Raw genomic sequence first — 72,089 nt, forward strand, 5'->3', positions numbered from 1 at the left:
TATTTTTCAATAAAACTGTAAAAAAAAATCAGAAATGCTTATAATTGTACATCAGCATAGAAATATCTGGCTAACATATGTAAAAACACTGAAGCAGCAAACTTTATGAAAACCAAAAATCCTTTTAGTCTCAAAACTTGTAGCCACAACTGTAATTAGTATATTGTATACCAAATGTTTGATCAGTGCTGGGAGTCCCGACCTTCTGTGTGAATAGAGTGGCTGTCCTGTTGGCTTCTCTTGGCTAGATTCCAAATAACCTATTAAAATTATTAAAAATCCAAATTAATAGGTAAGTCATTAGTGCCGCCATTGACGGGTTGGTTGGGTGAGCTAGATAGGGTTAAATATCGAGATTTGGGATGGCAAAGTAGAGAGCAGTGGAGACCAAGACAACATCAAAACAGCAGGGGCAAAGGGTCCTTTAAGGTAATACTCCTTAGATTTAAAAAATTTTGTCTACAGTTTTTACTACATTTCCTAACTTCCTCCCTAACTATATTTAATAAACTGTATCTCCGTACATTACATTATCTAACTCAGTGTTGAATGAGAAATCCTGCTCTGCCATATCTATAGTTATTGAAAAGAGACCAAAGATCCTCCGTACCTGCGTCTTGTGTTGTAGTGATACACGGGAATTACCAGGGAGGATTCTTTTTATCACGTTCTGGATCATCCGGGAGTTCTTGTTAAGTGACCTGTTTACTATCAATTTATCACTTGGGAACCGTTCGGATATTACTACTGATGAAATACACAGGGGGGGGGATGGATTGTACAATGTAACTTTTTTTAAAACAAAAGTCATCGAATAACTCACTTGATTTATTGTATAAAATTGTAGCTAAATATATTTAGTATATCTACAACCTGGTAGAGCATTTCCTTTTGTAGCACACAATTGTACCATTATACAAGGTATTGGTGGTTACTAGAGATGAGCGAGTTGTATTCAATCGAGTAGGTATTCGATCAAATACTACGGTATTCGAAATACTCGTACTCGATCGAGTACCACTCACTATTCGAATGGAAAAATTCGATGCAGAACCAGCGTTGATTGGCCGAATGCTATACAGTAGGCCAATCAACGCTGGTTCTTCTCCTACCTTTAGAAGTCTTCTCCTCGCTGCGTCCCTGCGGCGTCTTCCGGCTCTGAATTCACTCTGCTAGGCATCGGGCCTGGGCAGAGCCGACTGCGCATGCCCGCACTACAAGAAAATGGCTTTGACTGTAAGCGGCCATTTTCTTGTAGTGCGGGAATGCGCAGTCGTCTATGCCCAGGTCCGATGCCTAGCAGAGTGAATTCATTGCCGGAAGACGATGCGGGGACGCTACACGGAGAAGACTTCTCAGAGAATCCAGCCCAACCCTCACTCGTGGACTTGGTAAGTTCAGTTTGATCGAATGTTGCCTACCCCTGAAACGAGCATTTTCCGCCATAGAGTATAATAGGATTCGATATTCGATTTAAGTAGTCAAATATTGAGAGGCTACTCGAAACGAATATCAAGTGTTTAACTACTCGCTCATCTCTAGTGGTTACTAATGAGATTTCCTGAGATTCCTGCACATCGCCTTGCAGGAATTATCCAGGTTCAACTCTGTTATGTTGGTGGTTTCCTGCCATGAACTTCTCGCTTCAGGTCATTGCACAATATTTCTATTGAATTAAGCTCTAGACAATGACTTGGCCATGCCAAAACTTTAACATTTTCCTTCTTAACCATTTTTTTGGTAAAATGACGCGTGTGCTTAGGGTTGTTTTCTTGCTGGATGACCCACATTCTCTTAAATTCAGCTGATGGATGTCCTGCCATTTTCCTATAGAATCTGTTGGTACAATGCAAATTCTACTGTTTCATCTACAGATGTGGAAACTTATCAAGATTTGATTTCACAAATATTTGAAAGATTCACACATCAGTTTAATTTCTGGTCTCTTATTATACAGTGCTTTTATATATAGTTCAGCTTCCTGAGCCGGTGATGGTGTTCAGAAGGGTCCTGATGGTTATTGTAGAATTGACTCAGGAGGCAGAAGTGCAGTTGGACCAAGATGGAAGTATTAGTTCAGAGTTCCACTGTGTGAACCACAGAGACCCAGAGTGCTACTGATTATATTGTCTGTCTCTTGTGCCTCTAGGTTGTGTTGTTATGTCCTGTCTTCTATATTGTGTTTTCTGTGTCACTGTTTGCAGCTTATCCCTTGTTGTTTCAAACCCTGGACTTGGTACAGCCCCGGTGTATCATAGGCCGCGGGAAGCATCTGAGGAGACTTTTGTCTCTTGGACAGCTGTTAGAGATCGGTCTATTCTAGTACCTGTCTATTCTTCAGTCTAGTTCTGGACAGTGTGAGTAGCGGTTTGCAGAGGAGTCAGTGCAAGCCAGCACCGAGACTGAGGTTCAACGGCTATTCATTCAGCCCTTAGAAGGAATGCTCAGCCCAAGGATCTTCCAGAGACAGCCCTGAGCAATGGAGTTAAGCTGTCAAAAGTTTGGACTTTGTGCCTGGAAAAGCAGTGGAGTATCGCGACAGGAGTTGGCCCAGCACCTCATCTAATGTAATGACCCCATTTTGAAAACTCAACACATAAAGGAGCCTAATGAGCATTTTGACCCCACAGGTGTTCAATAGAATTCATTAACAATGGTCCTTGAAAATGAAAAAGTACATTTTATTTTCCTTTAACATGTAATCTTTGCCCCTAACTTTACATTTTGTCAAGGGATTAAAAGAGAAAAAAACCTCCTAAAATGTGTTGCGCAATTTCTCCCAAATATGAAAATATCAAATGTTTGCCTAAATGACTTTATGTGTACTAGATGGGCCTCAGAAGGGAAAGAATGCTATTTTAATTTTGGAGGACAGATTTTCCTGGAGTAGTTTTCAGGTGCCATGTCTCATTTGCTCCTAAAGTACCAATATAATAGAAACCCTCCAAGAGTTACCCATTTTGGAAACTACAACCCTCAAGTAACTTATTAAGGGGCATTAGTGAGCATTATGGCCCCACAGGTTTTTCATAGAATTTATTAACATTAGTGCTATTAATAGGTTAATAAGTGCACCCAAATACCTTTAGCAGTGTTTTGAGTGGTTTTATGGGTTCTTCTTTGAGCTCCTGGCATCTTCTGCATTTGTTTATATGGCCATCTTCCTGTTCTATGTTGTCCTACAACTACCATGATGCCTTGGGATTCACTCAAAGCTGACTCACAGCACCTCCTTCTCTCTCTCCCTCCTCCTTTTCTCACTCACACCCCCTCCCTGTTTTCCTAGCTAGCCCACCCACTACTAGCTTTCCTAACTAACTCAGCAACCCCCACCTCATCATCTATATTATAAAAATGAATTTCTGTCTGTCTGTCTGTCTGTCTGTCTGTCCGTCCGTCCGTCTGTCTGTCTGTCTGTTCTCTAATGCGAACCAAACGACTGGACCGATCTTCACCAAATTTTGTACAGAGATACTTCAGATATTCGGGAAGGTTTAAGACGAGACTCCAACTCACTCGGACGTACCGTTGCTGAGATACAGCATTCCAAACACAATGCCCCCCCCCCCCTTAGCCAATACAAACCTGCAAGACTTTCACTCAAATTCCAACTGCAATACACACGGTCACTCCACATGCACAGTACAACACTGATATCCAAACTGAGATACAAGCATCAGAGGATTAGATACACAGATCAGCACACAGTATCACACACCAGAGAATTAAATACGCACTTCTGCACACGGTTCCACATACCGAAGGATTAGATACGCGCGTCTACACACAGTTCCACATTCCAGAGGATTAGATACGCGCGTCTGCACACATTTGTACACGCCATAGGATTAGATACACGCATCTGCACAGAGTACCACATGCCTTAGGATTAGATACACGCGTCGACACACAGTTCCACACTCCAGAGGATTAGATACGCGCGTCTGCACACAGTTGTACACGCCATAGGATTAGATACACGCGTCTTCACACAGTACCACACAGGGGAGGATTAGATACGTGTGTGTGCACACAGTACCACACTTTGGAGGATTAGATACATGCCTCTGCACACAGTACCACAAGCCAGAGAATTAGATACGCGTCTCAGCACAAAGTACCACATGGGGGAGGATTAGATACGCGTCTCAGCACACAGTACCATATGGGGGAGGATTAGATACGCGCGTCTACACACAGTACCACATGCCATAGGATTATATACGCGCGTATGCACACAGTACCACATGCCGTAGGATTGGATACATGCGTCTACACACAGTTCCACACACTGTAGGATTAGATACGCACCTCTTCACACAACACCACACAGGGGAGGATTAGATACACGTGTCTTCACACAGTTGTACATGCCATAGGATTAGATACACGCATCTTCACACAGTACCACATGCAGTAGGATTAGATACGCGCGTCTACACACAGTTCCACACGCCAAAGGATTAGATACGCACCTCTTCACACAATACCACACAGGGGAGCATTAGATACGTGTGTGTGCACACAGTACCACACTTTGGAGGATTAGATACATGCCTCAGCACACAGTACCACAAGCCAGAGAATTAGATACGCGTCTCAGCACACAGTACCACATGGGGGAGGATTAAATACGCGCGTCTACACACAGTACCACATGCCATAGGATTATATACACGCGTCTGCACACAGTACCACATGCCGGGGGATTGGATACATGCTTCAACACACAGTTCCACATACTGTAGGATTAGATACGCACCTCTTCACACAATACCACACAGGGGAGGATTAGATACACGTGTCCACACAGTTGTACATGCCATAGGATTAGATACACGCGTCTGCACACAGTACCACATGCCGTAGGATTAGATACGCGCATCTACACACAGTACCACATGCCGTAGGATTAGATACGCGCGTCTGCACACAGTACCACATGCCGTAGAATTAGATACGCGCGTCTACACACAGTTCCACACTCCAGAGGATTAGATACGCGCGTCTGCACAGAGTTGTACACGCCATAGGATTAGATACACACGTCTGCACAGAGTACCACATGCCGTAGGATTAGATACACACGTCTACACACAGTTCCACACTCCAGAGGATTAGATACGCGCGTCTGCACACAGTTGTACACGCCATAGAATTAGATACATGCGTCTGCACACAGTACCACATGTAGTAGGATTAGATACGCGCCTCTTCACACAATACCACACAGGGGAGGATTAGATCAGTGCCGCACCTCCCATGAGGCGACCTGAAGCGAGCGCTTCAGGCGGCGCTATGCCTGGGCCTCAGGGAGGGCGGCATTTTTGCTAACCTAAGCCAGTCCAGGACAATCTGTCCTGGACTGGCTTAGCACGGAGCGGTGGTTTGGGGAGGCCACTGGAGCAGCGCTGCTCCGGCAGCCTCCCCACACGCTCAGGCAGAGCGCAGGCAGTGTCCGGGCCTGCTCTCTGCCGGCAAACGGCGCTAAGCCCTGCCCCCTTCCACTAAGCCACGCCCCCTACGCTAAGCCACGTCCCCGCTCCGCCCCCTCCCCGGCGGGGGGGGGGGCGGCTTTCTGCACTTCGCCTCGGGCGGCGAAAGGGGCAGGTTCACCCCTGGATTAGATACGTGTGTGTGCACACAGTATCACACTTTGGAAGATTAGATACATGCCTCTGCACACAGTACCACAAGCCAGAGAATTGGATACGTGTCTCAGCACACAGTATCACACGGGGGAGGATTAGATACGCGCGTCTGCACACAGTACCACACGGGGGAGGATTAGATACGTGCGTCTACACACAGTACCACATGCCGGGGGATTGGACACGCGCGTCTACACACAGTTCCACATGCCGTAGGATTAGATACGCGCCTCTTCGCACAATACCACACAGGGGAGGATTAGATACGTGCATCTGAACACAGTACCACACAGGGGAGGATTAGATACAGGCCTCTGCACACAGTACCACATGCCAGAGAATTAGATACGCGTCTCAGCACACAGTTCCACATGGGGGAGGATTAGATATGCGCATTTGCACACAGTACCACACGCCAGAGTCATTAGATACGCGCGTCTGCACACAGTTTCACTTACTGGAGGATTAGATATGCGCCTCTTCACACAATATCACATGGGGAGGATTAGATATGTGCATCTGCACAAAGTACCACACCAACAAGGATTAGACACTTGCATCTAAACACAGTACTACATGGGGAAGGATTAGATACAGCTTTACTCCAGTTATCCATAACAACTGATCACAGGTTTTTCACTGACATCCAAAATGAGATACACATAATCACATGACGCTTATGGACATACACACAAACCACATACAAAATACACCAGTGCAAAATTGGACAATTCTTATGGGGCCACTACACAAACATAAAATGTAATATACCCGTGCGAAGCTGGGTCCTCCCTCTAGTATAATATAAGGGAAACTCTTATATACAGTCCTATGAAAAAGTTTGGGCACCCCTATTAATCTTAATCATTTTTTGTTCTAAATATTTTGGTGTTTGCAACAGCCATTTCAGTTTGATATATCTAATAACTGATGGACACAGTAATATTTCAGGATTGAAATGAGGTTTATTGTACTAACAGAAAATGTGCAATATGCATTAAACCAAAATTTGACCGGTGCGAAAGTATGGGCACCCTTATCATTTTATTGATTTGAATTCCCCTAACTACTTTTTACTGACTTACTGAAGCACAAAATTGGTTTTGTAACCTCAGTGAGCTTTGACCTTCATAACCAGATGTATCCAATCATAAGAAAAGGTATTTAAGGTGGCCAATTGCAAGTTGTTCTCCTATTTGAATCTCCTCTGAAGAGTGGCATCATGGGCTACTCAAAACAACTCTCAAATTATCTGAAAACAAAGATTGTTCAACATAGTTGTTCAGGGGAAGCATACAAAAAGTTGTCTCAGAGATTTAACCTGTCAGTTTCCACTGTGAGGAACATAGTAAGGAAATGGAAGACCACAGGGACAGTTCTTGTTAAGCCCAGAAGTGGCAGGCCAAGAAAAATATCAGAAAGGCAGAGAAGAAGAATGGTGAGAACAGTCAAGGACAATCCACAGACCACCTCCAAAGAGCTGCAGCATCATCTTGCTGCAGATGGTGTCACTTTGCATCGGTCAACTATACAGCGCACTTTGCACAAATAGAAGCTGTATGGGAGAGTGATGAGAAAGAAGCCGTTTCTGCACGTACGCCACAAATAGAGTTGCCTGAGGTATGAAAAAGCACATTTGGACAAGGCAGCTTCATTTTGGAAACAAAAATTGAGTTGTTTGGTTATAAAAAAAGGCGTTATGCATGGCGTCCAAAAAGAAACAGCATTCCAAGAAAAACACTTGCTACCCACTGTAAAATTTGGTGGAGGTTCCATCATGCTTTGGGGCTGTGTGGCCAATGCCGGCATCGGGAATCTTGTTAAAGTTGAGGGTCGCATGGATTCCACTCAGTATCAGCAGATTCTTGAGAATAATGTTCAAGAATCAGTGACGAAGTTGAAGTTACGCCGGGGATGGATATTTCAGCAAGACAGTGATCCAAAACACCGCTCCAAATCCTCAGGCATTCATGCAGAGGAACAATTACAATGTTCTGGAATGGCCATCCCAGTCCCCAGACCTGAATATCATTGAACATCTGTGGGATGATTTGAAGCGGGCTGTCCATGCTCGGCGACCATCTAACTTAACTGAACTTGAATTGTTTGTCCAAAATACCTTTATCCAGGATCCAGGAACTGATTAAAAGCTACAGGAAGCGACTAGAGGCTGTTATCTTTGCAAAAGGAGGATCTACTAAATATTAATGTCACTTTTCTGTTGAGGTGCCCATACTTTTGCACCGGTCAAATTTTGGTTTAATGCATATTGCACATTTTCTGTTAGTACAATAAACCTCATTTCAATCCTGAAATATTACTGTGTCCATCAGTTATTAGATATATCAAACTGAAATGGCTGTTGCAAATACCAAAATATTTAGAACTAAAAATGATTAAGATTAATAGGGGTGCCCAAACTTTTTCATAGGACTGTACTATTCCCCAAGCTAGTAGTTTCAATCGAATAGAGTTTTAGAGTATTCATCTTCAAGTTTTAGATGTTTTATTTTTCTTTAGTTGATTTCAGAGTGTCCAAGCTTTCCACGGTGTGATATTGGTAATGCTTCTTTCAGTCCACAAATAGAGTTAAATCTTATATCTTCCTACAGTATGTCTGATCTTAAAGGGGTTGTCCTATCACAAGGATCCTATCTATACTGCTAGTTTATGAGGATTTAAGACTTTTCCTCAATGCATTGCTTTATCAAAACTGCTTTGTTTGACCGCTATCTGTAAGGATTGGAGTCAGGGTCAGGCAGTGCAAAGTGACACAGCTGAGAAAGCAACACTGTGCAACTAATGACAAAAGGGGTCGAAGGCCCTGAGGCTAGAACTATGCTGTAGATCTGAGATGCAATCCAATGAGCAATCCAAGTGTGGAATCTATCAGAATTAGTCCAGAATTGGACCAGAAGGGAACAGAAGGTATCACAAACCAACCAATAAAATTTATCTATTGTCTAACAGAAATGCTTCTCACTATAATCACTGCTGTTCTTCCTATACTTGTAAAAACCACTTCTCTACCCCAAACCAGCCATGTCAGCAACAAAATCCACATCTCTCCCTCTCTCCTACCCCACCATCTGACTTTCTCTGCACAGCTACTCACAAACCTCCAAGCTTTCCACCCCAGGCACACACACCCTCCCCACACCCTCTCCTACCTACACCTGCTGTCCCTCTCCCTGCTACTCCTTACATCTAGTGATATATCTCCCAATCCTGGATCACCCCAGCAAATTTCTACTGCCGGCTCTTTCCCCATACCCGGCGTCAGCGCTTAGAACCGCCTAAATCTTAAACCTATCTTACTCGCTCCTGTCCTCTCTGGTGCACTATGGAAAGTCACACGCAATAAACTACATCCACGACCTCTTCATTTCTATTGCATTTATATTTCTCGGCATCACAGAACCATGGCTGACACCATCAGACACTGCCTCCCCCGCTGCCCTCTCCTATGGAGGTTTGCAATTCTCGCAATTCTCACACACTCCCTGCCCAAACAATTAACCTGGTGGAGGTGTAGGCGTCCTCCTGTCATACAATTGCTCCTTTGCATCAATCCAAGCGCTACCTGGCCTCACCGCCCCCTCCTTTGAAGTGCACTCTGTTCATATCTACTCACCCTCCAACCTCCAACTTGCCATCATATATCGACCGCTGGGAGCTACCACTACCTTCATCGACCATTTCACCACCTGGCTCACTCACTTCCTATCCACAGACACTGCCACCATCATCATGGTGGTTTCAACATCCCCATTAACATAGACCACCCCCCGCTTCCAGTCTCCTGTCCCTCCCGGCCTCCTTTGGTCTCTCTCAATGGTATTCCTCTGCCACCTACAAAAAAAGGGCACACGCCAGACCTTATATTCACCCGCCTCTGTTCTATACGCAGCCTCTCTAACTCTCCGTCCATGCTCTTTGACCACAACCTGCTGACATTCTCTGCCCTCTTCTCTGTAATAGACACCCCAACCCCTAAACCAACACGTCCCCACAGGAGCCTTAACCACCTTGACATCCGCACGCTCTTAGACTCTCTCCTACCACTCGCTGACATGTCCTCATTCTGGAACGCATGTGCCGCTGCTGCCTTCCATAATACCACCATTACCTCAGCCCTTTATTCTGTGGCCCCTTTCACAAACACCAGAGCCTGACCGATCAATGGGCAATCCTGACACACTGACATGGCTAAAAAAACTGAGAAGAGCCTCGCAGGTTGCAGAACACTTCTGGAAGAAAAGCCACTCCCAGAAGGACTTCCTCAGTTATAAAGAGGCAGTACTTGCATTCAAGAACACACCCACTTCTGGGGGCCACACGGTGGCTCAGTGGTTAGCACTGCAGCCTTGCAGCGCTGGAGTCCTGGTGTTCAAATCCTGCCAAGGGGAAAAAAAAAACACCTCCAAGGAGTTTGTATGTTCTCCCCGTGTTTGCATGGATTTCCATCCCATGTTCCAAAAAGGCATACCGATAGAGAAAAATGTACATTGTGAGCTCTATGTGGGGCTCACAATCTACATTAAAAAAAGAACACACTCACTTCTGGAAAGCAGGTCTATTTCCCCACACTCATATCTGCCCTATCTCGCAACCCCAAACAGCTATTCTCCACCTTCAACTCCATCCTCCTGTGCCCCTCCAACGTCACTTATCTCAGCTGATGACTTTGCCTCTTATTTCAAAAGTAAAATTGACACCATCAGAGACAGTCTCACCCTATACCCCCAGCAACCACTCTACCCAACTGCTTGGTTCTCCTAATCTTTAACCTGTTTCTCCACCTCCCTAATCTCCAAATCCCACCTCACCTCCTACGCGCTTGACCCTATCCAGTCCCATCTCATCCTCAGACTCACTGAAGTCATCACCCCAGCCCCAACCCATCTCTTCAACCTATTCCTAGCCAATGGATCATTCCCCTCTGCCTTCAAGCATGCTACTGTCACTCCTATACTTAAGAAACCATCCCTCAAGCCATGACTTTTGGATATGGGATGTCCCTCACTCTTTCCTAAAACCACCCAAACTACGGTAAATGTTGACTTTGAAATAAATGCACAAAACACTTTATTTTGGGTGTCAAAATGGCCACAGCTTTATTAAACTCACAGAAGTAAAATAATGACAGATGGAATCAGGTGAAGTGCTAGACCATTGGGATTCACGAATACTGTGAGATCCCCAGCTGTCTGACATACAGCACCCGGCCAGACAGCTACTGCACAAAGAAGAAACTGCAGGAGTTCCCCCATCCCAAAGTCATGTTCCCCTTTGCTTATGGCTACGGGGGTGTCTTCCTCTCCAACCAACTATCGCCCCATCTCATTGCTCCTGTACACCTCAAAACTGCTTGAACAACATGTCCACTCCGAACTATCCTCCTATCTCTCGTCCAACCTGCTCTTTGACAGACTTCAGGCTTCAGACCCCATCACTCCACTGAAACTGCCCTAAACAAAGTCATTAATGACCTTCTAACCACCAAAGCCAAGTGTTGGTATCTCAGACCTGGCCCTTTCCTGGATCTCCTCATACCTCATCGACCGCAAATTCAGCGTCTCCCACTCGCATACCACCTTCTCACCACGTCCTCTCTCCGTAGGCTTCCCCAAGGCTCCATCCTAGTGTAATAGGGAGCAGGTGATGATGTACGCAGTAACTGCACGAAGCCACGGAACAATGATGTAACACGGTTTAATAAAGAAATGAGGGGAGGGAAATGAGAATGGGAGAAAAGGTAAGAAAGAAGTAAACAGTAGTTAGGCAAAATTAATTCTTCAATATGTGGTAGATACCCTTCTAATGTACTTTGTCAGGATGTGCATGCATTGACTAGGAGAGGTCTCTCTTAAAGTAAGTCAGTAACACGGTGCACCATATCAATCTTTCAGGCAGGGGCCTGTTTTATCTTTCAGCACACAAGGCTACTTTAAAGCTTAACTGAGCTGTATGGCCGCTCACTCTTTTCGCCCTTCCACGTACCTCCATTGACAAGTTGACACAAGGCAGGAATAGTGAAGTCTCTCAGGGTCCATGGCAAACAGCAGCAGGACCTCTCAGCAACACATGTCTCTCCTTAAGCCCCCAACTTCCTGTGTTCACACTCTTTTCCTCCCTGGTTCATACTATTTTTCTCTGAGCTGTAGGGGGGGGGGGGGTTCTTTTGTCATGTAGCTTTGCCCTGCAATTCAGACTTAGATGGCAGAAGATCAGACAAATGACACAGTTATTCAATAAAGCCCTTACACTAGGACCCCTCTTATTCTCCATCTACACCCTTGCCCTGGGCCAAGTCATAGAATCTCATGGTTTTCAATACCATTGCTATTGCCAATGACACTCAAATATACCTCTCTGACCAGACATTACCTGCCTGCTGGCCAGAGTTCCAGATTGTTTAGCGGCTGTAGCCTCCTTTCTCTCCTCCCGCTTTGTCAAACTCAACATGGAGAAAACAGAGTTCATCGTCTTCACCCCACCTCGTACAGCCCCTCTACCTTACCCATCTATCAAAGTTAACGGAACCACACTTACCCCTGTCCCACGGGTCCGTTGCCTTGGGATAACCCTGGACTTCAACCTATCCTTCAAGTCGCACGTTCAAACCCTCAACACTTCCCGCTGCCTCCAACTCAAGAACATCCATCGAATCTGCTCCTTCCTCACCCCAGAAACTGCTAAAATGCTAGTCCATGCCCTGATAATCATAATCTCTTAAAAGTCTAAGAAAAGTAAAAATAATTTTATAGTTAAAATATTAATTTGAATATTTTCAAAATATCTACAACCATTCCCAAATGTACAGCTGATAAGCTGAATGTTTCCACTTGATATATTGTATTAGGCATGTATTTTTCTATGTATTACTTTTCGGAGTGCCTCTTTAATGTCCTTATTCCTCAGGCTGTATACTAGAGGGTTTAACATTGGAACCAAAGTAACAAAAATCAAGCAAAAAATAATATCTTGTTCTAAAGAATTTGACAAATACAACAACATGGCGGAACCAAAGTACACAATAACAATTGTTATATGGGAAGAGCAGCTTGAGAACGTCTTCCATCTTCCTGTTGAAGATTTGATTTTCAAGATGGTGCATATGATGCAGGTGTAGGAGGCCAAGATCAGACAAGAGGGAATAATCCCAATAGCAATGAAATCTATAAAAGTCACTATCTGTAAAGAGGTCATGTCACTTACGGAAGTGAGCATCAGGGGTTTAAAATCACAGAAAAAATTTTTGATCTTCACTAAGCCAATGAATGTCACTGTATTGCAGAGATGAGTTATGATGGAGGCATTGATAAAAGGCATGAACCATGCAGGCAATACCAGCAAGACACAAACCTGTTTACTCATAATATGGGAATAACGTAGAGGGAAGCAAACTGCGACATAGCGGTCAATGGCCATGGCGGTCAATAGAAAGCACTCTGTGTCTGCACACATTAGATACAAGTACAACTGGGCCATACAAGCGGTATAAGATATAAGATGGTCACCAGTGTGACATATATAGATCAGCTTAGGGAGGGTGGTGGAGACGTACAAAATGTCCAATGTGGACAGATTACACAGGAAGAAATACATGGATGTGTGTAGCCGAGGATCGAGACATATCAATGTAATGATGAGAAGGTTCCCGCTAAGAATAAGAAGATAAATCAGCAAAACTACTGTAAAAATTATTGTCCTTCCATGTGCAGATATGGAGAAAGCAAAGATGTAGAAGACGGGCTCTGACGTGTCATTGGTTAATTCTCCATACATGTTATATCCTGAAACAATGAAGAAAACAAACCATTGTAATATTGTGTATATCAGTAACAATACATAGGAAAGTTATAAATAAAAATTAGAGTGTAGGTTGAAGGTGGTTTGCCATTAGAGATGGAAGAATTAGTTTGCAACAAACCGGATTCGATCCAAATATTCCAAATTGTTTGGTTGAGATTCAGTTGGGATTCGTCATGGATAAATTAAAATGTCTGCCTTCAGTAAATTCTCTTCCTTTTTCGGGCCTCCTCATGGTGTCTGGCATTCTGTGTCTTCCTCCTTGATGTTTTCTGCCAACTCATATCACTGTTGAGGCCCAAATAACTGGCCTCAGCACTGACCATGGACGCATGACATCACAGAATAGTGCCAGGTGGCATGAGGAGCCAGAGAAAGGAGACCCAAAATCTAAGAATTTCAATTGTATGATAAGAAATTTGCAATAATGGCGAACTAGCAAATATTCATGTTTTTCTCATCTCCATTTTTAAGTTAAATGCAAGTTGGATACAATAAATTATTGTATGGCTTACATTACCATATATAGTATAGTAATATATATATATATATATATATATATATATATATATATATATATATACTATACATCACTCAGGACTCAAGAGACAGGAGGTAATGCTGTAGACAACTCATGTTCTATGGTTTACTGTAGGTTCAGAAAGGCGCACAACCTTCCATGACGGCAAAACTTTCATCCCCAAAATGGAGGTACAGGTCTTGAAACCATGAGATTGGAAGCAAAGGTTTGTAGATGGTTTTCCCTGGTATCTGCAAGTGTTTCTGCTAGGGCTGGCAATTTTCTTTATCCAATTTTTCTAAAATTTTTCTTTCTCAATAGACCAAATGATGATGTTGGCCATTGTCTATGGTCAGTCGAGCTCTCCAGTTACAAGTGAACTGGACAATAGATAGTAGATCTCAATAGAAATTCACACTAAAGTGATTCTTGAACTCATTGTCTTTGTCTGTTAACCATGGTTATCAAAAGGGCTGGATAGGCTACAACATGGCTGCTTGTAAAATCGAAATCATAAAGAACTGATGGCAGTAAACAGGTGTCAATGCAACTGCACGCACAGTGAGACAAAGGTTTTTTGCAGCTGGTCTGGTGTCAGGAAAGGCAGAAAAGAAGCCAATACCCTAAAAAACAAAACAAAACATTAATATTATTAATAATAATAATAATAATAATAATAATAATACATCTTATTATTATAGGTTGGACATATTCTGCAACACTTTACAAATCAAGGATTAAAGTACAGACAAAATGAAATTTTACAGAATAATACATCAATTTGCAAAATGGGATTGAGGGCCCTGCTCGCAAGAGTTTACAGTACAATCTGTGAGATAGAAGAGGTAACGCAAGAGGTAGCAGGACCGAAATGACATTCAACAGCAAGGGATTGGACAGGAGTGAAGTTATTCTTATCGATGAAGCTCCCATTAGATTGAAAAATGATTTTCCAAAGTCATGTGTCATGCCAACAGCAAAGAGTCCTTAGACTGTCTTTGTGTAGGGTTGCTTTTCAACCCGGGGAGTGGGCTCATCCACAATTGTGCCGAAGAACATTACTATGAACGCAGAATGCTATGTAGACTTCCTTCAAGAGCAGCTTCTACAAACCATCTTGGAGCAATGTGGTAATTAATAGAGATGAGTGAGTAGTATTCGATCAAGTAGGTATTCAATCGAATACTACGGTATTCGAAATACTCGTACTCGATCGAGTACCACTCACTATTCGAATGGAAAAATTTGATGCAGAACCAGCGTTGATTGGCCGAATGCTATACAGTCGGCCAATCAACACTGGTTCTTCTCCTACCATTAGAAGTCTTCTCCGCGCAGCGTCTTCTGGCTCTGAATTTACTCTGCCAGGCATCGGGCTTGGGCAGAGCCTACTGCGCATGCCCGCGCTACAAGAAAATGGTCGCTTTGCTCTGAATTCACTCTGCCAGGCATCGGGGCCTGGGCAGAGCCGACTGCACATGCCCGTGCTACAAGAAAATGGCCGCTTTGACTGTAAGCGGCCATTTTCTTGTAGTGCGGGCATGCGCAGTTGGCTCTGCCAAGGCCGATGCCTGGCAGAGTGAATTCAGAGCCGGAAGACGCTGCGGGGACGCTGCACGGAGAAGACTTCTCGGAGAATCCAGCCCGACCCTCACTCGTGGACTTGGTAAGTTCAATTTGATCGAATGTTGCCTACCCCTGAAACGAGCATTTTTCCCCCATAGAGTATAATAGGATTCAATATTCGATTGAGTAATCGAATATTGAGGGGCTTCTCGAAACGAATATCGAATATTTAACTACTCGCTCATCTCTAGTAATGAATGATGATTTTTCCATCACGATGGAGCACCATCTCACAAGGCAAAAGTAATAGTACTAAGTGGCTCGGTGAACAAAACATTGAAATTTTGGGTCTATGGCAAAGAAACTTCCCTGATCTCAAATTAGGTGGACAAATAAAAACTGTGATTGTTTAGGTAAGATTGGGTTCTCAGGGTTGGCCAAGAGGTTGATATCCACCATGCTAGGGAGAATTGTAGAAGTCTTGAAAAATAAAGGTCAACACTGTAAATATTCAGACTTTACATAAACTTGATTTGTTAATAAAACTGTAAAAAGATATTCTGAAATGCTTATAATTGTACATCAGAATAGCATAAATATCTGGCTAAAATATTGAAAAACACTGAAGCAGCAAACTTTATAAAACCAAAAATCCTTTTAGTCTCAAAACTTGTATCCACCACTGTGACTACTATATTGTATACCAAATGTTTGATCCATGAATGGCAGCAATGCTAGGAAACCATCATGTCACTTATTCTCCTGTTGGCTTCTCTTGGCTAGATTCCAAATAAACTATTAAAAATATTAAAAAGCCATATTAATAGGTAAGTCATTAGTGAAGGCATTGGTTGGTTGGTTGGATGAGCTAGATAGGGCTAAATATCCAGATTTGGGATGGCAAAGTGGAGAACAGTGGAGACCAAGACAACATCAAAACAGCAGAGGCAAGAAGTCATTTAAGGTAATACTGCTTAGATTTTTTAAAAAATTTCTGTACATTTTTTACTCTATTTCCTAACTTCCTCCCTAACTATATTTAATAAACTGTATCTCCGTACATTACATTATCTAACTCAGTGTTGAATGAGAAATCCTGCTCTGCCATATCTATAGTTATTGAAAAGAGACCAAAGATCCTCCGTACCTTGGTCTTGTGTTGTAGTGATACACGGGAATTACCAGTGAGGATTCTTTTTATCACGTTCTGGATCATCCGGGAGTTCTCGGGAAGTGACCTGTTTACTATCAATTTATCACTTGGGAACCGTTCGGATATATCGGATTACTGATGAAATACACAGGGGGGGAATGGATTGTACAATGTAATTCTGTGTTTTTGAAACAAAAGTCATCGAATAACTCACTTGATTTATTGTAGAAAATTGTGGCTAAAAATATTTAGTATATTTACAACCAGGTAGCAAACAATTATACCATTTTACAAGGTAAACTTGGGTGGAACTGTTACTTAAAAATTAAGTATTTCTCCCAGAAAAGTATTGTGATTACACATTTTGTTTATACATATGTTTATTGTCCTTTTGTTTGTTGGAACAAGGAAAAAAAGCCAAAGCTCACACAAACTCCAAAAATTGGCCAGATAAAATTACTGGCACCCTCAACTCAATATTTAGTTGCACAGACTTCGAAAAAAAATTAATGAAATTAATTGCTTTCTATAACCATCCACAAGCTTCTTACATCTCTCAACTGGAATTTTGGGCCTCTTTTCTTTTGAAAACTGCCCCAGGTTTCTCATATTTTTTTTTTGGGGGGGAGCCTTCTCTTCTTCTAACAGTAGATGTAACATCTCTCCACAGGTGGTCAATGGGGTTCAGACTCATCACTGGCCACTTTAGAACTCTCCAGAGCTTTGTTTCCATCCATTTCTGGGTGCCTTTTGCAGTATGTTTGGGGTCATTGTCCTGCTGGAAGACCAATGACCCAGGATGCAAACCAAGCTTTTGACACTGAGTCCTACATTGCGACTCAAAATCCTTTAGTAATCTTCAGATTTCATGATGTCTTGCGCGCAGTCAAGCCTAAGCCTGCGGGAAAGATAGAATTACGTTGGAACTTGCCTGGAGCTTCTTATCCACCATCTGGACTATCCTGCATTGCAACATTTCATCACTTTTTTTTCTCTTCCTTCCATGTCCAGAGAGATTAGCTACAGTTCCATGGGTTGTAAACTTCATTATGTTGTGCTCCATGGACAAAGGAACATCAAGATCTCTGGCGATGGATTTTTAATTGTATCCACAATACACAAGTCCTCAGTACCACAGGTGAGTGTGAATGGGCATCACATGCTTGGAACAAAGTTCTTTACCTACAGTTTGAAAATGTGTCAACAATTTTGTTTGAACCAGTTTGAAATTTTGTTTGAAATTTTATTCAATTTGCCATTTTTTTCTATATTTTTTGTGTTGTTCAAATACACACATAGAAAATAAACATGTGTATAACAAAACGTGTAATTGCAATCACTTTCTAGGAGAAATATTTAATTTTCTGCAAAAATTTCAGGGGTGCAAAAATTTACAGCGCCATGACTTTATGAAACATTGCAAACACAATATACACAGTGAGCGGCGCATTACTAGAGTTGAGTGATTGGAAAAGATCGGATCTCGATCGGCGATTGAGCAAATTTAACGATCGGGATCGGCTAGAAAATGATCGGAAATCGGATTTTGAAATCTCAAAATCGGCTCAACCCTAAAAGTGACTTTTCCCATAGAGAAGCATTGATTAGGGTTAAGTGATCGGGATCGAGAAAGATCGGATCCCAATCGGCAATCAAACAAATTTCACAATCGCGATTGGGATCGGCTGGAAATATCTACAACCAGTATCAAATGTACAGCCCACAAGTTGAATGTTTCCACTTGATATATTATATTAGACATGTTGTTTTTCTATGTATTATTTTTCGGAGTGCCTGTATAATGTCCTTATTCCTCAGGCTGTATACTAGAGGGTTTAACACTGGGACCAAAGTATCAAACATCATGGAGAGAATAACATCTTGTTCTTGAGAATTTGATAAATACAACAACATGGCAGAACCAAAGTACACAATAACAATTGTTATATGGGAAGAGCAGCTTGAGAACGTCTTCCATCTTCCTGCTGAAGACTTAATTTTCAAGATGGTGTATATGATGCAGGTGTAGGAGGCCAAGATCAGACAAGTGGGGATAGCCCCAATAGCCACAAAATCTACAAAAATCACTGTCTGTAAAGAAGACATGTCACTATAGGAAGCGAGCATTAGGAGTTTACATTCACAGAAGAAGTTTTTGATCTCTACTGAACCAAAGAATGTCAATTTATTAGAGAAATAAGTGATGATGGAGGCATTGACAGTAGGCATAAACCATGCAGGGAAGGCCAACAAGACACAAACCTGTTTACTCATAATAAGAGAGTAATGTAGAGGGAAGCAAACGGCGACATAGCGGTCAATGGCCATGGCGGTCAATAGAAAGGCTTCTGTATCAGCAAACATTAGATACAAGTACAACTGAACCATACAAGCTGTATAAGATATAACATGGTCACCAGTGTGACATACATAGATCAGCTTAGGGAGGGTGGTGGAGACGTACAAAATGTCCAACATGGACAGATTGCACAGGAAGAAATACATGGATGTGTGTAGCCGAGGATCGAGACATATCAATGTAATGATGAGAAGGTTCCCACTAAGAATAAGAAGATAAATCATCAGAACTGCTGTAAGAATTATTGTCCTTTCATTTTCAGAAGTGGAGAAAGCAAAGATGTAGAAGACGGGCTCTGACGTGTCATTGGTTAATTCTCCATACATGTTATATCCTAAACAATGAAGAAAACAAATCATTGTGATATTGTATATATCAGTAACAATACATAGGAAAGCTGTAAATAAATATTAGGAAGAGAGTGGGTTGGAGTTACAATGAACCAGATTTCACCCCAATATTCCAAATTGTTTGGTTTTTAACCAAAACAAATAATTTTGGGTTTCTCAGACAAACTAAAAATGTCACAGGTTGATACTCTAGAATTTCTCTAGACTCCCGAGTATAATAGGTGGAAGCCCAGAGGAGGTGTAAAAATTAAAAAATATTCCTACTCAACTTCCATTACCTTTTGTGGTCCTCTTTGCTGCGTCTGTCACTCTGTCTCTGTTTCCTTGCAGGCATCTAGTGCTCTTCTGTGATGTCTTGCATCTGGGGTTACTGCTGAGGTCCAATAACAGAGGGTCGGAGTAATATTCCACTGAGTTTCAGGCACTCTTCAGAGGTGGTGCAGTGCACTATGGATGTGCTTGGTAGTAAACTTCAGGGCATAGCATATGGTATGATTGAGGTGTCTGGTGATGATTGGGGTGCCTTTGATGGTATGGGTGCAGGAATAAAGGACTTAAGAGACAGAAGGTAATGATACAGGCAACTCATGGTCTATGGTTTACTGTAGGTTCTAAAAGGTTCACAACCTTCCATAACAGCAAACCGGTCCACAAAAAGGAGGTACAGGTCATGAAATCATGAGTCTTGAAACAAAGGTTTATAGATGGTTTTCCTTGGTATCAACAAGTGTTATGGTAGGGTTTCAGTTTCTCGAATTTGTGTTCTTTTCTCTCTTATTTCTACCTCAGGTTCAATAAAACTAAAAGTTTGCTGCTTCAGTTTTTATAGCGGCAATGCGGATGGCATCTTAAGACTAGATTAGGTGCTTTAAAAGGGAAAAGGTGCTTGAAATCATTGTCTTCTTCTGTGAACCATGTTTAATATAAGGGCTTGACAGTCTACAACATCGTTGCTTATAAAATATAAATCCATTATTTATCAGATCATAAATAACTTCAAGAAGAGGTTCAAGTATTGTGAAGAGGGCTGTAGGGTGCCCACCAAAGTCCAGCAAGTTGCAAGACCTTAGAAGAGAGGTTCAAGTACTGTGAAGAAGGCTGTAGGGTGCCCACCAAAGTCCAGCAAGTTGCAAGACCTTCTAAAGAGGATTCAGCTACAGAATCCATTCGATACCAGTGCAGAGCTTGCTCAGGAATAGCAGTAGACTGGTGGGCCGCAACAAAGCCAATTCTCTCCAAGATAAACGTCAATAATAATATGTTTTATTTATGTAGCTCCAACACATTCTGCAACGCTTTACAAATCATGAGGTAAAAGTACAGATTACATGAGATTTTGCAGAGTAATAAATCAATTTGCAAAATGGGATTGAGGACTCTGGCTTTTCTTGGTTAGATTCCAAAAATACTATTAAAATCAATAAAAGACGTATTAATAGGGAAGTCATTAGTGCAGCCATTGTTTGGGTAAGGTAGATAGGGCTAGATATCAAGACTTTGGATGACAAAGCGGAGACCGAGGCAACATCAAAATAAAAGGACTTGAGGTTATTTAGGCCGAAATAGGGAAATATGAAGAAATTTCTTATTCTTCTCTCTTCTGCTAAATCCACTCCCAACTTTGGCTCAAAAAACCGCAACAAAATCTGCAGCAAAAAAAGCTGCATTTCCACAATGTGGGGCCTCAGATTTAAGGTAGCATTGCTTAGAGTCTAAAATTTTTTATCTGTACATTTCTATTCTGTTTCCTAACTTCCTCCCTAAATATACTTCTTAATGTAAGGATTGGAGTCAGGGTCAGGCAGTGCAAAGTGACACAGCTGGGAAAGCAACACTGTGCAGCTAAGGACAAAAGGGGTCGCAGGCCCTGCGGCTATGACTATGCTGTAATATCTGAGATGAGGCAGACCAATGCACTTCCTAATTGAAGTGCGCCTACCAAGGCTCCTGACACTACTATCCGGCGGCTAGGATTAGGGGAGAGGAGGCCCTGAAAGTCCTAGGGACTGGAGTCACGGGGTCACACCGAAACAGAAAGCACAGTGTAACTGCAATGCAAAACAAAAGACTAAACAGAATGGAACCAGGGAGGACCACAAGTCCCAGCAAGACACAGAAGAGAAGGTGAGGTCAGACGAGCAAGAGGTCAAGACAGGAGATATAATAAAGGTACCGAATCAAAAGACAAGGGAGAGTCAAAAATACAAGCCGGGTCTAAAAACCAAGAGACATATGGAAAACAAACAGACAGGGAATCAGACTGAGCAGAGGGACCAGGAAACACAAAGTGAATGGCTGGCAAGGATCCATGCCTGGGTGGGGTTTAAATAGCAGCAGAGAACACACCTGATGGCTAACAGCATGGAGACTGAGAGCAAGGAAAAGATTAACCCTTAATGACCTAAGCACACCCAATAGAACTCCTAACACGTCTCCCAGGGAGACGCCGCGCAGCAAGGAGACCGCGGCGACTCCGTATCCTGACACATAAACTGTATTTCTTTAAAATCTAGGTTCTAGACCCTTCTAAATATGTATAAAAAATAAAGTAACAGTGACCTCTTTACTGTATTTTCTTTTTGTAACTCAGTGTTGAATGAGAAATTCTGTTCTATCACATCTGTAGTTATTATACAAGGACCAAAGATCCTCCGTACCTTGGTCTTGTGTTGTAGTGATACACGGGAATTACCAGCGAGGATTCTTTTTATCACGTTCTGGATCATCCGGGAGTTCTCGGGAAGTGACCTGTTTACTATCAATTTATCACTTGGGAACTGTTTGGATTTTACCACTGATGAAATACACAGGGGGAGATCATGGATTGTACAATGTAATTCTGTGTTTTTGAAACAAAAAAATGTAAGTAGTCATTGAATTTCTCACTTGATTTATTGTATAAAATTGTGGCTAAAAAATATTTTGCATATTTACAACCTGGTAGAGCATTTCCTTTTGTTTTCCTTTTTTACAAGGTATTGGTGTTCATCAGAGATGTTTTCTGGGATATACTGTATAATGTTGAGGAATACCGTGGTCATTAAAAGTTTGAGAATTTTCCATTTATCGGTATAAATCTGAGCAAACTGCATCAGATTGTCTTACAAATCCTAAAAGTAGATAAAGAAAATCAAATTAAAAAAAAAAAAATGTACCATTTATTATTCTATACCAGGGGTTGGGAACGTACGGCTCTCCAGCTGTTGCAAAACTACAACTCCCAGCATGCATACTGGCTCTGCTGTTCTGGGAACTCCCATGGAAGTGAATGGAGCATGCTGGGAGTTGTAGTTTCACAGCAGCTGGAGAGCCAAAGGTTCCCTACCCCTGTTCTATACAATATACTGGGAAGCTGGAAAAAATTTTCGGAATGGTGTAGAATTGGAGAAAAACTGCATTTGTGTGACGTCCTTAAGGGCTTTGTTTATACGGCATTCATTCTTCAGCCAAAATGACATGTCACCTGTATTCTCTGTTTCAGTACAATTTACATTTATATGTAGTTTTATTTACATTTTAACCCGATGATAAAAAAATCTAAAAATTTTCTTAACAATCGTTATATTCTGACACTCGTAATTTTTTTTATATTTCCATGTACAGGGATGGGTAGGGCATCTTTTTTTGTGGGTTCTTTCAGCACTTTTCATTCTATTTTCCCGTTATGGCGTTCACTGAATGGGAAAAATATTTTTATAAATTTGTAGAACTGGTATTTTCAGATACGTAGATACCTAGTGTGTATTTTTTCACAATTTTGTACTTTTTTTTTTTTTTCTTTAAATGTAAATTGTGAGCCCCACATAGATCTCACAATGTACACTTTTCCCTATCAGTATGTCTTTTTTGGAATATGGGATGGAAATCCATGCAAACATGAGGAGAACATACAAACTCCTTGCAGATGGTATTTTGCCCTTGGCGGGATTTGAGCACCAGGACTCCAGCGCTGCAAGGCTGTAATGCTACCCACTGAGCCACCGTGTGGCCCCCACAATTTTGTACTTTTATATATATTCTAGGGAAAGGGGTATGGTTTGAACGTTTAACTCTTTTTTAGCCAGGATTTCCACCCACCTTTGCCTGATGCATCAGAATAAATCATTCATGCTTCCTCACCCAAACCTTTACAAAAGAGATTGATTTCTTCTGGCTACTTGCCTTAGCTACTATTCTGAGGCTGCCACACATCTCATGCCAAGTGCTCCTTCTTACAGTAAACTTCGTAAAAACTGCGTCACGTCTCCCCTCCCAGTACCTGCCCACACTCTCCTAACCTGGCAGGGAAGGGGCCACGAGGCGAAGAAGACTGCAGCTGGAACGGCAGCGAGGACAAGAAGAAGGAGGACCAGCCATCTCTGGAGGTAAGTGGACACCAGGGGGGACTAAGTAGCCAGGGGATTAAAAAACAATCCTCTGGCTACTTAGTGATTCACTGCACAGCGTGGATTCTAACAATTGTTAGATTCCATGCTGTATAGTGAATAGGATTGCTTTTAAAATCCGATCTCCGATTAATAAAAAAAATCCCATTGACTTGCATTGGGATCGGAATCGGGTTCGAATGAAAAATGATCGGAAATCGGATTTTAAAATCGATCCTGAAAAGTCAAGATCGTCTCAACCCTAGTAAGGACCCTACAAAGTTGCCCACCAAATGTCATTTTGAGGAAGGGGGTAGTCTCTACCACCTTACCAGATCGCAGCTTGCTGACAAGCGTACATGGTAACCCCCAATTTTCATTTTATTTATACACATCAATAAATATTAATAGAGAAACAGCAAATTGTACAGTTCTAAGGAAGAATACTTCAACTTTATTACATGCATAATACAACAAATATATTAGATAAATACTGTATAAGATCATGTAACTACTCCCCATCTCCCCATGACGTGTATTAAAATGATGTTTATTTTCTAACATGGCACATAACATAATACCCTGCAACCCCTCTGTATAATGTAACTCCTTTCCCATGGGATAATAAACTAAACCTGTGAAGTCTATGAGGAATTAATTCTATCAAACCTACTGAAGATCAGCAAACTAATAAATAATGCCGTAATAATGTACTCTACCCATGTGTCTGGATGATCTGGGCATGTCTTATTGATACATATCCCCACCATTGTACTAGGTATATTGTTTCACAATATTGCTGAGGTATCTTATGGATATATATACGAATTAATCAAATGAGATTAAATATCTACATAGTAGAATTGACATACTATATATACTGTATGTATTTGTACATAATAAATACAGTCAGATAGATAGGAGATAGATAGATAGATAGATAGATAGATAGATAGATAGATAGATAGATAGATAGATAGATAGAACAAATGAAAGTCAGACATTGCTTTTCGCTTCAACAGAATTGTTTAAGAAAATAAACCTCATGACACAGCCTGGACAGAAATGATGGTTCCCGTAACTTAATATTTTGTTGCACAACCTTTTGAGGCAATCACTACAATCACACAATTCCTGTAACTGTCAATGAGACTTCTGCACCTCTCAGCGGGTATTTTGGCCCCTCCTTATGAGCAAACTACTCCAGTTGTCTTGGGTTTGAAGGGGCCTTTTCCAGACGGCATGTTTCAGCTACTGCCAAAGATGCTCAATAGGATTTATGTCAGGGCTCATAGAAGGCCACTCTAGAATAGTCCAATGTTTTCCTCTTGGCCATTCTTGGATGTTTTTAGCTTTGTGTTTTGGGTCATTATCCTGTTACAAGACCCATGACCTGTGACTGAGACCAAGCTTTCTGACACTGGGCAGCACATTTCTCTCTAGAATCCCTTGATAGTCTTGAGATTACATTGTACCCTGCACAGATTCAAGACTCCCTTTGCCAGATGCAGCAAAGCAGCCCCAGAACATAACAGAGCCTCCTCCATGTGTCACAGTATGGACAGTGTTCTTTTCAAGATATCCTTAATTTTTCTGTCTGTGAACATAGAGCTGATTGTTTGATTTTTGTCTCATCTGTCCATAAGACATTCTCCCAGAAGCTTTGTGTCTTGTCAACACGTAGTTTGGTTATTATTACTTTTGTCAGATTCAAGTTATTTCTGTGACTATTGTGGGTTTTTCTTTCATTAAACGAGGGGTACCAACAATTTTGTCCACGTGTGTAGATAGATGATTCTGAACAATGCACTTTATTTTCTACCTCTCTAAATGTTTCTGCCTCTATCTAAGTTGCTGATCAGTCCCTGTTACTAAGGGTGTTCTGTCTTTAGTTATCTTCGAAATGAAGACGGAAACAGAGTCAGTGGATGGAAATGAGGCTGGTTTTTCATATAGTGAAGTCCCCTGACGAAGCCCACTTGTGGGTGAAACGCGCGTCGGGCGTTCCTGATACTGCTTAAGTATGTGTGGGAGACATTAACAATATAAGTGCAGGTTATTGTGGTGACAACTCTCTGTGTTATTATGGTTGGTTTACTACCAAGGTGATTCCTTCACCATGAGAAACTGTTTGATATTGGTATATGATTAGAGTCTTGTCCCCTTTATATTGGTGTTATTGTTTCTTTATTTACCCACCTCTCTATGCAGTATACTGGTAATCTGGTACATGTGGCTATATACACCCCCATTATAATTGTTGCCAGTATATTTATATACAATTGTATGTTACCTTTTTAGTGTAAATTAATAAAGTATTACTATATTTTATTATTCTATATCTGTGGTTGGACTGTTCTTTATGGCTCTATATGGAATTCCCACACTAAAGTGTCAATATTAGCCTTGGTTGTATTCATTATATAGTGAAGAGGAGATGAAAATGGAGAGGAGATAGGCTAGTCTCTCCTCACCCCCTGTACATGTCTGCAAACAGCTTTCCCTGAACACTGCACAATAAGTAGAAGAGTCTACTATGTACTTGTATCCCTGACTGCTTGTGATATTTTTGAGGGGTTAGTCACAGCACTTTTGATTGTCTCTTTCATTATGTCAGGTATATATTTATCTGTATCATGTCCTGTATTTGCAGTCCTGTGTCCACTGATCTCCTATATTATGGTCTCTTGCTCTTTATTCATCTATTTGTTTGCTATTTTACAGTTACTCCTGGCAGAATTTCACATGTAGAAACCAGTTGTTTAATAAATAAAATAAAAGTGGAATAATAGGTCTATAAACAGCAGAAAAACTGATAGGACACCATGTATGAAGGCTTGTACAGCCAGAGAACAGACTTCCCAGCAAGACCATGCAAATATTGCAACTTTCTACAAAATCTTAGATACCCTTTAAAGTCAAATTCATCTCATTTTTGTTTGTTCCATTTGCTGTGGTAAATCCCGTACCTTGCAGAATGGTAAAAATTGAAAATTATCTATGGAGGAAAATAATGGCCATACAAAGAGGATTCTTCATAGACAATGGATTTCACCCGAGTCTCTTATCATTGTAACCAAGAAGCCATTGCTTTCCCATGATCCATAAAAAGAAATGACCTCCGACAATCATACAACACAATTGGATTTCATTATTGTTGGGTTTTCCAATTTTCCTTCTCTACAGATGTCTTTCATTTTGTTTTTTCTCTTGTCTTATATGACCACATTGATCGCCAACCTCTTGCTCATTTCTCTCATAGCTTCGAGCACTTTGCTGGTGACCCCCATGTACTTCTTTTTGTGTAACTTGGCCATCTTGGACATCACCTACACGTCTGTCACTTCTCCAAAGCTAATATGCATCTTCATCATGGCCAGTAGCTCCATGTCTTACTTGGAATGTATTATCCAGTATACTTTCTTTCTTGCTTTTACTTGCGTTGAGTACTTCCTTCTCACAGTCATGTCTTATGATCGCTACGTGGCCGTCTGTAGACCTTTACACTATCAAATGGCCCTCAACAGAAGGTTTTGTAATGTGGCCTGCTCATTCATCTGGCTCGGTGGCTTCCTTACCAGTATACCTATATCCGTCACCACATCTCAAAATGTCTACTGCTCCTCCAATGTCATCAATCACTTTTTTTGTGATATTGCAGTATTGCTAGAACTTTCCTGCACCAGCACAGCCTCTACTCAGAACATCATATTGTTTGAAGGAGCCTTGATCTTGACCACCTGCTTCTTGCCCACGGTGGTCTCCTATGTCTTTATAATTGATACCGTCTCCAAGATAAAGTGTTTAAGTGGGAAACATAAAGCCTTCTCCACCTGCACCTCTCATCTTACCACAGTCATTCTGTTCTATTCAGTGATTTTTACGCTCTATATGATGCCGAGAACTTCACTTACCCAGAATCAACGCAAAGTCATAAGTGTCCTTTATTCTAATGTCATCCCTATGCTGAATCCCCTGGTCTACAGCTTAAGGAACAAAGATGTAAACCAAGCCTTGAAGACTATTATAAGACGATTATCGTTGGTTTAGCAGTATCAGAGTATGACAAGTCATAGGCTCTAAATGGGGTTCTTCTCATTGACTTTTGAGAGTTCATTATTGTGTCTTTGGCCGACTGGAGTCTCCACTGGTACTACAGCAGGCCAGTCTAGCTCCAAGTTAGAACGAACCTTGGAAAATTACAGGTTTCAATAGGACTACATATAAGTGAACTGATTCACTGATTAGAACTGGATTTGACCAAAATTTTCCAAAAATTTAAGGTGTAATCTGAACTTAAGACTTAGGATTTGTCATTAACAAAACAGTCTTATACTCTGCAGTTCCATCAGAGTATAATAAGTGGAAGTCCAAGGGAGGTGAGTAAAAATAACAAACAGTTAAAATCACCTTGCCTCATCTCTTCTCCTTGTGTTGTCCTCTAATCATAGATAGAGATGAGCGAACAGTAAAATGTTCGAGATTCGATATTTGTTTCGAGTAGCCCCTCAATATTCGACTACTCTAATCGAATATCGAACCCTATTATAGTCTATGGGGGGAAAATGCTCGTTTCAGAAGTAGGCAATGTTCAATCAAATTACACTTACCAAGTCCACGAGTGAGGGTCGGTCTGGATCCTCCGAGAAGTCTTCTCCTTGCAGCATCCCCGCGGCGTCTTCCATCTCTGAATTCTCTCTGCCAGGCATCGGGCCTGGGCAGAGCCGACTACGCATGCCCGCACTACAAGCGCACATGCATAGTCGGCTCTGCCCAGGCCCAATGTCTGGCAGAGTGAATTCAGAACCGGAAGACGCCGCGGGGAAGCTGCAAGGAGAAGACTTCTAAAGGTAGGAGAAGAACCAACATTGATTGGCCGACTGTATAGCATTCGGCCAATCAATGCTGGTTCTGCATCGAACTTTTCCATTCGAATAGCGAGTGGTACTCGATTGAGTACGAGTATTTCGATTACCGTAGTATTCGATCAAATACTACTCGCTCATCTCTAATCATAGACCTCGGGGGTGACCCAAAAAGTGACTTCAGTCAGAGGCCAAAAGAGGACACTGGGAGAATGTCACCCGCCACAAAGAGAATTGAGGCAAGGTGAGTATAGATGTATGTTACTCACCTCCCCTTGCCCTCCATTTATTATATTCTGACCCCAGAGTATAATAATAGAACTTCCGGTTTATACCAGACGGCTGGACCTCACAAAAATTCATTGAAATGAATCTTGTCAAGTATTCTCATTTTTAAAGAAGACCTTTGACCACCTCCACCAACCCCAAGTGCCTGATTTCTTTAACAGGCACCAACTGCACTGGAATCGGCAGAGGACACCTATTTAACCCCTTCCCACTGCAGACCTTTTTTGAATTTTTGTTTTTGTCTCCCAGCATCACAAACCTATAACTTTCTTTATTTCTTAAAGTTTGTGGGACAAATTGTACTTTGTAATTGTACCAGTTATTATTCTGTACAATGTACTGGGAAGCTGGACAAAAAAAAAAAAAATTCATAATGGGGTGGAATTGGAGAAAAACCGTGTTTGTGGGACTTTCTTACGGGCTTTGTTTTTTTGGTGTTCACTGTGCACCCAAAATGATATATCATCTATATTCTATGAGTCGATACCATTCCAGAGAAGCCATATTTACAGAGGTTTTTTTACATTGTGATCCCTAAAAAAAATTCAAATTTTTGCAAAAAAAAATATAATATTATTGCAGTCGCCTTATCCTGACACCCATGACATTTTTATATTTCCGGGTACGAGGATGCATAAGGCGTTTTCTGTGGGATGGAGAACTACTTTTTTGTTATACCATTTGGGGGAATGTCTATCGTTTTGATCACTTTTTATCAGATTTTTATAACAGGCAAAACATCAAAAAAACGGCGGTTCAGCTCTTTATTTATTTATTTTTTATGTAGATTGTGAGCCCCATATAGGGATCACAATGTACTTTTTTTTTTTCCCTATCAGTATGTCTTTGTAGAACGGGAGGAAATCCACACAACATGGGGAGAGCATACAAGCTCCTTGCGGATGTTATTCCTGGTGGGGCTCGAGCCCAGGACTCCAGCGCTGCAGGGCTACAGTGCTAACCCCTGAGCCACCGTGTTGCCCCTTCAGTTCAGCTCTTTATGACACAGCAGAGACCCAGCAGCTATGGTAGGTCCTCTTTAAAGCACCACTCCAGAGAAAACTCATACACTGTGTAATGCAGGGCTTAAAGTAGTTTTCCAGGGTGTATATATTGATTGCCTCTCCTTAGCACGGGTCATTATCAATGTGTGATCAATGGGTGTCTGACACCCACCTCCATTAGCTGGTTGGAGAGGTCACTGTGTTTGGGTGACAGTGGCAGCCTCTTCAAGCACAGCGCCATGCGTGTGGTAGTGGCTGTGTTTGATATTACAGCTCAGCTTCATTTACTAAAATGGGATTGACCTGCCCCTGTATCAGGATGTCATCGGAACAGCTGATTGGCAGGGATCCTAGGAGTTGGACTCCAACCGATCACATATTGATGATCTGTCCTAAGGATAGGTCATTGATATCTAAGCCCCAGAAAACCTCTCTAGGCCGGTGCCAAACGTGACATAATATCTCTTTAACGTGTCAAAGTCAGTTGTCTTTTTGCACAGAATTTCTAGTGATAAGAAACAACCACAATTTACATTTTTTCATTTATTTTTCTATGAATAAAGGTGTTTTTTGTGTGCACCACATATCAAACTAGCGTAGCAAAAATGGATAATATAGAAAAGATACATATAGCTTTTTATATAAACTTCTGCATAGTACGCCATGTGGTATCTGATAATGGTGATGGACAATCAGCGCCACACCTCCCATGAGGCGACCTGAAGCAACCGCTTCAGGCGGCATTATGCCGGGGCCCTGGGGGAGGGCGGCATTTTTGCTGACCTAAGCCAGTCCTGGACTGGCTTAGCGTCACTGTCTCGGCAGCCCGGCACGGGAAGCGAGCGGTGTATTGGGGCGGCCCTGTGGACGCAGCGCTGCTGCAGCGGCCGCCCCTCACGCTTAGCAGAGAGCAGGTCCTCTCCCTGCCTGCTCTCTGCCTGCTAACAACGCTCACTCCATTCCGCCCCGCCCCCTCCACTCGGCCCCGCCCCCTACGTTTGGCCTTACCTCCTCCACTAGGCCCCACCCCCTCCACTCGACCCCCTCCTCCGGGGGGGGGGGCGGCTTTCTGACGTTCGCCTCAGGCGGTACAAACCCTAGGTTCACCCCTGTGGACAATGTGATATACACTTACAAGCAACAATCCAAAAAAGCAGGAGTAAGGCCAGGTTCACACCAGATTTCGATGCGGAATCCACCTCAGAATCTGGCTAAAAAAAACACCTCCCATTAACTTCAATGGGAGCCCTTCATTTCCTTTTTCCGAGAGCGGTTTCTTCCTGCGTAGTGGTTAGCACTGCAGCCTTGCAGCGCTGGAGTCCTGGGTTTAAATCCTGCCAGGAACAACCTCTGCAAGGAGTTTGTATGTTCTCCCCATGTTTGCGTGGATTTCATCCCATTCTACAAAAAAAAAAAAATAGTGACTAAACAATGCCACGATACTGTTACCCAATAATACTGCCACACCAGAACCACACATTACCACCATGTAGTGACTGAATAATATCAGATTGTCAACAAATAAAGCCTCCTACTCAGGACCACATAGTACCACCATAAAGTGTCTGAATAATACCACACTGTTAAAAAAGTACATATTCCACCACATACTGACTGAATAATACCATCACCATACAGTAACCATATAGTGGTAGAAATGCAAAAAGGAATACCTCCCAACCGTCCCAATTTCCACGGGACATTCACGATTTCGGTGTACTGTCCCGCGGTCCGGGTCGGCAGGAGGTATGTCCCATATTCAACTCAGATCTGCATCCTCCAGACGCAGATCTGAGTTGAATACATACACAACTAAAGTAAGGAGCTGTCACAGCTCAGCTCCTTGCTTTGCCGCTGCACTCCAACTAGTGGTTGCATAAGCGCGATGTGATAATGTCACATCGCACCTATAACTTTAGTGAGACTGCGGAGAGAGCGGCGGGGGAGCGTTGGAAGGTGAGTATAAGGGTTTTTTTGTGTTAAACATTGAGGTGGAACATAATGAAGGGGGCCCATGAAACTGGGAGCAGATAAAGGGGGGGAGAACGGCATGAAACTGGACAGAGATGGGGGACATGAAACTGGGGGCAGAGATGGGGGGACATGAAACTGGGGGCAGAGATGGAGGGGGTCATGAAATTAGGGACAGAGATGTGGGGGGTCATATAATTTACGGGGGACTGTATGAGGATTATACTGTGTGGGGACACATGAAAAATGAATGAGAATGGGCGGAGTCAACATAAAAGTGGGCGGAGCTAAATTTGCCACATTTTGTCCCTCTTTCTGCTCTTCAAAAGTTGGAAGATATGATAAAGGCCATGTAAATCCAGTCTCTTACAAGAAGATGAAGGCGGCGCTGGAGAGCTCTCTCGTAGCATTGGGGATGCCCCCAGTGCTGTTTGAGTGCTTGGGACCGCCCCCAGTGCTGCGAGAGAACTCATTTGCATACTGACAAAAACCAGGATTTATACCGAACGGCGGCCCGGAGAAGACATCTAAAGGTAGGAGAAGAATAGCCTTTCTTAAGGCTATTCCTACATGTTAGGGACAAAAAAATTGAGTTTTAATGATAGAATCCCTTTAAGTGGTTAATGTTTCCCCCAATTGTAAAATCTTACCGGACTCAGCCCTGTATTTTCGGTTCTATGACATACAGTAGTGAATAATATCGATACAGAGATAAGAGCGCTTAGATTTCTCTTGGGTACAACTTAGTGTGAACAGGGCGGCTAGGGAGCAGATCTTGTAAATGGTAATTGTTACCTGTCTTATAAATATCGCCCATCATCCGGAGAGGAGCTGTCGCTCTCTGTATACTGTATATACAGTATACTCTGTCTATATGATGGTGCACATGACCGGACTGAATGTCAAGGTAATCCTTCCCAAATGTCTGCCGATAGGAGACCGGACCAGAGATACTGTACCCACAATGGCGTCCTTGCAGAAGCCATAACCCTGACCTGGCGTCCTCTGATATTCCTCATTTTAACCATTTCAGGACCCGTTCATTCCCCTGGTTCAGGTGAATAGAGTGAGTTGTCATATGTGCAAACAGATTAATGTAATTGTTGATGTAGCAGAGCTGAGTTTGCTTATGGTGACGATTTATGTCTCTATATCTTCTTAAATGTCATGAAAATAATGTACGATTAGTGGCATTACATAGGTCTGCGCTTGAAACACATTTTTAGCACCGTTTTTTTTTTTTTTGCACCGTGCACACAGTGAAATGACAGATTCAGCTCTGCTACATATATATTGCAAAGAGTTTGTCCAGCTCCATATCAAATCCAATGCCTGGACCCTGCACAGATCATCTGGGTGCCGGAAGCTGCCAGTGGAAGGGTGGTGCATGCAGTAACAGTTCCATACAAGTAATAGGAATGGCGCTGCAATTCACCAGAACCACCACTAGGCCATGCTGAGCCGCTCCTATAATCTATATAGGAACTACGCTGTATGCACCACCCATCCACTAACAGCTTCTGCACCCATAGACATCTACAACAGCTGATCTGTGCGGGGTCCGGGTGTCAGTCCTCCGCAGATGACCTATCAAGTCATCAGTATGAAAATTCTTGCCTGGACTTTGAGATGGGCGAATCTAAAATGATTCATTTTGTGAACATTCGTGAGGTTCAGCCATCCGGTTCACTTCCTACCAAACTTGTCCCCATAGAAGCAGAACTGATATTATTATACTCAGGAGTTTCATTGGACCCCATAGTATAGGTCCAGGGAAAGCGAGGGACTATAGCTAATACGCAGCTTGCTTCACCTCTCCTGGGAATCTTTGCAAAGTCCAGCGATCTCCAGCATCTTTTGCAGTCGTCTTCCGGCCTCTGTCTGACATCACCCGCCAGGGTCAGTATGGAGGCCTGGACATGTGACTGCTAAGGCCCAATTATAGACTTCTGCGATGCCCCCAGGGCACGTGACATCAGATGGAGGCTGAAAGAGGCCTAAAAAGGAAGACAGGGGACTGCCAGATGCCTAGGAGAGGTGAGTATAACTATTTGATATTATATTATTATTTGATATTTCCCTCCCTTCCCCTGGCCTCAATTTATTATATTTTGGAGCAGAGGATCATAATATTCCCTGGGTCACAAACCGCAAAGGTTTTGGAAATTTGGGGTTGAATCCAGTTCTAGAAAAATTGGTTACCCATCCCTATCCAGAATCTAGATATAGGTGCCACATGATAACTAGCTATTCAAGACAATGTTTTTCTATGATATTGTGTCACAGATGGATAGGCTACATGTGTCTATGTATGGCCACCCTGTGGTTGTGATGTGTATTGCAGCCTTTTAAAAGATTTGGTGGTATGTTGAGATGTTGTATTAAATCAGTTTCAGGAGAAGATGGAGTACTTAACCAAATTGGAGATTATCTAATGGTGGACCCACTTGTCCACCCTTAGGCTCCTTGGGCTCATTTTATAGCTTGCTTCACCCTACCATATACCTAGATGAAACAGGAGGTCCTGCCCCACCACTTACATGACTGGAGGACATTTTCTACAAGTTCTCCCCATCCACTGGAATCCCAGGGGTAAAATGGTTCCTTAAATCTGTTTTTACAGGCAAATTCTCCAGAATTACAATATAATGTATTCGATAAATTGTAGCACCAAACTCATAGACTTCTTAGTTGTCGGCTTCTCGGATTTTCCGGACATCCAGACTCCTCTGTTTTTGTACTTTCTTAGTGTTTATATCTTGACCCTATGCGGAAACCTGGTTCTCGTTGTCCTTATAATATGGAGTCCGTCCCTTTCTACCCCCATGTACTTTTTCTTATGTAACCTCTCGACCCTTGATGTCATCTACACCTCTGTCACCGGCCCAAAACTCATTTCTATCTTTGCCACCAACAATGGAAGGATTTCCTATGTGGAATGTATCCTACAACTTTACTTCTTCATCGCGTTCGGCAGCACAGAGTATTTTTTACTGACCGTCATGTCATACGACCGCTATGTAGCCGTCTGCAAACCCCTGTATTACTCTATCATAATGAACCAACAGGTCTGTAAATCCGTAGCCATTGGCTCTTGGTTGGGCGGATTGGTAGCCTCCATTCCTATTGCCTCCGTGACGTCAACCTTGGACTATTGTAGCTTGAACCTTATCGATCACTTCTTTTGTGACGTGAATGCGCTCATACATCTGGCGTGTAACGATACGACACTCCTCCATACAGTCATACTCATACAGGGGGTCGTGTTGGTTATGACATCCTTTATTCTTACTGTCATCTCCTATATACAAATATTATGTAGTATAATGAGGATCCGGACGTCGACGGGCAAGTACAAGACCTTCTCCACATGCGGTTCCCACTTGACCGTTGTGAGTCTTTTCTATGTTATGGTGTTTTTCTTATACATGAGACCGTCATCATCGATGTCTTTAAGTGAAGCCAAAATATTAACCACATTATACGTGTATATCATCCCCCTGCTGAACCCAGTGGTGTACAGTTTTAGAAACCAAAGCGTAAAGGAGGCTTTAAGAAAGTTGCCTATATCATTATTGAAAAAACTATTAGCCTTCACCTCTTAAAGGGATTGTCCAACTCCTTTTTATGGATAGAGATCAATGGCGGGGAGCCCTGTCTGAAGGGGCGTGACTCTCGTGTGAGCTCCGTGACCACGTCACTGTTTACATGGTTCTGTCTTTTTGTTTTTGGGTGGGTTTTGTGTTTGCTATACCGTTTTATCAATGTAAATGAGGAGAATCATATTTCTAAATCTTATGTTCTGGGCCCCCTGAGTGCAGCAGGGCCTTGTAAGAAACCCCATAATAATAAATGATATTTTTGACTTGGTTTCGGATTTTTCCATTATAGTGATCAATATTAGGAGCATAAATCTTATAGATCTGATTTCCGATCATTTTTCAGCCAATCCCGATCATGAAATTTGCTCGATCGCCAATCGGGATCTGATCTTTGTCCAATCCCGATCGCTCAACTTTAATCTTATACATAAAATATAATAACATATAGTGTAAGTGTCCATTATGTCTACAGGTGAGATGATCGGCCAGGCCATTCACTTTTATTAGAGAGCGGCCGCATTACGCAAAATGTGCAATGTGGAAATCACAAAATAAATGTTTGTTCGTAGGGCGATCAATGGTTTGGCAACTGCGATATCTGTATTGTAACACACAACAACATCAAGCTCTATACCAGCGGCGTAACTAGGAATGGCGAGGCCCCGTGGTGAACTTTTGACATGGGGGCCCCTTGACCAAAGAAACTGTCCAACCCCAATCCCCCCCATTCCTGCACGCTCTATTGTGTCCCATAATGGCCCCTGCACACAGTATTACGCCCCATAGTGGCACCTGCACACAGTATTACGCCCCATTGTGAACACCCGTGAACAATTAATATACTCTGGGGTCAGAGTATATTAACCAAGAGACCCAAGAGTATAATAATCGGAGACTGGGGGGGAAGGGTTGATGCCACCACTGTTGCTTACCTATCCCCGGCTCTGCTGCAGTCCTCAGTGGCCATTTTCTATGACATCCGGGATGTCAAATGGCTCGGGATGCAGGCCCCGGTCATGTGACATCAGGGACGTCAATAAAGTAGGCCTGAAGCCTATCTGGAACCCAGAGAGGTAAGTAAGGGTCTATTCACACAGAGTAACGCGAGGCGTTTTTTGTGCTTATTTTTACGGCCCTAAAAAGACGTTTCCATTGAGTTCTATAGTAAAATACAGGCGTTTTTACACCTGTATTTTTACGTCCGTTATTTTAACGCCTGTATTTTACTATAGAACTCAATGGAAACGTCTTTTTACGGCCGTAAAAATAAGCACAAAAAACGCCTGGCGTTACTCCGTGTGAATGGACCCACACTTTTTTTTATGTTACCTTACCTCTCCCGGTAAGTAAATAGGGCTCATTACTGGTTGGAGGAGTAACTCCAGCCGGTAACGTCCTATTAAGAAAAAAAACGCAGCGGTAGAGGCTGTCGCCGGGCCCCTAATGTACCGGGCCCTTTGTCAGCTGCTACCCCTGCTACCCCGGTATTTACACCACAGTTCTGTACTTATAGTAGTGATTGTGCGCAGGACTATGGGTCCAATTGAGTGAACAGAACTGAGCTGTAATACCAGGCATGGCCACCAGTAAGGGGGTGTAGGAATTTCACACTAAATTTGACAAGCAGAAAAACTTATGCGTCGAAAATTTTAAGCAGATTTTTTCTGATTGACAAAAGCCAAGGCAAATTTTGATGCAGAAATTGAAATGGAATTTGACGAAGAGTGCCAAATTCTGTAGGAGGATATTGACAAATTCCAGGCCAAATTCAGCGGTGTATTTTCAGCCTCCCATACATTTCACTGGAAGTTCAGAATCCGCCTGCATAACGAAAAAAAAAATCATTCAAATGAATGGGAGGCAGATTACAGGCAGATTTTGAGATGGATTTTGAGTCGGATTTTGATGACCTATCCTCAGGACGGGGTATCCATTTTGTAATCCTGGAGATCCCCATTAACCAAAGGGGTCTAATAAGGGGTCTTCTCCTCTTGGTCTTGTGGCATCATAGACCGCCATGCAGTTCTCTGCTGGAAACTAATTTTCGTTGACGGTGACATCATGTATAGACTGTGTGACATAATCCAGATTATTTGCGTTGAGGGCGGAGACATTCATCTGCCCATGTGGAAGTATATAAATGTGCTTCTTCCTAGCCAGGAGATCCACCTGAGTCACTGTCAGGAGAAAAAGAAATCACAAAAATACACAGTGTTTTATTTTCTGCTCCATGGACTATATCAATAGAATCTGTTATTGTGACCCCAATATCTAATAATAGGACTCATCATCTCTTGTAGTGAATTGGACTGATTTGCAGTACCACACATAACCTGTGGACAGGTGTGGCGCTGTTTTACTTATTTTGGTTGACCCCTTTAAACAGGAGACTGTAAGGAAATTTCTGCCACTAAAGACACTGCTGGCATGTCAATGAGATACATCAATATCTAACATATTAACTCCATAAACCCCATATAGCGACTTACCTGTTAAACCTGTATAAGCAAACAGACCGATCTGCTTGGTGAGATGATCCCAAGATTTTAAGGTCTCCAGTAGTCTCAGCTTCTCCCTTATTTTTTCTCTGATGATCATGAGACGTCTTACTGCCATCTGCACGCTGTCCTTCCTATATGGGCAAAAACAATCATTATGGAAACTGAGTGCTAGGCGAATCCGAAATCTCCAATGTTTCTTATTACTCATTTCTCTTGGTATAGCGCCATCACATTCTGCAGTGTATACAGATATGTTGGAAAATCTAACTAACTCAGGCCTTGAGGAATCCCTGCATGTTCAGTGTCTGCAGAAAGCATTAACAGAGGAGAAGAACACAGAACAGCAATACTATAATACTATAAAACATAGTATAGAACACTGTCAGGGCTCCTAGGAACCTATCTATAATACATAGTGTAGGACACTGTCAGGGCTCCTAGGAACCTATCTATAATACATAGTGTAGGACACTGTCAGGGCTCCTAGGAACCTATCTATAATACATAGTATAGAACACTGTCAGGGCTCCTAGGAACCTATCTATAACACATAGTGTAGGACACTGTCAGGGCTCCTAGGAACCTATCTATAATACATAGTGTAGGACACTGTCAGGGCTCCTAGGAACCTATCTATAATACATAGTGTAGGACACTGTCAGGGCTCCTAGGAACCTATCTATAAAACATAGTGTAGGATACTGTCAGGGCTCCTAGGAACCTATCTATAACACATAGTGTAGGACACTGTCAGGGCTCCTAGGAACCTATCTATAAAACATAGTGTAGAACACTGTCAGGGCTCCTAGGAACCTATCTATAAAACATAGTGTAGAACACTGTCAGAGCTCCTAGGAACCTATCTATAACACATAGTGTAGGACACTGTCAGGGCTCCTAGGAACCTATCTATAAAACATAGTGTAGAACACTGTCAGGGCTCCTAGGAACCTATCTATAAAACATAGTGTAGAACACTGTCAGGGCTCCTAGGAACCTATCTATAAAACATAGTGTAGAACACTGTCAGGGCTCCTAGGAACCTATCTATAAAACATAGTGTAGAACACTGTCAGGGCTCCTAGGAACCTATCTATAAAACATAGTGTAGAGCCCTGTCAGGGCTCCTAGGAATCTCTCTATAAAACATAGTGTAGAGCCCTGTCAGGGCTCCTAGGAACCTATCTATAAAACATAGTGTAGAGCCCTGTCAGGGCTCCTAGGAACCTATCTATAAAACATAGTGTAGAACACTGTCAGGGCTCCTAGGAACCTATCTATAAAACATAGTGTAGAACACTGTCAGGGCTCCTAGGAACCTATCTATAAAACATAGTGTATGACACTGTCAGGGCTCCTAGGAACCTATCTATAAAACATAGTGTAGAATACTGTCAGGGCTCCTAGGAACCTATCTATAAAACATAGTGTAGAACACTGTGAGGACTCCTAGGAACCTATCTATAATACATAGTGTAGAACACTGTCAGGGCTCCTAGAAACCTATCTATAAAACATAGTGTAGAATACTGTCAGGGCTCCTAGGAACCTATCTATAATACATAGTGTAGAATACTGTCAGGGCTCCTAGGAACCTACCTATAAAATATAGTGTAGAACACTGTCAGGGCTCCTAGGAACCTATCTATAATACATAGTGTAGGACACTGTCAGGGCTCCTAGGAACCTATCTATAAAACATAGTGTAGGACACTGTCAGGGCTCCTAGGAACCTATCTATAAAACATAGTGTAGGATACTGTCAGGGCTCCTAGGAACCTATCTATAACACATAGTGTAGGACACTGTCAGGGCTCCTAGGAACCTATCTATAAAACATAGTGTAGAACACTGTCAGGGCTCCTAGGAACCTATCTATAAAACATAGTGTAGAACACTGTCAGAGCTCCTAGGAACCTATCTATAACACATAGTGTAGGACACTGTCAGGGCTCCTAGGAACCTATCTATAAAACATAGTGTAGAACACTGTCAGGGCTCCTAGGAACCTATCTATAAAACATAGTGTAGAACACTGTCAGGGCTCCTAGGAACCTATCTATAAAACATAGTGTAGAACACTGTCAGGGCTCCTAGGAACCTATCTATAAAACATAGTGTAGAACACTGTCAGGGCTCCTAGGAACCTATCTATAAAACATAGTGTAGAGCCCTGTCAGGGCTCCTAGGAATCTCTCTATAAAACATAGTGTAGAACACTGTCAGGGCTCCTAGGAACCTATCTATAATACATAGTACCAACTAAGTATCAATGTATAAATAACACAAAAAATTCTTTTGATTTTAAATCTAAATTTATTGTTACAAAAATGTTTTTAATTGTAAAAAATATTGGTATCAGGAAAACAAACACATAAAAACATTTAAAAACACACAACAAGAGTGGAGGTCGCACTGGACTGAGCAGCTCCAGCAGGTGTATAATCTGCTAGTGGTGTAGAGGATGAGAACAGCCACAATAAAGGTGTGTATAGAGAGGCCCAGTATTTTGTGTATATAAATGTAAATAGGCTCCTATTGCCCACAATATTACAAGATTAGGGCACTTAATTGAAAAATATCTGTAGCATTGCAAAGATCATACCCACATCACCACTATATAGTAAAAGCATATCAGGTAACAGAACCAATGTAAAGTTACACACACATGCCAGTATTACATAAGCCAACCTACATAGGACAAAATGTGAAGCATATACATAAACCACTGCTCACCAGCTGCGACCTCCACTCTGAGCCCCAGAATACTGTGTAGAGGTCGCATAGTGTAGAATACTGTCAGGGCTCCTAGGAACTTATCTATAAAACATAGTGTAGAACACTGTCAGGGCTCCTAGGAACCTATCTATAAAACATAGTGTACAACACTGTCAGGGCTCCTAGGAACCTATCTATAAAACATAGTGTAGAATACTGTCAGGGCTCCTAGGAACCTACCTATAAAATATAGTGTAGAACACTGTCAGGGCTCCTAGGAACCTATCTATAAAACATAGTGTATGACACTGTCAGGGCTCCTAGGAACCTATCTATAAAACATAGTGTAGAACACTGTCAGGGCTCCTAGGAACCTATCTATAAAACATAGTGTAGAATACTGTCAGGGCTCCTAGGAACCTATCTATAAAACATAGTGTATGACACTGTCAGGGCTCCTAGGAACCTATCTATAAAACATAGTGTAGAACACTGTCAGGGCTCCTAGGAACCTATCTATAAAACATAGTGTAGAATACTGTCAGGGCTCCTAGGAACCTATCTATAAAACATAGTGTATGACACTGTCAGGGCTCCTAGGAACCTATCTATAAAACATAGTGTAGAATACTGTCAGGGCTCCTAGGAACCTATCTATAAAACATAGTGTAGAACACTGTGAGGACTCCTAGGAACCTATCTATAATACATAGTGTAGAACACTGTCAGGGCTCCTAGAAACCTATCTATAAAACATAGTGTAGAATACTGTCAGGGCTCCTAGGAACCTATCTATAATACATAGTGTAGAATACTGTCAGGGCTCCTAGGAACCTACCTATAAAATATAGTGTAGAACACTGTCAGGGCTCCTAGGAACCTATCTATAATACATAGTGTAGGACACTGTCAGGGCTCCTAGGAACCTATCTATAAAACATAGTGTAGGACACTGTCAGGGCTCCTAGGAACCTATCTATAAAACATAGTGTAGGATACTGTCAGGGCTCCTAGGAACCTATCTATAACACATAGTGTAGGACACTGTCAGGGCTCCTAGGAACCTATCTATAAAACATAGTGTAGAACACTGTCAGGGCTCCTAGGAACCTATCTATAAAACATAGTGTAGAACACTGTCAGAGCTCCTAGGAACCTATCTATAACACATAGTGTAGGACACTGTCAGGGCTCCTAGGAACCTATCTATAAAACATAGTGTAGAACACTGTCAGGGCTCCTAGGAACCTATCTATAAAACATAGTGTAGAACACTGTCAGGGCTCCTAGGAACCTATCTATAAAACATAGTGTAGAACACTGTCAGGGCTCCTAGGAACCTATCTATAAAACATAGTGTAGAACACTGTCAGGGCTCCTAGGAACCTATCTATAAAACATAGTGTAGAGCCCTGTCAGGGCTCCTAGGAATCTCTCTATAAAACATAGTGTAGAACACTGTCAGGGCTCCTAGGAACCTATCTATAATACATAGTACCAACTAAGTATCAATGTATAAATGACACAAAAAATTCTTTTGATTTTAAATCTAAATTTATTGTTACAAAAATGTTTTTAATTGTAAAAAATATTGGTATCAGGAAAACAAACACATAAAAACATTTAAAAACACACAACAAGAGTGGAGGTCGCACTGGACTGAGCAGCTCCAGCAGGTGTATAATCTGCTAGTGGTGTAGAGGATGAGAACAGCCACAATAAAGGTGTGTATAGAGAGGCCCAGTATTTTGTGTATATAAATGTAAATAGGCTCCTATTGCCCACAATATTACAAGATTAGGGCACTTAATTGAAAAATATCTGTAGCATTGCAAAGATCATACCCACATCACCACTATATAGTAAAAGCATATCAGGTAACAGAACCAATGTAAAGTTACACACACATGCCAGTATTACATAAGCCAACCTACATAGGACAAAATGTGAAGCATATACATAAACCACTGCTCACCAGCTGCGACCTCCACTCTGAGCCCCAGAATACTGTGTAGAGGTCGCATAGTGTAGAATACTGTCAGGGCTCCTAGGAACTTATCTATAAAACATAGTGTAGAACACTGTCAGGGCTCCTAGGAACCTATCTATAAAACATAGTGTACAACACTGTCAGGGCTCCTAGGAACCTATCTATAAAACATAGTGTATAACACTGTCAGGACTCCTAGGAACCTATCTATAAAACATAGTGTAGAACACTGTCAGGACTCCTAGGAACCTATCTATAAAACATAGTGTAGAATACTGTCAGGGCTCCTAGGAACCTACCTATAAAATATAGTGTAGAACACTGTCAGGGCTCCTAGGAACCTATCTATAAAACATAGTGTATGACACTGTCAGGGCTCCTAGGAACCTATCTATAAAACATAGTGTATGACACTGTCAGGGCTCCTAGGAACCTATCTATAAAACATAGTGTAGAACACTGTCAGGGCTCCTAGGAACCTATCTATAAAACATAGTGTAGAATACTGTCAGGGCTCCTAGGAACCTATCTATAAAACATAGTGTATGACACTGTCAGGGCTCCTAGGAACCTATCTATAAAACATAGTGTAGAATACTGTCAGGGCTCCTAGGAACCTATCTATAAAACATAGTGTAGAACACTGTGAGGACTCCTAGGAACCTATCTATAATACATAGTGTAGAACACTGTCAGGGCTCCTAGAAACCTATCTATAAAACATAGTGTAGAATACTGTCAGGGCTCCTAGGAACCTATCTATAATACATAGTGTAGAATACTGTCAGGGCTCCTAGGAACCTACCTATAAAATATAGTGTAGAACACTGTCAGGGCTCCTAGGAACCTATCTATAATACATAGTGTAGGACACTGTCAGGGCTCCTAGGAACCTATCTATAAAACATAGTGTAGGACACTGTCAGGGCTCCTAGGAACCTATCTATAAAACATAGTGTAGGATACTGTCAGGGCTCCTAGGAACCTATCTATAACACATAGTGTAGGACACTGTCAGGGCTCCTAGGAACCTATCTATAAAACATAGTGTAGAACACTGTCAGGGCTCCTAGGAACCTATCTATAAAACATAGTGTAGAACACTGTCAGAGCTCCTAGGAACCTATCTATAACACATAGTGTAGGACACTGTCAGGGCTCCTAGGAACCTATCTATAAAACATAGTGTAGAACACTGTCAGGGCTCCTAGGAACCTATCTATAAAACATAGTGTAGAACACTGTCAGGGCTCCTAGGAACCTATCTATAAAACATAGTGTAGAACACTGTCAGGGCTCCTAGGAACCTATCTATAAAACATAGTGTAGAACACTGTCAGGGCTCCTAGGAACCTATCTATAAAACATAGTGTAGAGCCCTGTCAGGGCTCCTAGGAATCTCTCTATAAAACATAGTGTAGAACACTGTCAGGGCTCCTAGGAACCTATCTATAATACATAGTACCAACTAAGTATCAATGTATAAATGACACAAAAAATTCTTTTGATTTTAAATCTAAATTTATTGTTACAAAAATGTTTTTAATTGTAAAAAATATTGGTATCAGGAAAACAAACACATAAAAACATTTAAAAACACACAACAAGAGTGGAGGTCGCACTGGACTGAGCAGCTCCAGCAGGTGTATAATCTGCTAGTGGTGTAGAGGATGAGAACAGCCACAATAAAGGTGTGTATAGAGAGGCCCAGTATTTTGTGTATATAAATGTAAATAGGCTCCTATTGCCCACAATATTACAAGATTAGGGCACTTAATTGAAAAATATCTGTAGCATTGCAAAGATCATACCCACATCACCACTATATAGTAAAAGCATATCAGGTAACAGAACCAATGTAAAGTTACACACACATGCCAGTATTACATAAGCCAACCTACATAGGACAAAATGTGAAGCATATACATAAACCACTGCTCACCAGCTGCGACCTCCACTCTGAGCCCCAGAATACTGTGTAGAGGTCGCATAGTGTAGAATACTGTCAGGGCTCCTAGGAACTTATCTATAAAACATAGTGTAGAACACTGTCAGGGCTCCTAGGAACCTATCTATAAAACATAGTGTACAACACTGTCAGGGCTCCTAGGAACCTATCTATAAAACATAGTGTATAACACTGTCAGGACTCCTAGGAACCTATCTATAAAACATAGTGTAGAACACTGTCAGGACTCCTAGGAACCTATCTATAAAACATAGTGTAGAATACTGTCAGGGCTCCTAGGAACCTACCTATAAAATATAGTGTAGAACACTGTCAGGGCTCCTAGGAACCTATCTATAAAACATAGTGTATGACACTGTCAGGGCTCCTAGGAACCTATCTATAAAACATAGTGTAGAACACTGTCAGGGCTCCTAGGAACCTATCTATAAAACATAGTGTAGAATACTGTCAGGGCTCCTAGGAACCTATCTATAAAACATAGTGTATGACACTGTCAGGGCTCCTAGGAACCTATCTATAAAACATAGTGTAGAATACTGTCAGGGCTCCTAGGAACCTATCTATAAAACATAGTGTAGAACACTGTGAGGACTCCTAGGAACCTATCTATAATACATAGTGTAGAACACTGTCAGGGCTCCTAGAAACCTATCTATAAAACATAGTGTAGAATACTGTCAGGGCTCCTAGGAACCTATCTATAATACATAGTGTAGAATACTGTCAGGGCTCCTAGGAACCTACCTATAAAATATAGTGTAGAACACTGTCAGGGCTCCTAGGAACCTATCTATAAAACATAGTGTATGACACTGTCAGGGCTCCTAGGAACCTATCTATAAAACATAGTGTAGAACACTGTCAGGGCTCCTAGGAACCTATCTATAAAACATAGTGTAGAATACTGTCAGGGCTCCTAGGAACCTATCTATAAAACATAGTGTATGACACTGTCAGGGCTCCTAGGAACCTATCTATAACACATAGTGTAGGACACTGTCAGGGCTCCTAGGAACCTATCTATAAAACATAGTGTAGAACACTGTCAGGACTCCTAGGAACCTATCTATAAAACATAGTGTAGAATACTGTCAGGCATCCTAGGAACCTATCTATAAAACATAGTGTAGAACACTGTCAGGACTCCTAGGAACCTATCTATAAAACATAGTGTAGAACACTGTCAGGACTCCTAGGAACCTATCTATAAAACATAGTGTAGAATACTGTCAGGACTCCTAGGGACCTATCTATAAAACATAGTGTAGAATACTGTCAGGGCTCCTAGGAACCTATCTATAAAACATAGTGTATGACACTGTCAGGACTCCTAGGAACATATCTATAAAACGTAGTGTAGAATACTGTCAGGGCTCCTAGGAACCTATCTATAAAACATAGTGTAGAACACTGTCAGGGCTCCTAGGAACCTATCTATAAAACATAGTGTATGACACTGTCAGGGCTCCTAGGGACCTATCTATAAAACATAGTGTAGAATACTGTCAGGGCTCCTAGGAACCTATCTATAAAACATAGTGTATGACACTGTCAGGGCTCCTAGGGACCTATCTATAAAACATAGTGTAGAACACTGTCAGGGCTCCTAGGAACCTATCTATAAAACATAGTGTAGAACACTGTCAGGGCTCCTAGGAACCTATCTATAAAACATAGTGTATGACACTGTCAGGGCTCCTAGGAACCTATCTATAAAACATAGTGTAGAACACTGTCAGGGCTCCTAGGAACCTATCTATAAAACATAGTGTAGAACACTGTCAGGGATCCTAGGAACCTATCTATAAAACATAGTGTAGAACACTGTCAGGGTTCCTAGGAACCTATCTATAAAAAAAAACTCTAGTTATGAGTAAAACTTGTCTTGGATATTAGACCAGCATGCCCAGTACCAGCTATGGAGCCCCAGCTGGCACAACACTTGGCTTCTCCATGCTGGCACTGCCATATTAAAGGAGCTGGTTGGTAAGTATCTATTCCGGAAATATTCTGATAGATCATTCCAGGAATACTTGAGTCTGCCTTGTCTAATTCAGGATGTCCCGAGACCATCAAGAATATGGCGTGGCCTCAAGATTCAGAAGCCGTGAAATGAATAATTTGCAATATGATAACATTAGATCACAGGGGTTCTGAGTCGGCCCCCACTATTGCTAATACTGTAATATGAACAAGTACCTACCATTCTACATACAGTGCTGGGTTATTTAGGATGGTGGCCACAACCCGTGATCCAGTACAAGGTGGCGTCGACCAGATTTCACGTGCCAGGCTTTCTAGCTGGGAGCGGACCCTGATAAGGATCTCATTACTCCGCGTAACAATTAATAGATTCCCGATCCTCTCACCTGCAGATCGGAAAATAAGACACAGAAGATCTGACTATATTGCTAATGTAGGAAATTGATAGGATTATTTATACATTTTAGTTTGCTGACTTATATAGCGCCATCCTATACTGCAGCGCATATCAGACATTGTCAATTACGTATAGGGCTCACAATCTAAATGCTTCAGTTACAGGTAAAATCAGAAAAAAAAAAAAAAAAAAGTATTGTCTCTTATGATCTAATGGGGGAAACAATGGAAAAAAATAACAAATGAAAAAAAGGCAAATAAAAAAATTTGAGAAAAAGAATTGAAAATATATATATATATTATATTATATGCACTTGCAGGGGGTTGGACCCGATGGCCCTTGAGGTCCCTTCCAACTCTACCATAAGAATAAGAATACCATAAGAATATATATATATATGTATATATAAAAAAAACACGCAGAACTAAAAATAAGACAAAAATAAAGCCCAATGTGTCACCGAAAAAAAGACACAAAAATTATTTATATAATCTGAGCGGGAAAAAATATGTTTTAGCCCTCAAAACTGCATTTACCAAAAAAAATGTGAAAATGTGTCTGGTCCTGAACCAGTATAGCCCAGTACTGCAGTGGTTAAGGGGTGGATAGGGGATACGTATCCCAAATCATCAATAATGTAGCACTTCAATGTGATAAAGTGCAAAACTTGTATTTAATGTTTCTGCCACCAGATGGCAGCATGTAATTAATATTTTGGCCACCAGATGGCAACATGTAATTAATATTTTGGCCACCAGATGGCAGCATGTTCATTCAAACTCTCAGAAACTTGTAGTATAAAACCAGATTCCCATCATCCATCCTTGGGGCTCATTCACACAATGGTGTTTCCTACTACGTCCCATTTATTGCAGAATAATCACAAAAGATGAAAATAGAGCATGTAATACATGTCGTATAAACGATACACCTTTATAATCTACATGTACAACATATAATCTATAAATACACATTCTAATCTATAAAGTCTGCAGCGCACCACTGCCGCCTAAAACTTTTGCTCAGCTATACAATCTATATACCTGCTATATAATCGAGACACAGTCTTGATCTAGGCACACAATATAATCTATATATACAGTCCTATGAAAAAGTTTGGGCACCCCTATTAATCTTAATCATTTTTAGTTCTAAATATTTTGGTGTTTGCAGCAGCCATTTCAGTTTGATATATCTAATAACTGATGGACACAGTAATATTTCAGGATTGAAATGAGGTTTATTGTACTAACAGAAAATGCGCAATATGCATTAAACCAAAATTTGACCGGTGCAAAAGTATGGGCACCTCAACAGAAAAGTGACATTAATATTTAGTAGATCCTCCTTTTGCAAAGATAACAGCCTCTAGTCGCTTCCTGTAGCTTTTAATCAGTTCCTGGATCCTGGATGAAGGTATTTTGGACAAACAATTCAAGTTCAGTTAAGTTAGATGGTCGCCGAGCATGGACAGCCCGCTTCAAATCATCCCACAGATGTTCAATGATATTCAGGTCTGGGGACTGGGATGGCCATTCCAGAACATTGTAATTGTTCCTCTGCATGAATGCCTGAGGATTTGGAGCGGTGTTTTGGATCATTGTCTTGCTGAAATATCCATCCCCGGCGTAACTTCAACTTCGTCACTGATTCTTGAACATTATTCTCAAGAATCTGCTGATACTGAGTGGAATCCATGCGACTCTCAACTTTAACAAGATTCCCGGTGCCGGCATTGGCCACACAGCCCCAAAGCATGATGGAACCTCCACCAAATTTTACAGTGGGTAGCATGTGTTTTTCTTGGAATGCTGTTTCTTTTTGGACGCCATGCATAACGCCTTTTTTTTATAACCAAACAACTCAATTTTTGTTTCCAAAATGAAGCTGCCTTGTCCAAATGTGCTTTTTCATACCTCAGGCAACTCTATTTGTGGCGTACGTGCAGAAACGGCTTCTTTCTCATCACTCTCCCATACAGCTTCTCCTTGTGCAAAGTGCGCTGTATAGTTGACCGATGCACAGTGACACCATCTGCAGCAAGATGATGCTGCAGCTCTTTGGAGGTGGTCTGTGGATTGTCCTTGACTGTTCTCACCATTCTTCTTCTCTGCCTTTCTGATATTTTTCTTGGCCTGCCACTTCTGGGCTTAACAAGAACTGTCCCTGTGGTCTTCCATTTCCTTACTATGTTCCTCACAGTGGAAACTGACAGGTTAAATCTCTGAGACAACTTTTTGTATCCTTCCGCTGAACAACTATGTTGAACAATCTTTGTTTTCAGATCATTTGAGAGTTGTTTTGAGTAGCCCATGATGCCACTCTTCAGAGGAGATTCAAATAGGAGATCAACTTGCAATTGGCCACCTTAAATACCTTTTCTTATGATTGGATACATCTGGTTATGAAGGTCAAAGCTCACTGAGGTTACAAAACCAATTATGTGCTTCAGTAAGTCAGTAAAAAGTAGTTAGGAGTATTCAAATCAATAAAATGATAAGGGTGCCCATACTTTTGCACCGGTCAAATTTTGGTTTAATGCATATTGCGCATTTTCTGTTAGTACAATAAACCTCATTTCAATCCTGAAATATTACTGTGTCCATCAGTTATTAGATATATCAAACTGAAATGGCTGTTGCAAACACCAAAATATTTAGAACTAAAAATGATTAAGATTAATAGGGGTGCCCAAACTTTTTCATAGGACTGTACATTATATCGGGGATCAGGAATCTTTGGCACTCCAATTGCTGTGGAACTACAACTCCCAGCAAGCTCTCTTTTCACTTCTATGGGTAGAGAGGAGCAAGCAGGCACTCTGGGACTTGTAGTCCCACAACAGCTAACGTGCTCATGCATACACTACATATACAAACCATATAATCCGAAACTGGCCGAGAACGACTGGGCGCAGAAGAGCTCAAAGTCCTCAGCTACAAAGTATCGCACAGGCCAAGCGTCCGTGTCCACATCTCCGGAGGACAAGCCTTGATCTTTAAGGTGGAAAAATGGGAACATGTTCTTTCGCTGAAATGAAAGGAATAGGGCTGAGCCGATCTTGAGATTTTAGGATCGATTTTAAAATCCGATTTACGATCATTTTCCAGCTGATCGCAATCGTGAAATTTGCTCGATCACCGATCGGAATCCGATCCTGATCGCTCAACCCTAGTCAATGCTTCTCGATGAGAAAAGTCACTTTTAGGGTTGAGTCGATCAATTCGATTTCCGATCATTTTTCGGTCGATCCCGATCCTGATCGTGAAATTTGCTCGATCCGATCTTATCCGATCCCGATCACTCACCTCTAATGTCTAACGAAGATAGAGATCTCATACCTGTACTGCACTTCTGTGCCCATCACATGACCAGAACATGCGCCCCCATAATTCCACAAAGGATCCAATGTAGGGTCCTATTGACTTACAGTATCATGAACATGTACAATCCACCTGTCCGTAGATATCACCACTCAGCTCAGACTATTGTGCTTAACCATTTCATTGCCATCCCCCTCCTTCCTTACCTTCATGACATCTGCTATCTGCTTCCAGTTATCACTGCTTAGTCGCATTCCAGTCGGGTTGCAGTAAGTTGGCAGCACAACAATTGAAAAGTCGGGAGACTTCTAAGAAATAGAAATCGGACAATTCACATATAATGGGGTAGTTCTAGAAAACACATGAGACAAATGTAAGCTAAAAGAGGGGAGATGTTATTCTCTGGACGAGTCGCCATTTGTGTTTATCCTCTTCACATTAAAGTGGAACTAAACTTGTATGTGTTTTTCCATAAATCCTTAGTGCAGGTAAAGGGAACAAATTTTGTAATACGCTTCATGTTAGAAAAATTCTGGTTTCTTCACTTATTTGCCTCTTTCTGCCGCTGATCAAATCTGTACAATAGAAGTCTATGGAGAGGAGAGCTCCACAAAGCAGAGAGATACTGTTCTCTTTCACATCACCGCTGGGTGATCTGGAATGGCTATCCGGCCTTCACCTGACAGAAAGGACTCATTTAATGCTGTCGACGGTCTCATATCTCTCTCCTTCTCCCCTCTTCATTGTAAACTGAGCCTGCTTGTGTATGGAGTATGGACTTGACTAATATACTTATCTAATAAAACCACCATCAGAGCCATAGGTAGATATAGACGTCACCTCCAGATCTTCTAGCATTTCTGGTAATGCCAGACCCATATGTTCGGTATCCCAAATCCGGTATGGACAGATAGTTGTTAGTCCAGCAGCTTCAAATATCCAATGGTATCTGTCTAATGAAGACAAAAAGACTACAAATCATCCATAAGCTTACAATGCAGCTCTATGTACATGCTAAGGGCTCCACTAAGCAGACTAGGTCGGGGGGTGGGAGAAGTAGCCATCACACATGGGCCATGGTGCTTTAGGGAGCCCTGTTATAGTTGGTGCTAGGATCTTTATTATTGCCTATACAGATAGAAGAGCCATCATTGTAGCACTTTATCTATGTCACAGATGAACCACGAGGGAGTTGTCATTGCTCTGAAGAGATAAATGGTAACGCCATCATTCCTCCCGTTTTCTTTGTGGTTGCAAGTCAAGCAGCAGAGCTCCCACTCAAGTGAATGAAAACTGACCTGCAGTACCTGATCTGGCCACTACACAGAGAACGGAGCTGTCCGTTTCCTGCTCCATTCTGAGAACAGCTGATAAGTAGGGAGTGCCGAATGTTTGACCCCCATCAATCTGATATTGATGATCTATCTTTAAATTACATTAGAATATTTTAACCCTGTAAGCCCCGTCAAGTCAATTTTGACTAATCTCCCTTGAAATAAAGGCTTGGTCATTATGAATTTTAATATTCTCAATCCTTGTTACCTGTCGGAGGAAAGTTTCCGCACCCTCATACCCGTAACGCAAAGTCCATATTTGCAACAGTGCCAGATAAATGCCCAAACCCACAAAAATTGTCAGGTTGGTCCAACTTTACTCTTATGTGTATGGGGCCCAAAGGTCCTGCTTTAGAATAGGAAGACAGTATGGCAAGTGACAAGTAATAGATGGGTCCCAATTTTACATCGGGCCCTGAGAGCTTCCAGTGCCACCTCCATGTGGAGGTATATACTGTAGAGATGAGCGAATAGTATTCGAAGCTATAGTTTCGAATACCTCGCTCCCATAGGAATGAATGGAAGCAGCCGAATCGCCGTCGGCGCCCATTCATTCCTATAGAGCGAGGTATTCGAAACTATAGCTTCGAATACTATTCGCTCATCTCTACAATATATACATGCAGTGCTAAAGTAATGGAGGATCCTCCAATGGGCCCCATAGAAGTGAATGGAGCACCGGTCACACAATAGGTCCCTCATCCTTCTGGTTGCTGGGGACCCAGTGATCGAGACCCCAGCCAAAGAACACTTATCCCCTGTCCTATGTCCTATTTCCCTGTCCTGTGGTACAACGGTCTATTTCCTTGGATGGTGACCCCCAGAATCATTTTATCTAATGGGCCAAATGGACCTCAGCCAGCACTGTATAGACGTCAATGGAGCCCTCCATTGTTTCCATGCCATTACCGTCTAGATCAGCGACCCGTTGACTATCCTGTAGGATAAAAATGATTCCATAAAGGTCACTGGACAGAAAGTGCACGGAAGCTTCCGCTGTTCTATACTTGATATCCGGATACATTTGGCATAGCAATGCAATATTGTATAACAGTATAGATGGCCGCCGAACGCTCCAACCAGAGATTACGTAAGTAGACAATGGAGGTGCCATCCTATACAATAACATTGCGTGTGATCTCGCCAAGCCAAGGCCCGACTGGCAGAGTATTTATATATAGTCTGAATAGCATAGGCCAGGGCCCCCGTACGCTATACACCAGTCGGCCCCTGTTTTTTCCTCCGGCTGCTGTAGCCACCCAGTTCTTCCTGTCATGAAATAAGACAAGAGAAGACGTAGCGAGAGGTCGCTCGGACGACAAGGAGGAAACGAATAAAAATAGACAGATAGTGAGTGATGGGAGTGCGGGCGATGGTCCCAGTAGGCATGCAAGGGTCAGAAGAGAGAACGTACAATACAAGGCACCAGTGGGAAGTCGCTGTATAGATGTGAGATCTCTCCCATGAGCACCTCTAATTGTTATTAGCGTGCCAAGGAGAAGATGTTTACAAATGCCAAAGCTAAAGAGCTCATTGGGAACGTCGGGAAAGCGGATGCCCCGGTGTCATCACTGCAGAGCCCTTGTATACAGGAGCCTTCCGGAGCCAAGTATATGCCATGTCAGATAACTGCTAATGGGACCAGCAATGGGGCTCGGTCTTATAGGTTATGTAATAGCTATGTGGCAGCATTCTGACCGTACTAGAGTGGTGACATTGCTAAGCAAGATGGCCGGTCATTAATTGTATAATTACACTCATTAACCAAATAAAAAATAAAAAATATATATATATTAGCATCTGCCCACAAACACATTTATCACATTTATAATATTAGTAGGATGTATACAGTACATGGGGTTGCAACATTAGGGGCAGTTCACACGGAGTAACACGCCACACATTCAGGCACGTATACACAGCGCTTCAAAACAGAGCCCATTCATTTCAATGTGTATGCACGCGATACCATTGAAATCAATGGGCCTGAAATGTAGCAGCATTAAGCACACGCTGAGCTCTGCTACACCCTCAGATGTAGCAGAGCTGACTATTATTATTATTATTATTCATTATTATATTAATTCCATGGTGCTGTACATAATTATATTAATTCCATGGTGCTCTGTACATTATTATATTAATTCCATGGTGCTGTACATAATTATATTAATTCCATGGTGCTCTGTACATTATTATATTAATTCCATGGTGCTGTACATTATTATATTAATTCTATGGTGCTGTACATTATTATTAGAGATGAGCGAACAGTGAAATATTTGAAATTCGATATTCGTTTCGAGTAGCCCCTCATTATTCAACTATTCGAATGAATATCGAACCCTATTATAGTCTATGGGGAAAAATGCTTTGTTTCAGGGGAAGCCACACTTCGACTCAGGAGGGTCACCAAGTCCACTATGACACCCGAGGAAATGAGGACAACACCTCTGAAATGCAACTGGGACAGCAGGGGAAGCAAGTCTGGGGGCATCTAACAAACCAAAGTCCCTCTATTACCCCACTATCTCATCGGGATCCCTGTCAGCTTGTGATATGCGGGAGCTGACTTTTTCCCATAGGAATGCATCGACCAGCGTTGATTGGCTGAATACCATACAGAGTACAGCATTCGGCCATTCAACGCTGAAATGTAGCAGCATTGAGCACATGCTGAGCTCTGCTACACCCTCAGATGTAGCATAGCTGACTATGTGCTGAACCCTGCTACACCTGAGATGCAGCAGAGCTGACAGTGTGCTGAACCCTGCTACACCTGAGATGCAGCAGAGCTGACAGTGTGCTGAACCCTGCTACACCTGAGATGCAGCAGAGCTGACAGTGTGCTGAACCCTGCTACATCTCAGATGTAGCAGGGTTCAGAACACAGTCTCTCTGTCTCTTTGTATTCTCCACTCAACAATAGTCTGAACTCCAAGTAATACGACCCCGTCATCTATCGTAAAATGTAGAGTCATTGGTGGTAGAGCATCAGCAATACCATTCTGCAAGTATGACATAGACAACACCACCCATGTCCCATTCTGAAGGTTGATACAACATCGACATATACAAGAAGGAAAATCTCCAAAGTAATCCTTGTCCTGACAAAATCCTATACTCTCCTCCTTTTCTATCTCCTTATATTATATATAATGACTGAAGTCATTGTGCTTGAGAAGGACTATAACATGGCCATTGTTCAGTATTATACGAACCCCCAAGCACCCTTCCACCAAATGCACACAATGGGGTTCAAAATGGCTGATGGACAAGGTAGTTCCTTTCACCGTATGGAGGCAACTCAGTTCCAATGATAAAAGCTCTTCTCCTAAAGCTCTTGCAGAACTTACCATAAGCAAGTAGAGGCATACAGACCGAAATTCTTTTATCATCACCACACCACCGATGGAGGAACTCTGCTCCTATTCTGAAAGCTCCGGTAGTTCCTGGGGTTTGAACACCACTTGCCTGTCAAAGACAAGAAACATTAGTGGCCATCACTAAACTTTTTCTTCTTGGGTTCCTCCAAAGAGCGATAAGTTCAATTGTAAAGATATCGGAGGGAGGGAAAATTTACTGTTATCTACGCCAGAAAATTGGTGGGGAATTGGCTTATCTTTGGCACACCACCATATTTTCACTACCATGTACCAGTTGGCCTCGGGCTAGCTTAAATTTCGATTCTGATACATAGGACGTTCCAAGATGTTGACAGAAATTTTAAGAGGCCGCATCTGGCACCTCTCCCACTAATTCTGGCAGATGTCCCACCAACAAGAGCACCAGTCTTACTAAATGGTGCCCATTATTACTCGATCTGTAGACTACTCTACTCTACATTTTTAAAAGGAATTCGAGAAACCATAGACAGTCATAAATTCTAGGACAACAATGTCTATGTTCCAAATATTTCCTTCCTTACCTTATTATGTAAGATAGCTTTGCTGTTCTTTCCAAGAGCAAGCTCTGTGACCCCTCGGATGAACTCCTCTACTCCGGAAACTGGAAGATGCTCATAGTTCCTTGTTGGGTCATTGACTATCTGGAGATAGACCTTCCTGACTGGAAGGGGAATCCATGGCTGACCATCCTCAGCTAGAAGGACTATTTAGAAAAACAGAGAATGTTTTTCGCTTTTAGTAACATTCGAAGCATCTTCTCGGAAGTCAGAAGAGCGGTTCCAAAGAGACTTCTTAAAAAAGGTTGCCCAAATGCCCCCAAAAAATGCCCCAAAATGTTCTGTTTGGCTTATAAACTCAGCAACTAACAAAGTATACAGTGGTGGCCCATCACTGGTGATGGGAGCAGTGGAGGTAGAGACGGGAGTGCTCCACTCCTCTATGCGTCCACCATGTTGTTTTATTGCTCCTATTAGCCAAATGGAACAATATTTTTTGTGAGGTTTTGGCCAATTCCTGTAATATTCTGTCAAAAACATTACAGGCTAGGTTCACATGTGGGTCGGACTCTCCATTGGAGACTCCATCACAGAAACCATTGAAATTCTTTGTATGGAGGACTTTTCTCTCCCTGATTTTCGGTTTTGAAAGGACGGACACCCACCAACACCTTAACTATAATGGGGTCCACCAGTGTCCCTGTGTAACCACTGAAAAAGTATGTTGGCTCTCCATAGTTCACCAGAGGGTGGACTTGAGTGATGAGTGCACAACGCTAGTGTGAACCTAGAACAGGACAGATCTGCTTTAAAACCAAAATTATTCGGCCCCTTGTAGATGGTGGTGGACTTGATGTCATCCATGTGTCGCCCATGCACTGGCCTTGTTTCCGTGGTCCCATTAATTCAATGGAGCTATGAAAGCATCTGCAAAACCAGATAAGATTAGGACCTGTCCTGAGTTTTGCAACCCGGACACGGGACCATGCATGGTCCAATAGAATGGAATGGGTCAGCGTCTATCCGGGATAAACCCAGACTGCACACTGACCTAGCCCACGGTCGTCTGCAAGGGACCTTAGTCTGGTCTTTAGAGAAAATGACTTCAAGCCTTGGATACGAGACCGGTAAATAATTACGGAAAAATAAAATGTCGTAGGCTTACCTTTTTGTCCAAGGAAGATTTTTTTTCTATTCCTGTCTTTAAGATACGTCTCCTCCTGCTGCGTATCTTCATCCTTTGTAGCTTCAGGAACATCAAGGAACACCGAGAGAGTTGTCATCTCGCTCTTCTCATTTCTTCACCAAGGAGGGATGAGGTAGTAGGTCTTCTGCTCAACAATGACATTTGTTTAGGTAGAAGGAGGAAACTCTTAGGAAATTTCATTACAGAATTTAAGACAATATTCCTACAGAACCCGACTACACCGAGTTTGTTGTCTGTTCCCATGGAATTGGGTAAAGCTTTAGGAACCGTAGATATACAAGAAATGGGAAATTTATATGAAGACTATTAAGACCTAGTAAAGCCATTATTATTTGTTTGACAGGCTCCCCTTAACGAGGGATCCCTAGGTCTGTATACGTAAAAATTAACCCCTTAAAGGGTTTGTTCACTATTTTTTGTATAAGGGAACACATATATAAGCTTATCATAAGTGATCAATAGGTGTTGAGTTCCTCCGCTCATACTTCTACCCAATTGCAACAATTCTGAAGATTTTGGTCCACAACATCTTCCATTGCTCCATTTCGGTCATCATGTGACCATCCCAGTTCCGCTTCTCATGCTTGTCCTTGGAGTAGAGCCTGGTCGGACACATGATCCAAAGGCAGGAGACCAAACTAGAAGACTTCCAGACCTCAGAAAGTGGTATAATATCCTCAGGGTGGCGAAAGGTGGAGGGTACATGTATATTAGTATAGGATCCATGTCCTTGGGATTCAGGGTATACAGTCTAGGACTTCCAGGCAATGACGTGTTGTCTACACAATCTGGACATCAGGCTCATATTTGCCAACATTTGGATGGGCGATTGTGGCAATGAAAAGTTTCGGAAAAAGCCATGCCCCTTCATGACATCAGCATGCCCCTTGTAGGCAGTAAATGTACTGTCCACATTCTCTTACCGGACATGACTGGTACATTAAGTGCCCCAACGGCATACAAACAGCCCAGGAGATTTGCCAGCTCTTGTGGCATTTTTCAGGAACCTTCCAGGAGGATTTGTTAAGTACGTGTCAGGCTGGTATCACTTACCTAGGCCAATATATCCTAGTAGATAGATATATAGGTTTGCCGCTGTGACGTTGAGCTTGCACAAGATTTCTGGACTGGCTATACCGCAGACCATTAGATGGAAGTATAAAATCCATACAGGCTTAAAGACTTTGGATCTGTGAACATATTCACGACTATCTTGATACTGTTGATACTGTGGCAGTAGGCCAACCCATAGGTTCAAGGGCTACTCCGCTCGCTACAATATATCATAACATTAATGAGGTCTGATGTTCTGGATCCTCTCTTAGAACAACGACGAAGGGCTACAAACGTCATTGTTTCTATTCTTTATGTGCAAGTGACTGGGCCAGTCCAACCTTGGTCACTACTCTCAGATCTCCAGCGATCACCGTATTGTGACGACATAACCTTTACATTACTGCATTCTGTGTACTGCTCTGTGGAATAGGCTGGTGCTATAGTAAAATAAAACAATCACCTTGCATGTCTTACCTTCTGCACTAGGATGGATTTCCCCTATACGTGAATCCTTGTATTCCTATGAATACACCATCAGCTTACCAGCCCTTGGAGCTCATTCCTCTGCATAGTATACAGCGCTATCATGTGGCACTCCTGTATACACAGCCTCTGACCACCTGTTACTTCCTTACACCAGTCAGTGTTCCTATTCCTTTATGTCTTTGGTAACTGACTGACTATATTCACCAAGGCGATAAGTCAACAAAGCCGCGAGGACTGTGAGACGACTTGTAATTACATTGTGAAAGGCGAGGGCGTTCCAGAAACAGAGTAGTGTGCCAATGTCTATGTAGCTTGTTATGTGTCTGTCAGTGGCCTAAGGATTCCTAAAGACCGATATAAGTTCCCATAGAGGTTTTGTATGGGCACAGGCAGGCCGCGAGTCTTCACCCCTTAACGTCTGCTACTGCGTAAAGCGTAACTAAACTTTTGGAAAACTTGATTTTCTGACTGTAGTTGTGTCATTAATACATTTTGCAATATACTTTATTAAAGGAATTCTAGGGTTAGGGGGATAACTTCACTCCTTGGGGAGAGACCACCATTTAGGTGTGTGGAGACTTCTTAAGCCTTTAGCACTCCACTGTGCAAGGGACAATGGGAAGAATATGCAAATCTGTCTTCCATGATGTAAATTAGGAAGTCAGGTGCCTCAGTGTTGCAAACCAATAGAGGGCGCTCACTGGAATGTGCAAGCCTGTCCCTGTTCCCTGATGTAATTAATAAGTCTCCACACCCCTAAATGGTGGTCTGTCCCCAAGGAGTGACGTTATCCCCCTAACCCTGTCTAAGCCTCTCACCTCTACCAGGTTAGTCTTCTCTACACTGGGCTGATGAGGTGCAATAACATTGAAATGGCCGTTCTCGGTTGAGAGACTATACCTGGTAATAATCCCAGCATCATTGCAAAACAAAGGCCTCTTGGAAGGTCGAGCATGATGTTATAGGGAGCAGCCTTTTTTTTGGGCCATATCACTGAGATTATGTCTTCCTAATTACATCAGGGAAGACAGGCTTGCACATTCCAGTGAGCGCCCTCTATTGGTTTGCAACACTGAGGCACCTCACTTCCTAATTACATCATGGAAGATAGATTTGCATATTCTTTCTAAAGGAATTCTAGTGATAGAACGCACTAAGTACACATAGGAATAACCTTAAAAGGCCATTCTTCTCTTGCCTTTATTATTCTAATCCACACCGCCGTTCCTTAGCAATATCTTCTTTCTTCCTTATGTAAATGAGTCCTCACAGCACTGGAGGCGTCCTGTGTGCTGTCCAAAAACTCTCCAGCGATGCCTATATCGACTTCTCTCACGCTCCTCTTCTTCAAAAAGCACCAACTGCGCATGTCCATTGGCCATTTTCCTGTGGACGGACATGCACAGTCGTTGCTTTTTGAAGAATGTGCAAAAGAGGCAGAGTTGGAGAGTTTTCGGACAGCACAGAGGACGCCCCCCCCCCCCCCCGGTTCTACAAGAAAACTCATTTGCATAAGGAAATAAGAAGATATTACTAAGGAACGGCAGAGCGGATCAGAATAATAAAGGCAAGAGAAGAACGGCCTCTTAGGGATAGTCCTATGTGTATTTAGCATTCCCTTTTTAAGCTATTGATAGAATCCCATTAACAACTTTTGGCTCCTTTGTGTGAAATCCCTTCCCTTGCTTCTATATTGAGAGCCGTCCTTGCTTTACATTGTGTACAGTGTATGAATGAAGTGAAAGTGAGGGAGGGGGCATTTATGTGGGGTGGTTATATCTTGGGAATGAAAGTTTAGAAACTTGCTTTTTGGTGTCATAGGAAAGAGGAGATTCACATCTTTTATACAACACCAAAGATGCAGTTCTACCTGTATGATAGAGATATCGCTGGTTAAAGATGGAATTGGGAATGAATATATATTCTCATCTTACTCCCATTGCAATGAATGCTGGCTGGTTTCAAGTGGAATTTGGATCGATGGATTTGGATCCTTAAACAGAGAACCGGGGACCTTTGTGACTGGCTGTGACCCCCGCCCCACCGTTTCTGTTACAGGAGGAATCTCCTATGTTGAGGCCAAAGAAAAAAATAAATATGTAACCAGCAATACATACATCTACTTTATTGTGCAATATCAATACTTGATCGTATAAAATAATGAACATTGCCTTATTCAACTCCCTCTACCTCAAGCACAGCCAAAACTAGACCCGACTTCATAAAAGGTCACAAAAATCAATACAACCTTCCTCCAGTAACGGGCGATGTACACATTGGAATAATATCTCTGGACTGGATGCACCATATTTATCACAGCCTATGATAAATTTGGTGCACAGGATCGTAACATAGACTTGATAACTTCGCCGTTATTGGTCACCACACTATTGTACGTATAGGCAGTAGTATTTTAGTAACCATGAAACATAAGGTCATTGATACCAATTTATTACAGTCCACTTGGTAGAATGTCTTCTCGGAGAGTGGTCCATATCATCCATTGTACGAGTGAGGTCTGTGGTCAGCAGGACATAGTGGGAGCCGTCTAGTGTCTGCAGATGTCCTGGTCTTAGCTTGGAGGGTGAAACAAACTAGGACAAAGAAATTGGCATCAGACATTCATCAGAATTTGCATTAGGCACTACAGAGCACATATTTTCAGCCAATACATCATATTTAGCACCATTGCGTTGCCGCCGCGGTTTTTCCGCAGAGCTTTACTGCCACGGGTCATCCCGTAGGGCCTTAGCCTTAACCCATTTCTAATATATATTATATTAGGTTATTATATAAGCTATATTATTTGGTCGGGGTGCTCTGAATCTGAAAAAGTTGGGAAATATGGGATTTATTTCATCCAGTGTTTGGACAGGACGATACTCCGGTTCAGTTCGATAACTTGTCTGGATACAACCGTACATGAAATTATTATACTCTGGGGTCTTCTTCCCTCACTTCTTTCGGACCTCCTCATACCATCCCGAGAACTATTACTTACTCCTTCGGGTACGTGATGTCTCAGAAGACACCTAGAACCCTCCTGTGATATCCTGCGCTCAGAGTCAATGTCTGTGATTGGCCCTCAGCTGTGACATGGGCATGCCAAGTTTCAGAACCAAACAATTTGGAATATTTGAGACAAATCTGACTGGTTGTGAGCCGATATTCCCAACACTAACCCCAATAGGTCATAAATAAGGCTTGTCCAGTGGAGATACCAGTATAGCAGAGTATTAAAACCAATCTTACATTTGTTGGCCATTTTCCTCTTGAACTCCTTCCACTAAAAAAATATAAATAAAGACATCTGTATTACAATTTAAGAAATAGCACAACACACTTTCAATAATCTATTAAAGTTTGGATATATAAATAAGTCATGGATACTTTGTGGAAATACAGTACCAACTACTAAGTGTTAAGGCACCAAGAGGGATCATTGCCAAGTGGAGGGCACCGAGGAGGTACCAAAACTGAGTGGGCGACATCATAAGACCTCAGAGTGTCCAGGCAGAGAAGAGGCCAATTTTATAGCAGAATACACTTGTAATCCAAGCTCCTTCAATCCCCCATTGATTGTTGTGTGCCTGAGGCCTTACTGAGAGTGGGTGTGCCGAGACCGCACAAGTAGCGACAGTTCCACCAGACGCCAAGGGGCTACTCATGTATTAAGATGTAACCACACTATCTTGGGTTGTGGTATACTTAGGTCTTGGATATGTTTCCCACTCCCACCTACCCGTGCTTATGTATAGATTGTACAGAGCTCAAAATCGACAACACAATGTACAAGTCCAATCTATGATGTCACAAGGGTGTATCATCTCCGCCTGCTGAAGGAGGTGCCCCCAGATATCCCAGACGAGAAGAGGAAACTCTACATCCTACTGGGAGAAGTGGAGTCCACTGTCGAGATCGCTGCCCAATACGTGTCCCGCTGTCACCAAACAAGAGGAAGATGGGACCCCAAAGACTATTAAACCCGCCACCCAAAGACTTTTAAGCTCCACCATTACCCACCCATAAACGATGAGACCCCAACGACACACGAACCCCCAATCATTTTTTGCTTTGGCAACACCAAATGTTTTTCTTCGGTCATGCTAATAAAGCCCCTATGTATCTTGACATCGAATAAGGTATTATAAGGTGCTGCACAGGCCCTGGCCACCACACAGGACAAGAGGCCAATGGCTTCCAGCTCTGTGCAGTGTATAGTACAGGCATTGGAAATGGCCCCAAATAACTGATCCACGAGTTAGGCCACTGTTGACCTGTCACCGATCAGATATACTGTATATAGTCTACCCTAAAGATAGGTCAGAAATAAAAATTTCTGGACAACTTCTTTAATGCAACTGAATGTAAAGCACTACGATGACACCGACTCTGACGCAACTCAGCTCCCGGCCAGCTCCTCGATGTACTTTGCCTCTACTAATACACATTACACCAATTCTTCTACATTTTTAATCCACAAACCCCTTGTTCTTGCCCTGAGAATGGATCTTCCTCAGGTTTAGTAGTATCCAGAGATGGTGTCTTTATATCCACCACAATAGCACTTACATGTGACGTGCAGTCCGGAGAGGTACACTGGGCCAGAGCCTGTTCTCAGGAAGATGGTAACGGGCGGGATCATCTCCAAGCCGCATACGTTTACCTGGGAGAATTAAAGAAATAAATAAAAAATCATCATATCAATCGTGATTGATGACACCACCACAGAAAAGTGAGCATTGTTCTACAATTGTCATGTACTAGTGTGTACCATTGTTAGTTGAGAAGGCTGGAGGGAGGCGATGGTCACCAGCTGATCTTGGGTTTGTTCACTTTCCACCGCAATCTCATGGGTTTCATTGTTTGTAACTCCAAGAGTTATCTGATGGACAAGCAAGAGATTAAATAAAAAGCCAAGACAAGACAAATACACATGGCAGACAGAAGCCTTGGTTAGATCCCTCCCTGCCATGTCAGCCCATCAGCCCGGTGTGGTTGGGGGCCAGAGGGTGCTGCATTCCTCTTCTATACTCCAAAGACACTACAGTCGTTATAGGGATTCTATCATTAGAATCGCTTTTACAGAGAATATCACATCGGAATAGCCTTAAGGAAAGCTATTCGTCCCCTACCTTTATATTTCTGCTCTACGCCGCCGTTCCGTGGTATGCAAATTAGTCTCCTAACAGCACAGGGGGCGTTCACCCTATGCTCAAACAGCACAGGAGGTGTCCCCTGAAGACTCCAGCTGCGCCTCTCCACCGCATTTGTATAGTCTTCTTCCGGTGAGCCTGCATTCATAATCTAAATTCTGCGCATGTGCAGTCAGCTCTGCCATTGGACAGAAACAACTGCGCATGTCTGTTCGGCCATTTTACTGTGACCGCTTATAGGAACAGTATGCTCGTGTAAGCGACCGCAGTAGAATGCACGTGTCTTTTCAGCCAGTCGGCTCAGCCCAAAGTCTGATGGCAGAACTGACTGCGTATACGCGGAATTTAAATTCCGAATGCAGGCTAGCTGGAAGAAGACCACACGAAGGATGCGGTGGAGAGGCGCAGCTGTAGAAGATGGAGGTGTTGCTGCAGAGTCTTTAGGCAGCATAGGGTCTGCCCCCTGTGCTGTTTGAGTACAGGGGGAAAACTGGTATATCAACAGAACAGCAGCACGGAGCAGAGCAGACATAGAAAGGTAGGGAATGAATAGCCTTTCTTAAAGGGATTCCATCATTAGAATTCTGTTTTAAGCTAAACCCACGTCTGAATAGCCTTAAGAAAGGCTATTGTTCCCCTACCTTTAGAGGTCTTCTCTGCATCACCATTCCTTAGATATCTTGATTTTTGTCCATATGCTAATTAGTTTTCATGCAGCACTGGGGGCGGTCCCCAGTGCTCTGTGCTGCGAGTAAACTATCCAGCACAGCCTTCTTTTTGGCCGGTTCTGCCTCCCCTTTCCTGTTCGGCCGATTGCGCATGTCCATCAGCCATTTTGGCAATGGACATATGGACTCGGCGCTTTTCGAAGACGACTGACGGGACAAGGAAGAATAGGCGGAGGCGAACAAGAAGGCGGCAGCGCTGGATAGTTTTCTCACAGTACAGGGGATGCCCCCAGTGCTGTTTGAGCTCTGGGGACATGCACCCAATGCTGTGAGAATACTAATTAGCATATTGATGAAAATCGAGATATCTATGGAACGGCGGCGTGGAGAATACAACGAAAGGTAGGAGAAGAATAGCCTGTTCTGACGTGATATTACCTGAAAAGGAGGTTCTAATGATAGAACCCCTTTAATCCAGGGTGGTGGCTGTTAGTTACCCAAATACAAGGGGGGGGGGGGGAATTTATTAAGACTGGAGTTTCTTACGCCAGTCAATTTATTCTCCAGCAGATGTAAGAATGCGCCGGACTCTTAGTCATTTTTGCACATTTAGGAATGCCTGGACTGAAGTTCATGCTAGCCAAGAACCAGGTACATTTCTGATAACTCAAGCCAGTCTTCTGTTATACAGGACGTTATAGTAAATCTGATGGATCTGGCCGTCCTCTACTAAGACCCATCTAGATTTTTGCCCCCTCCCCCCCCCCCTTACGGTGTTAAAGGTGCACTGCAGGGCACAAGTCTAAGCACATTTTTGGTGCATCTAGGTTTAGATGCATTTTTGGCCACATTCTAGGTAGTCAACCTGGGCCACTGTGTTTGCAAAAACACCCCACTCGGGACCCTCTTCTGCTTTTAGGAACAGAAGAGACTTTTCCCATAAATCAATGAGAGAGTTTGAACCAAGGAGTTGTAAGCCCAGGGATCATAACTGAGTCTTATTTCAGGCTATGCTATAAGGACCTCTCTGTTCGGTATGCCACCGGAAGGAAGACACAGAAGAAGCCTGAGATGTGAGGAGCGGGACGAGAATATGGGAGAGCACAAAGGCTTGATAAAGGGGAGGGTGAGAAGGAGGAGACAATTCTATGTGAGCCTTGGAGGCGCGTGACAATATTTCTACATGTACTTTCCATACAGTATGGGTCTCACGTCTTACCGTCCACAACGACAGCAGATGTATCAAGTAGTCGTCTTGGCCAACGTTAAACTTTTCTTCTCTATGTGACTCATTGAGCTCACATCCTAGAGAGCCAATAAGAATAAAAGAATTAACCCTTTGTATGGTTTTCGCAAAATCATCCAAAAGTCATTGACTTCTATCACAATCAGGAACGTCAACGATACAGTAGATACACCACCAATAGAGGATGGATTGATGTGGCTTAGTATTGAACAAGTGGTATTCCCTAACCAGACTTCCTCTGGGATCAGTAAAGTATTAACCTCTGCTATGCCGAGCATCAACTAATTCAGTGAACGCAATTCACCATTTCCAATCTTTGGCCAACATCGTTGGATCCAGTCAATGCAAGGCCTCATTCACATGTGTGATGTTTGTGCTACTCATGGACAGTACTAAAGATGGGTGAACCTTAGATTTGTTTTGTCCCGTGTTCGGAAGAACCGATCCTCCAGTCCAAACTTGTTCGGATAGAAATGGACGTGAACTTATAAGGGCTCGTTCCCACAATGTAACGCGGCGCTCATTCTGACATGTATACACGTGTCAGAGTAGGCACTTCAAAGCAGAATCCAATCGATTTCAATGTGTAGCGCGCGTAAGACGGAACCCATTGAAGTCAATGGGATTCTGTTTTGAACCGCTGACTCGGACACGTGTATACGTGTCAGAATGAGCGCCGCGTTACATCGTGGGAACAGGGCCGTATACTCTGGGGTCTCTTCCTGGGCAAAAACCATTTGTCCTGTACTAAATTGAGTGTGCAGATTCCAAATTTGAAGTCAGAATTGTTGTCACACGTCAGGAAATTTTGCTATGCATAAGCATGCCTGAATGAATTAAGCACTTGGAAAGCATTGAATAATTTTGGCCAAAACGAGTTTTACTCCAACAATTTCCTGATTGACAACAGAGTTTTCTTAGTAAACAGTGTATAAAAATCTAATGGAATAACAAAATTTTTAAAATTCTCATTTTTCAGTTTAAAGCTGAGCCCCCACGTTGTGGAAACGCTGCTTTTTTGTTGCAGATTTTGCAGCGTTTTTTTGGAGCCAAAGCCAGGAGCGGATTAAGCAGTCCTATACATGTCCCATTCCTTATAGACATTCTTGGCTTGATTTCGGGGCCAATAAAAATACCGGCCTTTATTTTAGCCTCAGTTTTCAGTGCGCTAAACTTCACCTTCATATACTGGAAACCATTTCCATCACCATCAAGTGCAATTACAACACTTTTCATTAAATCAAATTTAATGTGAAGTGATGGAAGAACTTGTAGTGGATGGGCCAGTGATTTGTGTTGTACGGACCGACCGTGTGCTGGACGCAGAGAGGCCTCTGTCTTATGTAGTGACTGCTGTCATCATGTCGGCACAAGAAACACCTAAGCTTAGAGTACCCTCGCTGTAGGCCAAGCAGCGCTGCTATCACTGTCAGGTCAACACTAATTTTCCATTTATGTTCTGAGCAGTTTTATGGTTTCCAAAATTACCTCCATAGCAGCACGGGAACAGATGGGTTTTCGTTACCATTGTGCAACAAGACAGCTTGCAAACTTGTCTCGCTAAAAGTCTATGAATAGCTTCCATTCATTGGAAACGTGAGGGTTTGGTTTTTTTTCCAACTAACAAGAGTATTGTATACTATGTTTTTGTGTCTTTAAGAAATAAAAAAAAATCTGCATTTTTTTCCTTTATCAGTAAGTCTGTGTAGAAGACACAAGGAGAACATACAAACTCCTTTCAGATGTTGTTCCTGGCAGGATTCGAACCCAGGACTCCAGCACTACAAGGCTGCAGTGCTAACCACTGAGTTGCCCCAGTTTTTTTTTTTTTTTTAAATAAACCTTTAGGCGCACCATGACGTACAGTTATGTTCTGGTGCACATCACTAAATATGGCAGCCACTCTGAAACATACAGTTTCATACAGCAGGGACCCAACAACATTGCACGTGATAATAGGCCTGGTGCACATCTGTGTTCGGTATTCTGCTTGGGACCCCCGAATGGAATACCGAACACATTTTTTTCTCAATTTCACTTCATTCTGAATTTTTTTCCCCGCTTCCCGGTACAGAGTAGTAAGTGGTACCATTTTGAAGTACAAATTGTCTCACAAAAATGAAGCCCTCATAGGACTACGTAAACGAAAGATGTTAAAAATGATGGCTTTTGGAACGCAGAGAGCAAATACGGAAACACAAAAGTTAACACATCTGCATCCCATAAGGGTTAAACATGGATATCTATATATAGGGATGGCCGTCTGTGTACAGTTTTTGCATCTGTTAAATGGATGTTTAAAAAAAAAAAAAAAAAAAAAACACAACGTGATGTGAATGGAGTGGTGTTATGTGCGCTTTGTGATTACCTTAGACATGTGAATAACACCTTAGGCCGCACATTGCAGAAATACAGGGGGGGGGGGGGGTTTGCTGCGATTTTTTGAGCCAAAACCAAGAATGGCTACAACAGTAATGTGAAATACACAGAGAGCCCTTATACTCCTACCTTCTGCTCAATCCACTCTCAGGCTTGGTTCAGAAACTACAGCGAAACGTGCAACAGAAAAAAATTGGGGGGGGGGGGGGGGCGCAACGGTCATGGACTTACATGGTAGACAGGACTGGCACTCACCCCATAATCCGCACACTTTCCTTGGCTGATCGGAATAAATGCTGGATAGACTTAGCAACTCTCCAGGCATGATACAGAGATAGATAATACAGAGATAGATAATACAGGGATCGATAACACAGAGATGGATAATACAGAGATTGCTAACACACAGACCAGGCCTATAAACCGTTACTCAAGACACATTCCTGGCCAACTCCTTTGTATCTGAGCATCAGAGCTAATGTAGATCACCAGACAAGTCTCCTCACCTGCAGCTAGTTGACATAGGAAGGTGTGGCGTATGAGCTAACACCCACTAGGAGGCGCTCACACAGTGCTGTCAACGGTGCAGTTTTATGCCCTGTTCACATCAGCTTTTGGATTCTGTTCGGAGGACCCCCCCCCCCCTTCCCCTTCCCGAATGGAATACAAAACTCAAGTGCAAAGCGCTGTGTTGTAAAAGTGCAAAGACCCCATAGATTATAATGGGGTCCATGTGCTTACCGGCAGACCTCTGCAGGGATCGTGCGGACAGGAAAGTAGTTCCCAATCGACTTTCCTCTCCACATGATTCGTGCAGGCAGCGCGTGGCAAGCACACGGAACCCATTATAGTCTATGGGGTCCGTGTGCTTTTACAGCACAGCACTTGCAATTGCATTTGTGCATCGTTCGGAGAGTCTCCATACAGACTCTCCCTGGACGGAATACAAACTCTGATGTGAACCAACCCTTAGGCCGAGGCCCCAAACACTGCGGAAAAACACGCAGTGTTACAGTCACAGCAAAGTGGACAGGATTCTAGTGATGTCAATTATACCTATGGAAATGCTGACGGTTTCCCTCGGACTTTCAATACAGTTACATTTCTTTTTCCAATTTTTCTTTTTTTTTTTGGTTTTACTTTGTTTTATGGGGGGGGGGTTCTGCTCACGACTGGACAAAGATGGAGCCCTTTTATACGCCTGTTAAACATGGTGGCCAGTAGATGGCAGTGTTCTATAGTCTCTGGTGAAACCCGGATTCTGATACTTTACTACGTTATTGAACGGTTAAATCCTGGAGCGGGGCCTATACTTGTCTACAGTTGTGGATCGGCCCATTCAATAGAATGGATGGGTGAGTGAAAATCATGGAGGACACCCAGATACCAATCCAAGCGTCATCTGTGCAGTTTTCACTGACCCGCAGACTGTACATGGTCATGTGTATGAAGCCTTAGGGTGCTGATACGCTGCTTTAGAAGATTCAGCAGAGATGAGGTTGTTACATTTGTTCATCACCGTATGTTTTGCAAGATCTTCCAAAAATAGCACCACTCTTGTACACAGGTCATGTATGGTATTGCAGCTCAGTCCCATTCACTTTAATGGAGCTGAGCTGCAATAACAGATGAAACCTATAGGCAGTTGTGGTGTCGCTATTGGAAGAAAGCAGCCATGTTTTTCTAATCCTGAGCCAGAAATATGGAAGGAGAAGGAGCCACAAGTATTCGAGGAAATAGGAGCAGAGCTTGGTTCTCTGTATGGCCGTTATACAGTGGATGGGGCCTTTTACTTCTGGCAGATCCTGCCCAGAATAGCTGATCTGTGCAGGGTCCAGATATTGGACCCCCACAGATCTGATGACCTAGCCTGAGGATAGGACTGGTAGTGGCTGTAGTTATGGTGGCAAAGCTCTGGGTCTGAAGAGTGTATGATGGTAATTGTAGTGTCCCCCGGGATACATCCTAGTAATGAGCCTCCTTAATCCATGACAAAGCTGCTTCTTTTGTTATTTTTGGATACGTTGGGGCGCTATAAAGCAGAAAACATACCCCACTACTACACCTATACAGATGGGATGTGCCCCATGATATGGTAATACCATCAAAACTAGAGATGCCCCCAGAGTATAATAGGTGGAGACCCAGGGGAGGTACAAAAAATAAAATAAAAACATTCATACTTACCTTCCACTGCCTCTTTTGGGCCTTCTCGCGGCGTCCGGCACTCTTCTGTGACGTCATTGGTCTGGAGGTCACCACTGATGTCTGTGATTGGACCACCAGCAGTGAACTGGGCATGCTGAACATCATGACCTCATGACACTTGGCATATCCAGGTCACCGAGGAGGTCTGTGGATTGGGCCACCAGCAGCAACATCATGACCTCATGACATTTGGCCTGCCCAGGCCACCACTGAGGACCAATCAGTCAGTTGGATCTCAACGTCCATGACTCTTTTTGTACCGATGAGAGATAAACCACGACCAGAGATGTCTGTTCACTCTACTCTCCCATTTGGCTAAGCTTGGCTAAGATGGACATGCTTACGTATGGAGGGATATAGAGTGGCTGGCAGCCAAACAAGAGTCCAGCCTACCAAGCTTTAGTTAAATGAGTTGTCCAGGCACAGTACGTTACCCCTATCCATAGGGGGGTAACTTGCTTATTGGTAGAGGTCCGTGGGACCCTCACTTATCATGAAAGCTTGGGTGTTTTTCACACATCTCCAATGGTCCCACCAAAATGACTAAAGCAGTATGCATTGTGTGACCATCAAAATACCCCAGTTCTTGTGGTGAGGAGATGTCCCAGCTGTGGAACCCCCACGTCGGGGTGTTACTAAAACTATATCACATTGGGGTAAGAGGGGAGACCTAAGGGCTCCATATTTTGATTCAGAATCCACCACCTTTGTCTATATTTCTGTGTTTCTGAGTAAGCAGGCCCTGTTGTTGTATTTTGATCTATCACATCTTCCATTACACTGAAGATTCTTGGAAAGTCATTTGAGATTCCAGGTTGGACATACAATTTGACACACCTATATAAACTTGACTTGATCTACAGGGGCTTCATCGAAAGTTCACTTCCTCTTTAATTAAGGACTAAAAGCCATGACATGCCCGATTTATCCTTTCGAGGTTTCATAAGACACTCTCCGGCAATCACATCACATAATTTGACAAGGAGGTATAGAGTTACCACATGTTGTACTCCAGACATATCTCCGATGGGGCCTGACTCGTGTGTAGGTTGTGTCGCCGCTTATGATGGATTAGTTACGTTCAGTCTCGAAACCAGTCCATGTACAGACTGTAGGTGTTCTAATATTTCAGGAAGATTTTGTGGACACGTCATGAATATGGATATCTATGGGGGCTTTCCGAGACCCTCCAGTTCCTGAACACTCTAGAAATCTGTGAAGGGTTTGACTTGCTGCTATTCCCTTGCCAGATTTATCTAAATGAAGGTCAAGTTGATGTTTGCTTTGTATAATGCAAATATCTGGATTTCTTCTCGAGTTCGGTCAGCATTGTATTCCCTTGGTGGCTCGTGTCCTGACCATTTGTGGTATTTCTCTCTCCAGTTTTTCACTTTGACTTGGTCACTTTGCCAAGGTGACATAACACCATATACTGTGTTTGGAACCAACCAAGGGCATGGGTCTCCTCAGGGTACTCCAAATGACAAAATTATACCGGTAGCTTGGCAAGTCTTCCTGTAGGTGTTGGGCATGATCGCCTCAATGGCAGCCACTGACTCCCCTACTATACAACACTCTCTGTATGTTGAGTTCCTTCTTGAGAAAGGCGAATTACAAATGACAGGAAACCCCAGTTACCATTGCATAACAATCCTTGCCCATTTTGTCCATCCTCTAGCCCTTTTTTCACTTCACTTTTTTCCGCTTTTCTTGACCTTATCTCCTGGCTCGTCTCAGGTCCTGGTTCTCTTGTCTCTTGGTTTGTTACTCTGGTTTGGATTTTTGGCCTGGTTTGGCTCAATTCTCTGTCACTACAGTTTGCACCTGTTGGTTTGATCAGGTTTTCAAGCTGACTAAATCCAGCCATCACTGGTCATAACTCATAAGCAAATCTGAGTAATTTTACTTGGGTAAGCTTCTGCAGGGGAGCCCAAACATCCATGAGGCGTAAGACTTCTTTCTTCCATAAGTTGGCCATAACCTTGAGATATGTAGCTGTTAGCTGTATGTTTTTTTCAGTATTCAGTATTCCTCCATATTGTACCTTTTCTGG

General features: G+C 42.5%; 3 protein-coding genes across 3 annotated transcripts; 2 read left to right on the forward strand and 1 right to left on the reverse strand.

Annotated features, from left to right (window-relative positions):
- The first annotated feature begins 26,997 nt into the window (after positions 1-26,997).
- On the forward strand, positions 26,998-27,828 carry LOC142202884 (olfactory receptor 8D2-like). Its single transcript, XM_075273235.1, has one exon. The coding sequence runs from the start codon at positions 26,998-27,000 to the stop codon at positions 27,826-27,828; it is 831 nt and encodes a 276-aa protein (XP_075129336.1).
- A 1,027-nt stretch (positions 27,829-28,855) lies between these two features.
- On the forward strand, positions 28,856-35,511 carry LOC142202885 (olfactory receptor 1L4-like). The gene is made up of 2 exons (XM_075273236.1): positions 28,856-28,887; positions 34,530-35,511. Exons 1-2 carry the CDS (start codon positions 28,856-28,858, stop codon positions 35,509-35,511), a joined length of 1,014 nt encoding a protein of 337 aa, XP_075129337.1.
- A 2,034-nt stretch (positions 35,512-37,545) lies between these two features.
- Positions 37,546-56,913, reverse strand: LOC142204779 (aspartate aminotransferase, cytoplasmic-like). Its single transcript, XM_075276100.1, has 9 exons — positions 56,796-56,913; positions 55,655-55,836; positions 55,083-55,200; positions 51,233-51,345; positions 50,599-50,700; positions 49,949-50,099; positions 46,893-47,058; positions 37,998-38,140; positions 37,546-37,685 (listed from the first exon to the last, which is right to left on the reverse strand). The coding sequence occupies exons 1-9, from the start codon at positions 56,911-56,913 to the stop codon at positions 37,546-37,548; spliced, it is 1,233 nt and encodes a 410-aa protein (XP_075132201.1).
- Between the last annotated feature and the right edge of the window lie 15,176 nt (positions 56,914-72,089).

Source organism: Leptodactylus fuscus, chromosome 5, assembly GCF_031893055.1.
Source record: "Leptodactylus fuscus isolate aLepFus1 chromosome 5, aLepFus1.hap2, whole genome shotgun sequence".
Taxonomy (NCBI): Eukaryota; Metazoa; Chordata; class Amphibia; order Anura; family Leptodactylidae; genus Leptodactylus; species Leptodactylus fuscus.

Excerpts from the sequence above, each read along its gene's own strand:
- LOC142204779 (XM_075276100.1), bottom strand. The coding sequence starts at position 56,913 with ATGACAACTCTCTCGGTGTTCCTTGATGTTCCTGAAGCTACAAAGGAT. Across the intron at positions 51,346-55,082 it reads TATGCCTCTACTTGCTTATG|ACAGATACCATTGGATATTT; the intron begins GTAAGTTCTGCA and ends TGTCTTCATTAG. Across the intron at positions 38,141-46,892 it reads CCAGCACTGTATGTAGAATG|GAAGGACAGCGTGCAGATGG; the intron begins GTAGGTACTTGT and ends TTGCCCATATAG.
- LOC142202884 (XM_075273235.1), top strand. The coding sequence starts at position 26,998 with ATGACCACATTGATCGCCAACCTCTTGCTCATTTCTCTCATAGCTTCG.
- LOC142202885 (XM_075273236.1), top strand. The coding sequence starts at position 28,856 with ATGTCACCCGCCACAAAGAGAATTGAGGCAAG. Across the intron at positions 28,888-34,529 it reads ACAAAGAGAATTGAGGCAAG|GCAAATTCTCCAGAATTACA; the intron begins GTGAGTATAGAT and ends CTGTTTTTACAG.